The sequence below is a fragment of the Lepidochelys kempii genome, chromosome 3 (genome assembly GCF_965140265.1).
Source record: "Lepidochelys kempii isolate rLepKem1 chromosome 3, rLepKem1.hap2, whole genome shotgun sequence".
Lineage (NCBI taxonomy): Eukaryota > Metazoa > Chordata > Testudines > Cheloniidae > Lepidochelys > Lepidochelys kempii.
The window spans coordinates 160,585,399-160,657,487 of record NC_133258.1 but is presented as its reverse complement, the minus strand read 5'-3'; the positions used below and the strand labels follow the sequence as shown (position 1 = coordinate 160,657,487).

The following is a 72,089-nucleotide window of genomic DNA, read 5'->3' as shown; positions in this document are numbered from 1 at the left end:
TTCACGAGTGGCAAGAGCCAGGTCCAGCCCCATGGGACAAGAACTGCCTCTGCAGGGTGAGATGAGGTGAGACTGCAGGGTGCGACTCTCCATCCCTTCCTCCCACCCCGAGGACCTCCTCTCCACACTGAGCCAGGATAATGACAGTCAACGCAAAAGACAGGAACTGCAAGCGCAGGGGGAGTGCAGGGTGGGGCTCATCCTCTAGCCTCAATCAGTTATCCTTTAAAGTGAGTATTAACTTTCCTCGAGTGCACGGCCCAGCCCTTAGAATTATTTAGTATAATTATTTTACTGGTACACTGACATTTATTACCTTAGTTGTGTCCAGTTTTCATATTTTTACGATATTTTAATCCTGGTGACAACAGAGGGGCTGGGAATTTTAATAGGAGTTCTCGTGGTAGTAAAATTAAGCCTGTGCACAAGTGTTCACAGAACTGGTGCCTTCCAGTTCCCCTTCTGTAAAGCAGAGCTAATCCTTTCTTTTTTTTCTACCCATTGTCTGCCATGTGTATTTAGACTAATAACTCTTCAGGCTGGGAATTTTCTCTTACTGTGTTTTTGTACAGTTCCTAGCACAATAGGGCCCCTGTCTCAGTGGAGTGTCTACGTACTACTGTCATCAAATAAGTAATAATAATTTAGGAATAAAAGAAGACAGAGCAATCGAATATAAAAATATTGTGAAAAATGGAGCAGAGAGCTAGGCAGGATAGAAATACAATACAGATAGGAGAAGTAATCTCCTGAGTATCGGGTATTGTGCTGCCTACTTCCACTGTTTTGCCTTCCCAGTAACTCCCTCCTCATTCCCCTGTAGTTTGGCTTCTGCCACAATCCATGACCACACTTCTACGGATTCCTCTGAACAGGATTATATGGCCTCCTTTGTGGTGGTGTTTTCTGTCAAGAATTGAGGGATTTAAGTATTAGAAAACCAGGTCTACAGTCTCATTTTACACTAAGCACTGTGCAAACAAAGTTCTTTTCCCGAGACAGGTAGCTCCCTGCATTCCTGTGAGCTAGCTTCATTCAGCTGTCCTTTCGCCAATACAATCTTAAAGCCAGTTTGAATATATTCTAGGGTAGAATCGATCCAGGAATGATGAGTTTTTGTTATAAGTTATCACAAGCACACATACAAGCCCATTAAATGTTGATCAGCTTCAATTTAAAATGTTCCCATTAAAAAGGAAGGATTAGACGGTAGGTTATTTTAAAATCAAATTTAGCCAGGTGACAGTGCTATATGAATGCTACTAGCTTTCCAATGAGAGTAAGAATGAGATAGATGAATGAAAGTTCAATGACTGCTGTTCATTTGAAAGAAGTAATTCATTAATGTGTGTTTCTCATACATATATGAATGACTTCTTTCAAATGAACAATAGTCACTGAACCTTTGTTCATTCATCTCATATATACTATAAATATTTAAATGCATGCAGACCTGTGGACAGAGTCTTTGCATATAGGACACCACTTCCACTGACTGCCAGGGGAATGGCATCAGTTTATGCCCAGGCTAAATTAGTTCCAGGAAAGAAGAAAGGCAAGTACCCATCTATCAAAGGCTGAGTAGTGTAATCAGTAATTCATTCCGATTGCTTTTTCCAGGCCAGGACATAAGGAGATCCTGTTTGGTGATGCTATGTATTATAGGCTGTTTTAGTTAGCTTGGGAACAAGCAAGCCAATAAAAAGATACAGGGTCTTTCTGTCAACAAGGATTATACTAGATCCTGACACTACGCTTGATTCCCTGACTGCACAGGGTAGCACATAAAATGTTAATAATCTCTTCCAAGGATTTATTGAAGGAGCATGAACAGTCTCTTTCTCCCCTCGAGGTGGAGTAGAAGATCAGAGATAGAAAAATGGTGAATTAGCAAATAAAGGTGTGTCTGAGTTATAAGGATACTAAAAATCTCTTATGGCAGACTTTGCTTGCTCCTTGGTCAGCTATCCACATATGGCAAGCTTCTCTATAGGCTCAGTTTCATCACATCTATGGACCAGTTTTCTGTTTGTAATACACCACCAGCTAATTTTCAGAAATGATATTGCAGATCTGCACCAGCACTTATGGTTTGCACTCTTTCACCACACACATTCCAACCTTCACTCACCTCCTCCTTCCTTTCATAATATTCTTGACTATACTTTCCTTTTAAACATCAGGCTTCCTTTCATTAAGCCACTCATCACCATCTCTGGCGAATGCCTTGACCATCTCTCTGCTGTGCTTTGATATTCGACTTACCCCAAATAAATCCAGTAATTTATATGCAACAAAGACATCAGGGTCACAGAGTCCTATTCTTGTGAACTTACCCTGAAAAAGATGTGCTTTTTAAGTGTTGTAAACGATAAAAGGCATGAGGTACTCTGAGTTTTGGACAAGTGTTTGTTAGCAGCACAAATAGTCTTTCTTAGAAAGCTCTGGATCAATGGTGCATTTCTGGGATGTTGTTCTTAGTACAGTTATGGATTAATGGGCTTGCTCAGTTAAAAGACGAGCCAATGCAAACTTAATAAAATAATAATGGGTCAGATCATGGCATCAATTTTGGAGCAAACATCCCCATTCCTCTAATCCAGTGATAACACTCAACAATTAATGCACTTTGACATTGCATTGTGAAGTATGCAAACATTCATTTGTTTGCAGATTGTATCCAGCAAGGTCCATAGTCCAAGTGCATTGCAACCATTCATTAGCTCTCAAATATAAATTATTATTTGTGTATTCTGCTAGCACACTCAGTGTTAGGTGCTGCTCACACCCATTGCAGTAAGATGCAGTCCCTGTCCCAAAGAGTTTACAGTATAAGCAGTACAATAAGAGCATTTTCTCCTTACGTTTTGCCTCCCATGCGAGGATCTCAGCACACTTTACCAGTGTTAATACGTTGAGCACACTGAGACCTCGGGTAGTAGGGTAGCTTCCTACCCTGATTTAAAAGATGGGGAAATTAAGGCAAAGAGGTTAAGGCCTCAGTTGTGAGCCTGGCTGCATGCCTATGAAGGGAAGCCTAGAGACACAAGGAGCCCCCTTATACAGGCTTTCTGCAATGCCAGACCCTGCATGGGGCAGCAGCCACTGCAGGACTGCTATTCTTCCTCCTGTACAGATAGGTAGAGCTTTGGGTCGGTTCCCACAATACACTGGGCAGCAAAAGTGAGCTGGCACAAAAGGGAAACTAGCCTGCACCAGGAAAAGGGCTGGATCAGTTTACTTCCCCAGGGGAGGGAATATGTACCTGTGCTGCCACAGAGTAGTGCTCCGAGGATCAGTTTTGTCCCAGCCCTGCTCCTGGGACCGGTCAGCTATGCACTGTTTACCTGGGCTGGATTGCAAGGTTTCAATCCAACACTAAATGACTTGCTCAAGGACATATTAGGATTCACTCAAAGGCAGGATTAGGATTTAGAAATCCTCTTTCTCGGACTTGCAAAAATTAAGCCATTAGACTGCATTGCCTGTCAAGCCTTCTCTCAGCTCTAGAAGCAAATCTCAACAGAATGTTTGTGATGTTTGGAAATGTTTCCATTATTCTTTCAGTTTGGATGCCTCTGCACGCCATAGTCCCAGCAGGGATCCAAAAAGTAAGTGCGGATATAGAGAGCAAGAGATTGTACTCATAGGATAGAGTATTTTGTTAGAAGATCTCCCTAGAAAGGTGGTTCTATAGACTTCCATCCCATCTCTGCAGACTCAAGAGAGTCAGTGAGTACTTTGGATAAACTTCAGGGTGCTTATCTAAGTCAATACTTTGGAAGGCCCTGTGATGGGTTGGGTCACAGAGACCCCCTTGGGATTGCCACCTGATGTGCTGAGACTACCTCTGAGCCCATTTTCCCTGGCCTGGTGGGACTTCAGTACCCTGCCTTGTTGAGCCAGACACGCTAGCCTGCTACAAACACAGACCAAGATCTGAACCACATCCGCCAAAAGCAGCAGACTTAACAGAAAACGGCTCAAAAAGTTCTCCTGTCTCTAGCACCCAGATACCCAGTTCCCAATGGGATCCAAACTCCAAATAAATCCATTTTACTCTGTATAATGCTTATACAGCATAAACTCATAAATTCTTTGCCCTCTATATTGCTGACAGAGAGATATGCACAGCTGTTTGCTCACCCAGGTATTAATTATTTGCTCTGGGTTAATTAATGAGCAATAAGTATAAAAAGTAGGATTTAAGTGGTTCCAAGTAATAACAGACAGAACAAAATAATTATCAAGCAAAATAAAACAAAAACACACAAGTCTAAGCCTAATACAGTAGGAAACTAAATGCAGGTAAATCTCACCCTCAGAGATATTCCAATAAGCTTCTTTCACAGACTAGACACCTTCCTAGTCTGGGTCCAGCAATCACACCCCCATAGTTACTGTCCTTTGTTTCAGTTTCTTTCGGGTGGAGAAGCTATTTTCTGAGCCAGCTGAAGACAAAATGGAGAGGTTTCCAGGGCCTTTTATGTCCGCTCTCTTGTGGGCATAAACCCCTTTGTTCTCCTGTGCAAAATTACAGCAACAAGATGGAGTCTGTAGCCATCTGGGCAAGTCACATGTCTATGAATGATTCAGCTTTTTGCAGGCCAACACCTTTGTTTACATGTTAGTTTAAACGTTCCCAGGAAAGCTCAAATGTGGATTGACGTCTCCCAAAGTCCATTGCTAGTTAAGTACTCCCAATTACCTGAATAACCCCTTCACACTAGATTGACCAAATTTGCCTTATGTGCTTCCTACAGCAAACATTTTAAATACAAGCATAACTTCAGATATAAAAATGATACATGCATACAAATAGGATGAATATATTCAATGGATCATAACCTTTGCAAAGATACGTTTTATGCTAGATATGCCATATAACCTATTCCAGTTATGTCATAATTACACTCATAAGCATAGTTCCATAAAGCATTATGGGGTGCAACGTCACAGGCCCTTCATCCATAAAATAAATACATCAGAGTATTGTCAACAAACAGAACCTAATCTAGTGTTATAATCTTAGGGTCTGATTTTGAGAACATCTCAACCTAGATTCCTTTTGTGCTCCCACAATTTTAATGGCACAAATATACATGGACACAAGGGATATTTATTAGGCATGTAACAGTCAGAGTTGCAGGTGGAATGAGGTCACTAAACATCTGCATTTATCACTTGTACCCACACAATTAAAGACTACTTCTAAAATTAGACCCTTAAAAAAAAAAAACACACACTATCTTCTCCGCACTTCCACACAGTGGTGTTGGTATAAGACCACCTTACGCTGGAGCCTGTTTTCCTGTATAATTTCTGAAGGGAATGAATTTACCGATTCACTTGGAGGAGCGTCAGCCACCCTCCAGTTCACAGGGGCTCTGTTTTATTTATTAGTGACAATAAATTCCTTTCATAACTCTCAGCAGTACATTAAATTATTAATGTATCCCCCAAATACAAAAGGCTCCTGCTCTTGAATATTTGATGTGGCTGATAGTCGTACCTCTAACATGTTTAATGTACGACTTCTCATCCCTGGGGAGTCCCAGCAGGGACACTTTTTTGATTCCTCCGTTACTTGCCAGTACCAAAACGTGTTACCACATGCCTTCCCTGTACCATCAATAGATTAAACAAGGATGCCAGATTCACTCCAGCTCTGTGCTTATCACATGATGGGGTGGGGGGGGGATGTCACACAAAAACCTCAATGAGGTCACACAGCCCTTCTAAATTCCACACAGAGAGATGGGCAAATAACTCATTTTTCGGTTCGCTGGCAGTTCAGGGGCTGGGCATGGGGGAACAGTTCAACTTGACAAACCACGTCTTTTACAGCAAAATTGAAAAAGTCAACAAAATTTCATTTTGTTTGACCCAAGATGAAATATTTTATTTCCAGACATTTTAACCCTTTTTAAAATAGAGTAAAAGGAAACAAAGGGCTAGATACACAAAACTGCAGGAGGTGCTAGTCATCATCAATCATCATCATGTTCCTATTACGCCTCTGGCATTTAGGGCAGTGATGAAGCTCCTCCACTCCTGTCTGTTTCTGGCAAGTCTTTCAATGGTTCCCCAGCTATGCCCCAGGTTTTTCAGCTCGGCTTCCACAGCTCTTCGCCATGTTGTTTTTGGGCAGCCTGGTTTTCGCTTGCCTTTAGGTATCCATCTAATTGCTACTCTGGTGACGGAATCAGTTTCTATCTGAAGCACATGACCGATCCATCTCCAACGCCTCCTGGCAATGATGGTGCTCAGATCCTCTTGGCTGCACTGTGTGAATAGATCTTGGTTTGAGATTGTTCTGGGCCAAAAGATATGGAGGATTTTTCTGCGGCAGGCTGTATGGAATGAAGACAGTTTGGACATGTCATACTTTCTCATTCCCCAGCATTCTGCACTATAAAGTAGTTTTGAAAGTACACAGCTCTGATAAATCTTGAGTTTGGTTTTGGTATTGTATTTTGATGATTTCCAGACTGTATTTAAGCTCCTGAAGGTGTTCCTGGCTTTCCTGACTTTGTTCTGGATATCCTGGCTTGTTCCACCATCCTGGCTGATGGTGCTACCCAAGTATGTGAATGTTTCTACATTGGTGAGAACATAATCCTCTATCCATACTGGTGATGGTGAGGAAATATTAAAGGTCATGATATCTGTCTTATTGCGGTTGATTTTCAGTCCAATTTGTTGTGAATGCATTGAGTAGAGTTGTTTTTTCTTGTATATGGTGTTGGATATGTGATAGGTTTCAGAGTAGCAGCAGTGTTAGTCTGTATCTGCAAAAAGAAAAGGAGGACTTGTGGCACCTTAGAGTAACATTTATTTGAGCATGAGCTTTCGTGAGCTACAGCTCTAAGGTGCCACAAGCCCTCCTTTTCTTTTTGCGGATATGTGATAGGAGAGCGACATCATCTGCAAAGTCCAGGTCTTCAAGGGATGAGAAGAGTGTCCATTTAATGCCTCTTGGCATGTCTTCTGTTGTACGCTGCATTACCCGGTCGATGGCAATGTTGAAGAGGATTGCAGACATGACACACACCTGATGTACTCCTGTTTTGACTTCAAAACTGAGCTCACTGTAATTAACACTGCATATAAAGTTGAAATAGAAGCTTTTGATGATGTCTATTATAAGGAAAGAAATTCCACATACCTTCTGAGTGCGCCATAGGTTGGTCCTGTGAATGCTATCAAAAGCCTTCTCAAAAGTCTATGAAATTTATGTAGAGTAGTCATTGCCATTCTAAGCACCGTTCTATTATGTTTTGTAGAGTGAAGATCTGGTCTGTGCATCCATGCCCTTTCCGAAAACCAGCTTGCTCTTTTCTGAGAATGCTATGAACTGTCTCTGATATATGCTGGACTATGATCTTACACAGTATTTTGCTTGGCACAGATAAAAGTGGGATACCACACCAGTTATTACAAATCACAGAGTTCCTTTCTTTGGAATCTTTACTATAACCCCATTGGTCCACCCATTGACACTTTTTCCCTTTTCCGGACTGATGTAATAGAGGGGCCAGGATAGATGCTGCTAATTTAGGATTTACCTTCAACAATTCTGCATTCAAGTTATCCTTGCCAGGAGCTTTCCCATTTTTTTAAGGATTTGATGGCTTAAATGATCTCTTCCTTAGTTGGGGTGTCTGTGTTGATATCAAGATCTTCTTCTGCCTCCTGGATGTTTGCTTCCTCTTTAGGTGGCTCCCTGTTCAGCAATTCTTTGAAATGCTCTGTCCAGTGCATTTCTTTTTTAGTGTTAGTAGGTGTCCTTGTTTGTTCCTGATGAGAGTGTTTGTTGGTGCCTGCCGTTTACCACTGATAAGCGGCGTCATTTTGTAGATTCCTTGCTCACCATAAGCAGCTGCATCCTCTGCTTATGTTGCCAGGTTATCAGTATAATGCCATTTGTCCACTCTCACAAGACGTTTGACCTTGCCTTGCTATATCACGAGCAGTATTTGTCCTTTAGATTCTGGGATTTTGTGTCAAACTTTTCTTCAGGGCTCATCTGGTTTCTATGGCGTTCCATGTGCTGGGTATAATCCACTCCTTCCTTCTCTTCTGCCTGTAGCCTAGACAGGCGTCACTGCTCTGTTTATAAATTGCTGTTACTTTGTCCCACTTCTTGTTGATCTCCTCGTCTGCATTCCCCTCCTCTTCATCAAGATCTGCAAGTGCTTGAAACCTGTTATTTAACTGCAGAATGAAGGCTCTCTGTATTTCAAGGGACTTTAGCTTGTCAATATCATAACGTCTATGTCCCTTGTTTGGTGGACCCACACTTCTCAATTTTAGCTTCAGGGAGGCTATCACAAGGTGGTGGTCGCTGCTAACATCTGCACTCCTCACTTTCACATCTGTCATTGACCGTTGCCATTTGCCATTGATCATGATATGGTCAATCTAGTTCTTATCTCTGCCATTTGGAGAACACCATTTCAGCTTGTGAATTTCACAATGTTCAAATAGGGTTCTGCCGATGACTAGGTCAGTCATATTACAGAAATCAACAAGCCTTTCTCCGTTTTCATTCATAGTGCCACACCCATGTATTTCCATTGCTCTGTCATTGTTTGTGTTGCGTTACTGACGTTGGCATTCAGGTCTCCAATGATGATAGTTAGGTCACTTTCTCTAACTCTGCCTGTAGTGCAAGGTAGAATTTGTCCTTTATTTTTTCATCACTGTCATTTGTTGGAGCATAACACTGAATCAGGATGATATTTTGTTTCCCTTTCAGTCTGGTTCTCATAAGTCTGGTGCTGATGGATTTCCATTCAAGCAGTGAATGCTCCACTCCCTTCTTCAAAAGGATGGTAACACACTCATGGTGTTGTCCATCACCCCGTCCAGAAAAGAGCAAAGTTTCTCCTGAGGCTGTTGTTAATCTTCCTGATCCCGTCCATCTGCTCTCGCTGACACCCAGGATGTGTAAGCTGTAGCGGCTCCTCTCTGCTGTGACCTGAGCTAGCTTCCCTGCTTCGTACATTGTCCGTACATTCCAAAACCCAAGTTTGTTTTTTGTCTTGGTGTTGAGCATGTCAGTCTTCATGCCAGTGGCTTCATTTTGGCTTTCACCTCTGGCAGCCATACGGGTCATTAACTCCTGAAGGCCATCACCCACAGTAATGGTAGATTTTTCCGTCGCTGTTTCCATAAGATTTTGTTTTTTACGGGACAGCGTTGTTAGCCGTGTGCCAAACCCCCAACCTGGAGGACCAGGGTGTCTGTTTTGTCTGGCTTCTCCCTAACAGACCAATCTGGCATGGTTGAACCTACCAGGAACAAAAAGCCCTCGCTGACACAGACTCTGGGGATCATTAGAGCACGCAAGCTGTCCTGCCAAATAGTTACAATTAGGCAAAGTTATAAGCAACTGAAAATAGGGAAATGTCAGGCAGCCTTAATAGCAGGCAGCACTACCAGCCCCACCTATAATAATGAGAAAGTCCTCAGTTTCCTCACTTTAGCTTGATGTGAAGAGCCAGTATCCTTTGCTGGGAGGCGGACCGCTCCTGCTTTTGGCTGCATGGAGTCTGTGGTGGCTTCAAACCCTGTTCATCTTCTGGCTTCTGCTCAGGGAAGGCCTACCAGGCTCAGCTAGCTTTCAGTCCTCATGAGTGCAGCATAATATTAGGGCTTGGTCTCTCCATAGTGGAGGCGCTGGTGCTTGGTCAGTCTCAGGCCTTCTGACAGGAAAAGACAAATTTGCTGCCTTCTGCTGCTGCAGAGAACAATCTTGGAGGTTGTTTCTCCTCTGGCTTCTCTAACTTGACGGCCTGCAGCCAGCTTTCTCTGTGTTTCCACAGTCCCTGCCAGACTCAGTGCATGTGGCCCAGCCACATACCAGCTCTTGAGGGCCTGGTGTGTGTCACCCAGGTATGCCAGTCAGGTTCCTCATCCAGACCCCACAGGCTGTCTCTCTTGTTCAAGCACAGGTTTGCAGGCAGTCTCAGTTGCAGTTCCACTTTGTGTTGCTCTCTGTGAGAGGGCCTTCTTTGAAGCCCACAAACTGGCAAGAGAGATACACTGACTATCATTTTTCAGCAAGATGGCCACTTCTGGCACTAGGCTCAGAAATTCCAATGGCCATTAAACACCAGTTGCACAAAGCCTTTATAGTATCTTACCTTTATATAGCACCTTTCTTGCCAAAGTACTTCATGAAAAGTATATGTAGTAGGGCTGTTGATTAATCGCAGTTAACTCATGCGATTAACTCACTTTCAGGTGACACTGTAAACAAGAAGTGGGCAGCAAATGTAGAAAAACTTGTTTGTCTGAGCAACTGGCTGAACAAGAAGTAGGACTGAGTGGACTTTCAAGATCTAAAAAATTTTAGATTGTTTTATTTTTGATTGCAGTATTTTTGTACATAATTCTATATTTGTAAGTTCAACTTTCATGATAAAAAGATTGCATTATGGTACTTGTATTAGGTGAATTGAAAAATACTATTTCTTTTGTTTTTTTTACAGTGAAAACACTTGTCATAAAAAATAAATATAAAGTGAGCACTGTACACTTTGTATTCTGTGTTGTAATTGAAATCAATATATTTGAAAATGTAGAAAACATCCAAAATATTTAAATAAATGGTATTCTATTATTGCTTAACAGTGCAATTAATTGCAATTAATTTTTTAAATCACTTGACAGCCCTAATATATAGGAAGCAATTCAACCACCTCTGGAGTAGAACATAGCAGCTGTTTAACAACGCATACCAAACACAATCATTGTATAAGATAGGAAGTGAAGGAGAATACCATATCCAACTGAAAGAGCAAGAGGAATTTTAAGTAGGTAGAATGTAATCAGTGGGCCGTATGCCTCGAGTTCTGCTGAAAGTGTTCAGTAGCCTTGAAGTGGCATACGAGTGGCTAAGAAGAGGAAAACGCTTTACAAATATTCATGTCTCGATTTGATGAGGTTCCAGAGGTCCCTTAATCGGATTTTCCCACACTAGACCTTTTCAGTGCTACATTGCAGTAATGATTCCTGGATTTCCTTGTATAAAATTTATGATTTTCATCACATAAAGACAAAGATGGTAAGAAAAGGAAGCTGATATTTTATTCCAGTGATTTATGTGATTGAGGATCTGGGCTAGATATTGCAGCCATAGCCAGCCCTGTGAAGGGCATTCAGCTCAGGATGGGGTACTTACATGTTTGCAGGGGCAGAGAATTAAATCTTTTTATGTTAAACAAAAGTGGCTCTTTTCACAAAATGGGGTTGGGGGTAAGCCAGGGAGGGGAGGAACCCTAGCTGGGGCAAAGGACTGTGATAAATTGGGCCCAGAGCACACAACTGCTGGGGCTGGCTGAGGATGCACAGCTGTTTAGCCGTGCTATGGGTGTATAGAAGCCATGCTATGGCTTTTGCTGTCTGACCCTTCTGATTTTGAGGTGAACAGGAGCAGTGTACATAATATGAAGAAAATAGAGAAGGAAAAAATATTCCAAGTCCTCAGGAGGAATTAACCCACTCCAGGCCACAGTCAATGGATGTTATTGTATCCAAACTCTTATTTAGCCATTCAGAAGTCAGGATAGTGTTATCAGTTATCTATTCTTTTCCTGCCAGAGTTATCCTTATATTTGATTAACTATCCTCTTTCAACTAACTCAGAATATACAGTAACATTATATATCCTCTGGGAATTTATAATAGCACTATATGGACTTGGGGCACATCATTTGGGCTCTGTGCCTCAGTTTCCTCATCTTTACTAGGGGGCTAATATCTTCTACTTTTTTAATTGCTTCAAGATCTCAGTGCAAAAAGCCCTAAGCACTAAAGGATTCTTATCATATTGGGTAATGTTTTCAAAACAGGCCTGACTTAGTTGATGAAGTCCTATTGATTAAGGTCAGGTGGTGAGCATCACAAGGCCTAACTTTTAGGTGCCTAGAAAAATCACTGATTCACAAAGCCCGAGTTAGGAGACTGAGCCTGGGGAGAGGAGCCTTACACAGTGATTCACAAAAACCAGCATGCTAGACAGAAAGCTGCCTAGGCTAGCCAATGGGAGTTACTGGCCAGAGGTGTGCCTGGTGAACCCTGCCCCTGTCTCAGACGCAGGGGCCTAAGTCTGGGATTCAAGGAAAGGCCTGGGGATTCTCAGCTGCAAACCCTCTCTTTGCATTAGGTGCCTACACCATTTTAACAGAAGCCCACGAGGAGGGCTGCCAGTAGTGGCAGCAGACTTCTCTCATAACTTCTCTCCCTGGGATTAGGTCACTCACCTAGGATGTGGGAGACCCCAATTCAAGTCCCCCATCTGCCTGAGGGAGAGAAGGGATTTGAACAGGTACCCACCATCTCTCAGGGGAGTGCCCTACCCACCCTGTAATAGAGTCATTCCCAGGCTTGTGGGCTTGCTCTCTCTCACCCAGTCCCCCTGCTTAAATGACTAATTATTTATCCAGAGTACAACAGGAGAGACTATGGGATATTCTCAGGCACCTGAGGTGGCAGATCCCTGTTCAAATCCCTTCTTCCCCTTGTCTGTGTGTGTGGGGGAGTGGGGAGGGAGGGGTGTCTCTCCCAGTAAGTATCCTAACTTGAGGGCTAAAAGTTATTAAGGGGTCCTGCCCTGCTCGTCTGTGTGAACTTGCATGAGGAGCCTGCTGTGGTAGGTGCCCTCTGAGCATACCTACCAGATCAGGTCCAACACACGACTTAGGCAGCCCAATGCTTACCTTCCTCCGGTTCATGAGTCACACTCCTCAGGCAGGAGACAGGCGTCCAGGGGCCTAGAGTGAGGCTGCAGCGCACTTGCTTAGAAGCAGGAACTTGGGCACATAAAGAGCTTTGACTGCAAAAGAAAACCTTCAGCACCGAGTGAGTTTACGTGCCCGCAGGGTTCAGCAGGAGTTTTGTGGATCACAGTGGTCCCCAAACAGGAACGTTTGTGTATCCAGGCCTCATCCCTTTTGTGTATCCAGGCCTTAGTCTCTTTGACAAACAGGACTTAGGTTCCTAAGTCACTGTGGGGGGGAAGGGTTGAGAGTTTCACCCATTAACTGTACTAAATTATTCCCTTCATATAAGCTGTTACTTCACAAAAGTTTTGAGCAGCACACCCCACCCCACCCCACTGCCCCCCACCCATTCCCAGGGGCATCTCAAGCCAACAAAATAATTATTTCTCAGAATTTGCCCCCCTATCATTTTGCATAGTTTCACAAAATAGCACTGAGGGACTCAGTCTAGTTCCTAGTGGACAGATGTCCACATCGCCACAACCTGACTGGCCAAAGACTGAATGATTAGAGAGACTGAACTATTCACTCACTCCTAGAGGTGAGGCAGCGTGACAGCCAGCTAGCCTTACTGCAGCCACTACCATGCCCGTTCTGTGACACTGTGCCAAAGAGCACACACTGCTGTTGCTTGCTAATGCAGTGTAAAGTTCACCAGAATTATGCACTCTGCTGCACTGGTGTATTTTTATGAAGGGACACAAACCTCTGGGTTCTGTGTTGTCTCAGCCATATAAAGCCAGCTCAGTGGAGTGGAAATCCCTTTGGGCCTGCTATAGGAACTTGCCTTTTCCAAATACGTCAAAAACACAACCCCAAAGCTGAATGCAGGATTGCTGAGATCAGGGCTATTCTGGTGTAGACAAGTTATGTACTGCTGATAGGGGAGGATTAATAAGCCAGGCTGCTCATCCGTTGTAATTAGAAACAACACAAACTATTTTGGTGCTATTTCTATGCAGAGAACTTGAACTGCTTATCAGACCCTACCCACTTGTAGATCTCTGTGTAATCAAGGTTATGTTAAATATAGGATGAGAAACCAGTGGCAACATCATATGTGCTGCGCCTGTTTTAGAGCTAAAGATGCAAAGGACTACTTGGTAACATTTGTACAGCAGTAAAAAGGGGATTAGTGAGAGGTACTAACAGGATTTTGTTGTCACTTAATTGAAGCGAAAATTGCTCTGGCATTTTAGCTGCATAGAGGGCAGCAGGATGCAATTCAGGCCTTAATTCACCATGGCCATCAAGCTGAAGGGCTCACTTTATGGGTCTTTATTAGACCATCAATATATTAGTCAGCAACCAGCTGCAGGAAAAAGCTGGAGGTCTAATGTAACGATTAAAGAACTGGGAGTGAGGACTGCTGGGTTCTTTCCCTCACTCTGCCATTGATTTGTGGTGTGACATTGTCTGAGTCACTCAGTTTACTGCTCTGTAAAATGGGGAGAATACAACTTATATACCTTACAAAGATGACATGAGGTTTTATTTATAAAGTACTTAAAGATACTTAGATGAAAGTTGGCATATAAATGCAAAGTATTATTACTCTTAAAGAAACCTAGCTCTATCTTAAAGCAAATCTAGTGGGTTTTATAAAGGTGCCTACGTAAGACAGCATGGTATATTAACAGGTTTCAGAGTAGCAGCCGTGTTAGTCTGTATTTGCAAAAAGAAAAGGAGTACTTGTGGCACCTTAGAGACTAAAATGCTCAAATAAATTTGTTAGTCTCTAAGCTGCCACAAGTACTCCTTTTTTTTTTCATGGTATATTAAGCCCTGCCATTTCAATCTTTCAGGTGATGTGTTGTGTTTGGTATTCCACTTGAGAATTTGACCCTAATCGACTGCTGTAGGATACCTAGTGTGTGTAATTTCCCATGTCAAACAATGTCAAGTGGTGGGGAAAGGACTAAATCACAAAAGTGAAGCCCAAAGGGGTTTATAGGTCACACTCTCACAGGCTTATCAATTAAACTTGAGTTAGAGCAGCATGATTCCCATGGGCTGCTCTGGCCATTGTGATTGGAGCTCCAGGTAGCAAAAGAATTCTACTGCGTAAAAGACAGAAGAGTTGGGATGACTGGGAGCAAAAACTAGGAAATCCAGTCATGCTATTCAACCCCACCTCATCATCCACCACCAGAAACTAAAGGCTAGAAAAACAAGAGGGTGAACAATTTGATCTCCAAGAGTGGGAGATCTCCCAGTTGGGAGAGAAATGAGGTGGGACAGACACAGGATACAATAGCCTATTCTAATTCTTGAACAGGGATATTAGATGACTAAGTGCAACTTCAAGCTTTCAGAGCTACCTTGGAGAACACCAAACAAACAGCTGTCCGGTTGAGAACTTAGCACAATTGCTTTTCATTCAAGCATTTTTTCCAACTACACTGACTGTATTTTAAACTTCTTTCCAAATACATTTGCAACCTGAAAAGATCCCTATTCAAAAGTTCTTGTATTTTAAGGAAACCTCTGCCTGTCCTAGAAACAGTTATTACTGTAAACCCCCCTAAAAAGGGGTGTTGTTTATTTAAATTCACTACTTACATTTTGCATTAGTTTAATTCCACATTGAATTCCTGAGTAGCAGATAGTCTTTTCAGAAAGGAGTATTTCATCCATTGCAAATAGGACTTAATAAATTCATGATCTCTTAATCTCTTCCCCACATCAGTATCTTACATTATATATAGAAACTTTTGTCCCTAAACATATTTAAAACAGGATTAATTTCTCCCAGCAATGAAATGCATCCAATGCTTGGGCAGAATAAAGCAACTATTTAATCATACATGCATCATAAAAACATAAAACAATAATTTAGGTGATATTCTTTCTGTTCTCCTAAAGTTAAGTCTGCCGGGGGGAGGAGTTAGCAGAGCAGATTCCAATTATCCAAATTAGAATTTAGCCATGACTTGGAGAGAACACTCCAGCTCTTGCTGAAAATATCATGGCATCTTTAAAGACCAAACGTAGAAGCCCAGTTTATTACTCATGCAAACCACTGTATCTCAAGCAGCTCAGTGCAATCTATCAGGCAGCGGAATTGGTTCTGCAAAGACTGAGAGAACAATGTCAATTGCTGAGTCACCAATGTGACCTCTGACAGCACCCTGCTTTTTCCTTGGAAGTCTCTCATTCAAGCCCTGACACTACTTTTCTGACATCTCACAAGCATCCCCACCCTAGATAGCATGATAATAGAAAGACATCTGAGCTAGCCCATCGATTGCTTTGAATACACTGGGAGGATAAGACTAATGTTCCCTGCTTCAGTTATAACTAAAAGACAGCACCAACCCTGTCAGTCAGGGAGTCTGGCTCTGCCCTCTCTGGACATTTGCCAGTGACAGTGCTTCCAAAGCTGAACAATGTGCTCCTACCTGTACTTGAATATCATGCAGGACTTGCTAAGAATTTCCCTGCAGAACATAAAGGGGGGAGGGGGAAGGGGAAAGATTGAAAATCAAGTTCAATACATTTGTTTTTTTCCAGTTTAGGGAGGGTTGGGGCAAAACAGGGAGGGAAAAAAAAGTGGCTGATCTAGCTGAAAAAACAAAATTACACCCAGTGGGGACAAACATTATGAGTCAACATGAGCATCAGACCACCATTAGAGGCAGCCCACGCAGCTTGGTTAAGAACCCATTTCCCATCAGTGCCAGCATTGTACTGCAAAGTATGTTCAGCAGTGAAGGGAAAGGGCTCTGATTATTACCTACTGGTATCATGCTGTGCACACAACACTTGAAACTTGTTTATCAGCGACTTCCCCCTGGATGCCTAAAGTAGTGGAAACCACACCGCCGTTAGCAGCAACTGCACCACAGACAGGCATCTCACAGGAAGGAAGCTACCTGTTAAACAGCTAATGGCTACCTCATGCTCGCTTTCTTGGATTCCTTCCTTAGATCAATAATCAAGAAAAAGGATGTTTTTACTTCTCATGACTCTGGAGTCCTTTTCTTGAATTACCAGGAATATTTCCTTATATTTGTAGCAAATCATGCAAAAGGTGGTAAGACTTACTCCAAATCATTTACAGGGTGCTTCTTTGATACCCACCCTCTTCCTCCCCACAAATGTCTTAGCTTGACCGGATTACCCGAGAGTATTTTTGACAGTACCCTCCTGTGTCTATCTGGTTGTAGGCACAACAACCTTTGAGTCATGCACTAGGGGTCTTCTTCACCACACTTCCTGCAGCTGTTTCATGCTGAAGTATTTCTAGCCTGTATCTGTCACTTTAATATGAAGGAAACCTTTAACCATAATTCTCCTTTTTACAAGCCATGTGAGCACTCACTGCCATGTCAGAGACCCACTGAAAACCATCTACTAGATTTACAGAAGATTTAGCTTTATTTCTGGTGTGGCCAAAAAAGCGACGTGTGGACTAATTAGTGCTATAGGATAACATCTGTCTTTCACCGTGGAAAGTCCAAGTTTAAATGTGGGATAGATCACTACTGAAATTAGTTAAGTCATCTCAGCATGAGCAGATATTTATATCTAGTTCTTTAAATTATACTACAGTTATCCAGCACATTTGTCATCCACTAATTAAAACTAATACTCTGCATTTAAATAGGTCTCACTGGACTTCATTTTTTAAAAGAAAAGTTCGCAATTTGAAATGGCGTTTAGTGCTAAAAACTTGATATGTCAAAAGAAGAGAAAGTTTGAAGGTCCCATTTCCACTATACAGGTCTTGAGAGGAGTGCACTCGGGAACACGAAACACTAAAGATCTAACTGACGCCTCAAGCAGAAAGAGAAAATAGAAACAAGTTATTAGACATTTGCTTAGGAGTTCAAGTAACTGAGCAGATGAGAACCATTTTGCCAGCTGCTAATTAGTTTAGCACACCTTGGATACAAAATATGAAACTAAAATAGGACTGGGGAGGGGATTTTTTGTTTCATTCAAAACACACAAAACGCTAACTGAATGTCTTTTACATGGCTGAAGAGTTTAAGTTTTCTGGGGATTTGCACCATAGACTATTACATGTGCCTCTTTCTTTTAACTACAAATAGGAGCAGGACAGAAGGATGGTCAGTCTTATCGTTCAGACATTGGACTAGAACACAGGAGATCAGTGTTTAATTCCCAGCTCTGCTGTGATCTTCCTGTATGACCTCAAACAAGTCCCTTAAGGCCAGATTTTCACAGGTATTTAGACACCTAAGATTCAGATAGGTGTCCAGTGGGATTTTCAGAAGCATGCTGAAGCAGCTTTGAAAATCTGGGCCCTAGTATCCCCTGATCTCATGTCCTTCTTCCCAGTTAAGGTTGCAAACTTATCAGGTCAGGAATTCTCTTACTAGGTGTAGGTTTCAGAGTAGCAGCCTTGTTAGTCTGTATTCGCAAAAAGAAAAAGGAGTACTTGTGGCACCTTAGAGACTAACTAATTTATTTGAGCATAAGCTTTCGTGAGCTACAGCTTCAGGCTCACGAAAGCTTATGCTCAAATAAATTGGTTAGTCTCTAAGGTGCCACAAGTACTCCTTTTCTTCTTACTAGGTGTAGGGACAGCACCTAGGACAGTGGCATGTAGTAAGTGTGTTGGGGGTAGGGGAGGCTAGGTGGGGACCCCAGACACTACAGCAATACAAACAAATAAGGAATCCAAGACCGACCTCCTTATTCTCCCTTCCAGACAGTTGCACAGGGGATGCTCTCTAGTGTCAAAAGATTCCAACCAAGTGAACCAGTGTTGGTCCTTCAAGATTCCACCCACTGTAGGGCTCGAGTTGCCTTTTCCCACTGTATTTACTCTTAATGCCCTCCTCTCCCAATTTCCCCCCTCCAAGCCTCCAAAGACATCTGTGCGTGTAGTAACCCATGGTAGTCACTGTTGACAAGCTGCTACACAGAGAAAGAACATACTGGGACAGAGAACAGTTTGACTTGGATGACATCAGTTACCCAGGACCAAGCAGAGACCACCAAACTCTGTTCACTTGCGACCTAGTGCAGTTCCTATCTTACGTCTCCAAGTGGAGATGTTCATGAAAGTCAGGCAAGTTTTAACCTTCTAGTCATTACTGAGCTTTCTACCACAAAAATTGCAGCGCTGAAAACATTTAAAGTTCCTTTCTGCAACAGTCACTAAGAGCATACAGCAAAATGCAAGCCAGGCCCAAACTAAACATCTCTGGGTGCAACAATGGCAGGGGAAAATCAATCAGCTATCCCCAGAAAAATCTGAAATATACATTGTAAAATAATGCATTTATTCTACTAAACACAACATTCTGGGCTGCAGAGGGATTTATTTATTTTTTTAAATGGCTTTTTGAAAAGCGCACACATGATATAAATTTGAATCTTGTCTAAAACAGCAGAGATTGGTTAGCATGAAACTTGATAGAAAGTTGAGGAAGGTTATACCAAACAAGCTGACCCTTGTCTTACTTGTACAGATTTGAATTAAGTTATTCAGTATTCAGAGCCAGAAAGCTACAGTGGAAGTAAATAGCAATTTTGAATCTTACCCATACAGGTAGGGAAGGATGAGTAACTATATTAGCCATAACACATACAGGCCACCGTGTATAGTATGTTCACATACTGAATGTGTTGAATAATCTATTCGGCTGTTCACTCACCTGTTACATGGGCTGATTTTGAGCTGGCTTTCAACTCTCCTGTGATTTTGCAAGACGTCTCAAATTTTCTGGCTCAGGGTGAACTGCAGGCACAAGCAGATTTTAACACCAACTGATTTGTGACTGCAAATGTGTAGTACGACAGCAGTTGTTTGCACCAGAGATTCACTGTGGGCTCAAAAATGCATCCATAAAAAAACAAAAACCAAAAAACGCATCATTGAAAGTGAATCTCCTTTCCTCAATAGCACCCAAATGCAAATGCACAGTTTCACTTTCAGTGGAGTGCTCTCTGTTAAACAACTACATTTTGGTGGTCCCAGGAGCGGTCACTGCTGATGGGTTTCACTGCACACGAAAACATTCATTAAGGATGAAGTGGAAAGAAGACTAACAGTGTTTAGCGAAAGGAAAAAAAAATCAATTCTAGTAGAAAAATAATTTAATAAAGGGATAAGTTTCAAGAAAATATTTGTATAGTAACATTTTTTTAAGCAAAAAGTCCACAAAAATATACATGTGTAATGTGTTTATACATAAATTTTGCTGACATGCCCTGTTTTAATTTAGTTCAGTCCGTGTAGATTTTGATTCACAAGGCACCATCACTGCTATCAGACTTCCTGGGATATTTCAATTTTCACCCAAAAAAAAAGTCAGACAGTTTTTCTAATCATTTCACATTAATACAAATACACTTTGGATTGGCAACAGTCCACAAGGAGACCAGGTTACACTGGGGGGACGGGGGAGAAAAAAACCCCACACCCCGACTTTTTAAAAAGGGTTAACCTGTCTGTTGAAAGAAATCAGTGCTAAACACTGAACCTGCAATACACACCACACTTTTACACTGTGACGTGGCCCCAAAATGAGAGGACCGGTGGGAGTGTGGGGAATAAATGCAGCGAAGTGGGAAGTAAACCCAACATGGATTTTAAATTGTGAAATTAGATCCCATTCTCTCTTAACCGAGGACAGTACAAGGTACAGAAGGGCATAACATAGATGATAATAAAACTAAACACGGGGGGGGGTGGGGAGGGAAGAAATTAGTGGGAAGACTTGATTCTGCAGTTTCCCAAATGAGTGCTTTGCTACCAGACTGCAGAGACAACAGCTCCTCCACAAAAAGCCCTCACTGATTGAACTAGTTCATCTAGCCTGCCCAGCAATTTGATGAATTCTTCTTCTTCTTTTTTTTTTTTTTTTTAAAAAGTGTGTGTGTGGGAGGGAAGGGAATAAAAGGGGGAAGATAGGGTTTACCTGTTTCATCAAATGCAGTTCTATGCTGAGAAAGAAAAAAAAGAAAAGCCCAGCCCATATAAAGCAAATTAAATATGTAATTACTAAAGAAATAAAAGACACACGCTTTCCAAAAGAATTTTTCATTTTTATAATCAAATTTTTTTTTACATAGACAGAAACACACCAATATTTTGTGCGAAAAATATCTTAAATAAACTTTGCTTGTTCTTGATTTTTTACATTCTGATATACATATGTAACAAGGTTTATGGCACTGTAACCAGAATCAAAGGAAACGAATAAAAAGGAAAATATAATTGCTTTTGTTTATTCCTTCTAAATCAAGCTGGCTGCTGTCACACTTTAAAAATTATTTTTGTATTATTATTATTGGGCAGTCAGCTGTAATCAGTTTGCACACTCAAAATAAACCCCCAAATTATTATTATTATTGCACAAGAAGCCAGTGAAGGCATATGGCATAGAATGGTCAAAGTCCCTTGCTGTTAAAACCTCTTTACACCCAAAAATAGAAAAATAGAACCAGAACATGAAACACACCAAATAAATGTTGTTGTTTTTTTCTTTCGTTTCTATCAGGAGTGTGAAAAGTTCTAAGCTGCTCGGATTTCCTTTGCACCAGTGAGCATTTTGCTTTATCTTTAGCAAAGCCTTTGCAGAATCAAGGCCCATATGCTTCAGAAAGAATCTTTTCTGCTTTGTTTTGGCTGTTTGCATGTTGTTTTAAACATCGTTTTCTTCGGTCTATGAACCTGCACAGACTACTTAGCCATAAACTCTACAAGTGGCTAAAAATAATAATAATAAAATAAACAAAGAAGCACAGGGTTTTTTCCCCCTGTTGTGTTGCTTTTAAAAATTACGTATTTTGTTTGGAAGCCTCCCTGCTTTGTCAGTTTCTAGGAAGGGAATCTCAGTGGCATTTCATCAAACGTAGTGAAGTTCTTGGATTTGTTTTAAAAAGCTTTCCTCACCAAAAAAAAGGTTTTTTGTCACCAAGTTTGAGAGGAAAAAAAAAAAAGCACAACCCTTCCCCTCCCCCCCATATCAAGTGAAGAATACGATAATCCCTTTATTTTATGGCACCTCTTAGCTTCACTGTCACACAACAGTCTCCACCCCAATCAGCTTTGGTGTGAGAATTCGTGGGGTAACACCTTTATTTAGATCTTCTTCAAACTCCAGTAACTGCCCCATAAAGTTAAGATTAGGAGAAATGATGGGTCGTTTGCCTTTGACAAATTTATAGGCATCCGTCATGGTCATCCGCGTGTGCTTCATTAAGTAAGCGATGACGATGGTGGCAGAGCGCGACACACCGGCTTGACAGTGAATAAGGAGGCCTTTTCCACACTGGTGAGCTTCCTCTGGAAACAGAAACAAAAGACAGAGGTAACACTTGTTGCTGGAAAGAAGGGCAGGGCGGGATTTTGTTTTTAAATTAAAATCAGATAATCTCAATGCAATTTCCAATTAATTGGAAGGAAACTGTCAGTGAAAACCCCCTCACTTAGGTTACAAACACAGCAAGATAATTAAAAAAAAAAGTGGAAAATCAATTGGACTGTTAAAAAAAAATCCTTTACTTGAGCCAAAATGCAGCAGAAAGTACAGAAAGTAGCCAGTTTCAGATTTAGTTAAATCCATTTATCTCATCTCAATTGCTCTTACATGAGCACAATATTGCAATGGTTGTGTTGCAAGCACTGCAGGGGAATACTTGTTTAGGAATAGCGTGATCTTTTGTCAAGGCACAGGACTAGGAAGCAGGAGAGTTGAGTTCTACTCCCTTTCAAGCATAAATATTCTACAATAATTTTGGGCATGTGATTTATCCCCATTTAAATGGGGAGGAAATTCAGTCCAGAGGTTAATACCACCTCCCATAAGGGTGTTATAAAGCTCAGTCACTACTCATTGTAAGATACTTGGAAACATTCTACTCTTGGAATGATTTCCACTGATCCGCACTTTGGATGAACTTTAGCCTGACATTCTTTCACAATGTCTTTGCAAAAGCAGCAAGTATTATACCCATATTGGAAAAGAGAAAGCTGTAGAGAAGTTAAATAATGTGCCCTGGGCACTCAGCAAGTCTGGCAGAGTTGGGAAAAGAACCCAGAAATTCTGACTCCCACTTCCTTCCTGTATATGAAAAGAGGAAAGAGTGGTATGCTCCAACTTCCCCTCTGCTCCCAGCCCAGTTTTAATCACCTTTAGCAGTGTGAAGAAAGGTGGTTATGACAAATCCTATACCCAATCTGAGCACAACTCTAAGCATTAACTTGTGTCCCTTGATAAAAGCTCACCAACAACGTGGGCAGGGTTTGGGGAAAAGGGTATCTCCAGGAATTGTACCTCAGCAGTATCTGGAAAAATAAATTACAACACCAATCGTTCCCCCCCCCCCACCTCCAACCCATGAACATTTTTAGAATGACAGATCCCTAAAGCAAAAGCAAGGGAACCTTAAAGGATGCTCCTAACTCTAGGCAGGTTGTATTTTGCACAAAAATCCACAAACCATGTTCCATGCTCTTCACATGGGTCAGAGCAAAAGGAAACAACAGCTAACAAGTGTGGATAAAGGAACACATTAGATCAAGAACAGGTCTATTCTGACAGTATAAATTTGGCTAAGTTCCTCCAGGATATTTTTGCCAGTTAGCATTTGAGGAAGTAAAAGCTGGAGTTTTGTAACTGCATGAACTTTCGGTGTCTCTTTCCAGCAAGATTCTGCCTTCACATTCTATGACTTCAGTCTTCAAAACCCCAGATGGATTGATTTATTTTAAAAAAACACACAGTTTATGATAGGTTTCAGAGTAACAGCCGTGTTAGTCTGTATTCGCAAAAAGAAAAGGAGTACTTGTGGCACCTTAGAGACTAACCAATTTATTAGAGCATAAGCTTTCGTGAGCTACAGCTCACTTCATCAGATGCATATGTTTCCAGATCTTTTCAAATGCAATTTAAATTTCCCCCAAGGCAAGAAAAAGAAAAAAAGCTTTGACAGGTTACTTAACAGCAAATGTAGCCAACTGATAAGATATAGCTGTTTATTAAACACACAAGCAGGCCCTCAAGCTGCAGCTATTAAAAAGGAAAGTAAAACCGATTTAGGAAACACATATTTTCTAGCCTGGCCTGTGAGAGGCCTTCTTGTAGTTTCCTCTGCACTCGGATCAGGTAGTAGACCATGCATTATTTATGAATGGTTTCAATGGGATCTAATCCTGCAGTTCTTATGAATACTGAATAGAGAACCTTTTCTTCTCAAGAATGGTTGCAAAATTTAGTAATGTTTTAATGTAAGCCAGGCCTGACTGCATCTTCCTGTTCTCATGAATTAGAAGTTTAGGGTTTGCCTGAGTTCATGACCCAGCTTCTCTTTTTTACTCAATATAAAAGAAGACTTCCTCCCTGCCTTGTGTTCACCTCCTCACCTTCTCCAGAGAGGCCATTTTAACTTTTCCACTCCTGCTGTAATCCAGGTTTAGTGAAACTAATTTAGTACAAACTGGAGCATACAGGAGCGTAATTGGTTACATATGACCAATTACAGATTATTGCTGTGCAGGCAAGTAGATGGCTATACTTCAATATCCTCAAACCACAACACTACTGCTTCCCCGGTGGAGCTGGCTGTGGGGCAGCAACTGTAGGAAGCATTTGGCAAATAAACCAGTGAAATGTGGTAGAACAGCAATCCTGAGCACTTCTAGTGAGAGATCTCGTGAAACTTTTAATAAGAGCCAAGATGTTAACCTTAGGGTCTCCCAGCTGAATTCCAACACAGTTATAATTACCTTCTGTCTGCTTATTTATATGAATAGTCACAATGACGTAACCATTACTTTAACCTCTGAGGATAGGACAAGAAGCAATGGCCTTAAATTGAAGCAAGGGAGGTTTAGGTTGGACATTAGGAAAAACTTCCTGTCAGGGTGGTTAAGCACTGGAATAAATTGCCCAGGGAGGTTGTGGAATCTCCATCATTGTCTAACCTGCTCTTAAAAATCTCCAAACACCTGTCAGGGATGGTCTAGATAATACTTAGCCCTACCCTGAGTGCAGGGAACTGGACTAGATGACCTCTCAAGTTCCCTTCTAGTTCTATGAGACTCTGGTGCATTGACACAATTAAAAAAAAAATACAGCTAGACTGGGCAGAGAGTCTGAGACATTCTCCACACACACTCTCCAAGCTGACACTACTCTTAGCACTGCCATGAAGAAAAGCAACATTAGATAGTTTCAGTAGAATGTGCTATTCTAAGGGCTTGTCTACATGGCCCCGCAGCACACACTACAGGGTACGAGTTGCAGCCTGCACTACAGTGTTGCGTTGTAACGGTCCCGTGTAGACCCTGCTCGTGAGAACTAAAAGGTACCTAGTTTGTGTTAACGTAGACCCGTTTCAAACAGGACTCTACAGTACGTTAACTCAAACTAGGTACCTTTTAGTTCGCACGAGCAGGGTCTACACAGGACCATTACAATGCAACACACATGCCTATAGTCTGCACTGTAGGGCCATGCAGACAAGCCCTTAGTTTCCTGCATTAGACCCCAATCCTGAAATTGGATCCACTAGTTCCAACCCTAGCACAGTCCTAATGGAGGCAACAGGGACCTGGATGTCAGAGGTGCTGAGTGCCCAACTCCAATTCAAGTCAATTGAAGCTATGGATATTCATCTCTTCTGAAACTCACAAGCAGAGGGGGGTGAGCTAGCAGATCCAACGGTGGGACTGGGAACGTCAACTATAACACAATGCTGCTGCATGCTCCTAAAGGATATGTCTTCATTCACTGCATATTGAGCCCAGGTGACTGGCATGTGGATTAGCCTAGCCCAGGTGCAAGCATCCGCACTGAAAAGCCCTACCGCAGTCACTGTATGCTCACTGGTGCTACGCTCCCTCCTGTGTCACACCTGGGCTTCTGCAGGCATATCCCATGGCTCTTTGTGCTACAGTAAGCAGAGTCATTCTAGGATTCTTTACCAGTGAATTGCAGGTGAATTGGGCTGTCCTAGGCACATGTGAAGGAATTGTGGGTGGGGACTGGAAGATTATCAGCCTTGAAGGGATTGAGCCTGTTTCCTGACCACAAAATGGATGGGCCTTTGGGTATATTTACTGGCCTTAGGGTGCATTTACATTGCAGTTGGGAGCATGCTTCTCAGCTCCATTAGACGGACATGACCTAGCTCTACTCAAGCTAGTACAGTATAAATAGGAATGTCGCCTGTGGTAGCCTGGGCTATCTGCTGGGAGTAAAAACCTGCCCAGACCCTCTGGGTACATACTCAAGCAGCTAGCAACACTGTTATTTCTAGCATGCTAACTCAAGAAGAGCTAGCAAGTCTCTGTCTACCTGAGCTAAGCAGCACACCCACAGCAGCATGGGCAGATTTACCCTTCCTGAAAGCAGCACTTGGGCTGTAACCTCTACCCACAGGCTACAAAAGTGCTGTGAAGCTGAATGAGCATTGGTAAAGCACTTGGAGCAAGTCTGCCATGATAGGGAGGTTGAGGACAGAGACTTTTTTTAAGAAGGGAAAAAGGGAAAGGAAAGGGACATCTTTTTATCACGGAGACACAACAGACCAGGAGCAAGATTTTTAATGGGACGGAGCAGAAAAGTGGTAAATATTTGCCTTTAAAACAAAAAATATGGACTGGTCATCCTAAGTGATTACACCTAGCAAGCATGCTTTGAATGAAGACTGTATAAAAGAGTATTAATTTTTCATGGTTTAGGCAGCAATAGAAATAATAGAAGAAAAACCTTAGTGAATTAGTTTGAACAGACGACTTCAAGATTGTACCTATGGTTAGGTTAAAGTGATTAACTGCTTAAAAATACCATTCATTCCTAACGCGTATGGGCCTCAAACGAACAAACTTATCATTGCAGGGCTCCAAAACACTACTGCAAAGTGTAGTATCTTCAATCATTTTTAAGTGGAGGGGACAGGGCACTAAGTAGAGAGAAAATGGAGCTACTCTGTCTACCCTCCCAGTCAGCACTGAGTCAGGTTGGCACGACAGTATATTTGGAAAGCTTACACCAGCACTGCAATGTTGCCACCTTTTAAGTCTGCATCATCACAAGTCTTGATATGTTTAATGCCTCTGCTCCTGGAGTTACAGGATTAGAAAGACTCTCAGGTTTTTAAAAGGGGGTAAGCCTTTAGCCCTCCTGGTTATTGAGAAAAGCTGGAAAATGTGACCACGCTAAAGACCTTTATTTTTTAAAATAAAGTCTCCTGATTTTTGGAGGCACGGCTCATTAATTTTGAGCACTTGGGGTTTGGCAGTATTGCCACTGTGTATGTATAAAGGGGACTTGAAGTCTGACTTTAATAAGAGGTGCCACAATTCTCAAGTCAATGGTCTCTGCATTTCTCACAAAAACAAATCCGGTCTTAACAAGCTTTCTGAGCTGTCAGAGTAGCACTAAGTTCATTCAAGGTTTTCAGACAGGTATCAAGGGTTATAACAAGACTAATTGCCAGGCAAGGATAGTTACCAATGAATTCAAAAGCCTCTTCGAAGTACTGCCTCAGATTCTGCTTGTTGCTGTCAGTGGCAGGGAGCCGCTTGTAGTTGAACAAGCCTCTCTCATAATGGTAGAGGGGGAGGTGGGTGGTCACGTTGATTATGTATCCTACGTTCATCCTCTGCATCTTCTCCAAGTCCTGAGCATCATGCTCATTTCCAAGGAAGAGAAACGGCAAGATGGGGGTCAGCTCAGCATTCTCTATGTCCGGAGTGGTGGGGATGGACTGAGGTAGTGTGGCCGGCACCGCAGATGCACCTCCTCCGCCTTCTGGGCACTCCTGAAGTTGGAGGGAGTTATCACAGAGGTTTTCGTGGTTCTGTTTAAAACTGCTGAGTCCACCTGAGAGAGAGAGAGTAAGGGCAGAGATTTCAGCTGGAGATTTATGAGGAATCTACCGCTCACATGAGAGAACTACTCACATACGTACATTTCTTCAACTCTGCACTATGCCTGAGGGTTTGCTTCCTCAGAGCAGGTTTTCAGCACACAGTGGTAAAAGTGCCTGACCCCCATCAACGCCATTGCTTATGTTTTTGCTACCACCATTGCAGCTGTACCATTGGTAACAGCTGCTGCAATACATCCCAAACATGACTTATTTTTATCTTTTAGTATAGACAAGATATATCAGGGAAGAAGTTAATAGTCAAACGTGTTTCCATGCAACACATCAGTACACAGTTGCACCCCATATGGCTGGGGCTTCTAATTTTGTGGGGTGAGAGAAAGTAGTTATCTGAACAAAGCTGTACAACAAGTTGAATCACTTTGCTTTAAATTGTAGGGTGGGAGGGTTAAACATTTGAACTAGAATATACAAGTCTTAACTTTATCTGTTCAAGTTCTTCACTGATCTGTGCAGCAGAGATAGCCCGGCACAGCATAACATTTTCATGAGGAAAAATGTCAACAAATGGAGGGAAACATAATCCATTAATACTTCATACCAGGCAATAGAGTAGCGAAGTTTTGTTTTTTTAAAAGATTGTATTCCTCATAAAAATGATCACAGTCGAGGAGCTCACTTAACATGTGGCAAACAGCAGCCCCACTTTTTCTGCCTAGAGTAGCTGCAAATATGCAACAACATTTATTATTTTTAGGACATTAATAACTGTGAGGAAGTGGACCAGGGGAAAACCAGTTTAAGTTACACTTCCCCTGTGTATCCTATTATACTGTGGGATTTTAAAGCAGCATTTTCTTTTCAAGTGGGTGGCACCACAAAACACTAGATGAAAAGCAGAATCGTTTTTAAAATTCTTTCTACACCTCATTCCACGATGACATCAGCTCCAGGCTCCCCACCTGCCTGGTTTCCATAGCAATTACACAAAGACATACAATGACATCAGTTGGCATGACATTAGCTCTTTGAGTGCAAACAATACTAGAAGAACTACTTTGTTTAAGACCTTTGGTACAACTGTGTTCTTGGGAGTCAATGATGTAATGCTAACAGGTGGCTTGGGACCGCCTTTGCCTCACTGGAGGGGGGAGAGGGGAGGAAGACAAAAAGGAGATATGTATACAGAAGGGATATCTTTGTAAGATTATGTGTTTAATGTTTTACTGAGGCCATATGGAGTACCATGCAGCCAATATTTTGAAACCGTCAAAATGTATGGATTCAAATGCACGTAGTTAAATCTAAGCCAAAAAAAAAAAAAAAATCGGGAGAAAGATATAAAAAGCTTACCAGAAAGAGCTGCACTGACCAAAATAAATGCTTAAGAGTTATCACCTTGCTAACTTTATTAAGCTTAAAAAGAAGAAAGTATGTGGCTGCTTAATACACATAAAATACTTTGGTAATTTGCTGCTAGGAGAAGATTTTAAAAATATGGAAACCTAAACATACTATCATATTGACAGGCTTTGTTCTTCATTTGCTGATAAGTTTCTTATTTTGTCTAGGACCCCCAACAGAGTTAGCAAGCTGTAATACACTTCTCCTACCCCTAAGGCCCCCCCCCCCCAACTCACACATTATCTTCAGGGGTATTAAACACTTCTCTCAACAGTTCCAGGACAAAACAAATGTGCAAAGCAAACCTCAGATAAGATCTCTGCTCAGGAGGTTATTTGAAAGGGGAAGTGGATGAAGGAAGGGGGAGGGGGGTAAGGGGGGGGAATGCAAACGTGGTTTAAACTGTCCAGTGAAGAGAGAGAGCTTTAAGGAGTTGTGGCTCAAACACATTTTTTACTGTTCTGATAAAGGAACTTGGATTTTTAAAAGTAAAAGGTAAAGATGGACCAGATATCAGAAACATTCTCTAAATGACTTTCAATTTCAGAAGAGATTGGGAGTGAGGGTTAAGCAAGAGAAGTGTTTGAATCCATATACCTGGATCCAAACTCACTCCCAAGATTTTGGTTCTGATAAGATCCAAAATCCTCAATCCGCACAAGAGAACAGCTCTTTTTGAGCTACTTTGGCTCAAGATGGTAAAGTCTCATGAGTAGGACCCTACCAAATTCAGTCAATTTTGGTCAATTTCAGCCATAGGATTTTTAAAATAGTCAATTTCATGTTTTGAGATGTTTACATCTAGAAATTTCACAATATTGTCACTGTGGGGGTCCTGACCCCAAAAGGGGGTTGTCATGGGATTGCCAGCCTCATTTCTGCTCTGAAGGCAGCAGCTGCAGAGCCTCCTGCACCCAGGGGAGATTCCTGGAGATGGGTCTGATCTCCACCACCAAGAGCAGCTCTGCAGGGGAAGAGGAAGTCCCATCCCTCCCCAGACCAGCTGGGACTAGCAACTTGAGCCCAGTGCATAGCAGAGCCCCCTGCTGGTGTACCCCCAGCCCTCCCCTCCCTTACAAATAGCTAGCTTTTATGGGGGAGATCCAATTTCACGGTCCACAACATGTTTTTCACAGCCATGAATTTGGTAGGGCCTTACTCCTGTGATAGCTCTCAAAAGGACACCTCCATCAAACTGTAACCCCATCCTGATGCAGCCTTTAATGTAGCCTAAAACCAAATGCGAATTCTGGTCACCTCAGCGCCTCGAATTTGGAGGCTGCTTTACACAGGATGGACGAGTAATTACATTCTAAATATTGTTTTATGTTGCAGTAGCAACCAAAATGTGCTAACACTCTCCAAACACTGCCCCGCCCCAAAGAACATGCATTCTCAACAACGCTGCCAGACTCCCCACACCTTTGCATGTGGCATTCCCTATCCCCCACCCCCATTTAATTGCAATGGAAGAGGGGTGGGAGTAAGAAGCCTAGCCTCTTCGTCTCTTAGAAGCAGGGATGTTTGTGGGGGTGGAGGAGGTTAGGGTAATGGCAGAGCAGGCCGGTGAGACCTGTGGGGAGAAGGGAAAAAAAAAAAAAAAAAAAGAGGACTGGAGAGTCCAGAGCAGCCTCCCCCTCCCGCCCCTGCCACCTCACCCATCCTGTCGCCCAGTCTCTGTTCCCTCCTTCTTGGCTCCTTGCCTCCCTCGGTGGAGGGAGACACCAAACCACCCAACTGCAGCAACCACCCCCTCCTCCTCAGCACTTCTTGCCAGTTTGAAAGGAGCAGGTGGAAGCAGAGAGTGAGAGACAATATGAATGTCTGAAATTCCTCTGCAAGAGCAGCACCTGATGGCTAGGAGCAGAAACTGCAGGGCAACCCCCAGACAAACATTCCAACAAGGCTGCCAGGCAGTGGGGTAGGGCTGCTGGATAGACCAATGGCATCCAAGAAGCCTGAAGCTTATTATCTCTTCCAGCAGGGGAAAGAGAAACATAACATACAAACAAAATGACAGTAGCCACCTCACTGATTAGGTGCATGTTTCCTCCTTGGCTGGCTTTGGGGGGGGCGGGGGGTTAAAGAAATTATCCAAGCACAATAGCTATCCAAAGCACATTTCCGAGTGCACTTTCCCCAAGCATATGCAGCACTGAATGCAGTGTGCACATTAATAGACATTTTTAAAATATGCACACTTGGAGACAGGAACAAAGAGGCAGTAGATGATAATGCAAATGCTTATGAACCATGCAGTGAGGTGAATTGAGAGAAGAGAGGAGGGAATTTGATATGAGATTAGTTAGGCTCTCTTTACTAGAGACATTAACTTTGCAGTGCCCACATCAGACACCCTAACAAGCACCCTAACAAGCATTTTAGGGAGAAGCAGTTAAAGAGAAGGCTCCCCTTCATAAAAGTAAAGGTAACTCGATAGATTTTCTATAAAATGAATTTACAATCTCTTACTATGTTTTTCTACAGCACTTAGCACAAGGAGGCCATGATCCAAGTGGGTTGTTCGGCACTCATGTAATTTAAACATGTACTTTGTGAATACATCAGAATGCAATTTATTCCACTCGCTTGCTGGAATAATAAAATATATGTATCACAAATGAATTTCCTGAGGTCCAGAGTCAAGATGGGGTCCCCATCTGCCTGTGTGTACGTATAACCACTAGAGCTTTTAGTGGATTAGTATTCCTTCAGAGGATGGCTGTTATCCCAGAATTTAAAGTCTATGCTCATGGGAGAGAAGGAAAAAAATATATATACACACAACCACAACCCCAAGAAAAGGAAAGGTCAATACTGACCTACAGCAGGTCTGTCTAGACTGGATGTTCCAAACTTAGTGGTGACAAGGACTTCACCATGTCACTCCTATCAGGGAAAGACCTTAAGGAAACTTGGATGGTGGGAGGGAGGGACATTCCAAAGGCTCACTTTTTTAGCTGTAGGAGGATCTATGGGTGACACTAATGTGTTCTGTTACACTGTACTTCCAAACTTCCCAACTTCCCAGGTCATGGCACAAGAATGAGAAGTGCCCTGAAGAGGGAGGTGAAGGTTGAGAAGAATCACAAAAGGAAATGCATCATTATACAAAAAGTAAGCTGCACATTAAAAGAAAGTTTAAAACAGCTAATAGTAGCATTATACAACATACACAAGTCCAGATGCGCAATCCTCAACTATAAGAACAAAAACAAAACAGGTTTGTTGGCATGGGAGTCCATTTCTGAGGCACCGCTGAAGAGATAGCTATAAAGATCTAGAGACTGTAGATCTAGAATACCTTGTTCCATGAGAGGTCTGATTGAAGTCAGTGAAATATTCTGGTAGAAAACACACACCTATAAGAGCAACTATGGCCCATTTTGATAAGACTGTAGATCTCCTAGGCTGAGTATTATGTAGCTGCAAACACCATGTTGCAGATTGTATCCACTTACCTGCCTGTGATGAAAAGCGTAACTTCAGCCCATTGCAGTCAGATGCTACATTGCAAGCATTTATGCAGAGATAAGGATGAAACTGCTTGCACTTTCACCCTAAAGTGGCCAACGAGCAGATTTTCAAGGGTCTGAGCACACCCAAATCTAACTGAAGCCAGTAGGTTCTGTGGGTGTGCAGGGCATCTGGAAAACCCAGGTATTTATTTAATGAAGACTGGAATCAAGGAAGCAATACTCTTAATGACAGGCAGGCTGGCCTGTCATCTATAAAGCAAGATAATTCAGAAGCCAGAGTATTCTTGTAGTCACTGATGCAAGCAGCCAGAGATTTGTGCCATCATGACTACATCTGAAATACTTCCCCCACTGTATGACAAGTTCCACTGAACTGCTCTGCCACACCTGCTAGTAAATAGAGACAGACCACAAACCGTGTCCTGAGAGATCAAAACTTTTATGAAGCTGAACAGTGCAAGTCATACTAAGTCAGCACCATACCCTCCAGCTACCAATGACAACTTGTTCCGTTCTGCATATGGAAGATCTGTTTGTAAGTGTCTAGCTTACTTTATTCTAATAGTAACAAAGTCCTTGTCACTAGGTTGTGGTCTCTGGAGATCAGCTGCATACCAGTTTCAACTTATTGAAACCACTGAGGATCACCTGGTTGGCGAAAAAACAGGGACAGGTAGCTCCATGGAGACTTGAGCCACAGCAGTTTTTAAAAAAGAAAAAAAAGTAGACTAGCTTGAATTGTAACAATGTTACAGACATTCAGTGGGTCTATTCTGTAATCACCACAGGGGGTGATTATTATATTGTATGCAGCAGACACAAAATGGTCTCATATAGCAGAGATCTGCTAATCAGCTTTTAGCAGGAGCTATGAAATCTTCATTGGCAGAATCATCTGCAAGATCAAGAATTAAGAGTGACTTCATTCTATGAAAAATCACTAAACAGTCTATCTTAAAGAGCTAGGATATGCAGCTACCCCCATGCGACATCTGTACTCTCTAAAGAAAAACTAAAGAATATTTTTGCTGACCTACAGTTGATGCATATCTTTAAGTTCTAATTTTAACAGGCATCGTATGTTCCTGTTGTGTCAAAAATACGTTCCTGTTTTGTAATGCATCACACAGACTGTAGATGTGATGTCCTCATTTAGACAGAACATGTGACCCTCTAGTGACAAACAGACCTTTTACATATCTACCCTAGATTATAATAAAACAACAAAATTTCATTAGATAAAAGCGAAGACTATCGGAAAATATTGGCTAAGGCCACATTCTGTCTATATCTTCTTTTCAGATTTGCTCCAGCCAAAGTATTCCACTCTAACTGAAAGATTACAGCAGAGCAGAATAAAGTAGTACTGAGTAATTCACTAAAGACTTTAATGGGTTTTTTTTTTTAAAAAAAAAAAAAGCAGCCCACTTAAGAACACACACCAAATCTGGACTTTTAACCAAAATTCTGTACTGTCTAAAATTAAATAAGAGTTTTCAGCAGGTAACATTTTGGGCATACCAGGAGCAATAATATGGCTGTATTGCAACATGCACCAAGGACACTTTGGATTTGTGCAAGTACAGCCTGTTCCTTTAAACCTGTGACCTCATTTATTTGTATTACTGCAGAAAAGCCAGAAGCAACAGCTGATGACAGTCTCATGTATTTTTCCACTAATACAACCATTAAACTGCTTTTGTGTTATTAATGAACAGGTGATTTTATGTCAAGCTGATTCAAAGTGCAGGATGATTCAAGAGAAAGTCAATCTGACTTTCTCACACACAAACACACACACACAGTGGGATATGTATTGCACTGTTTAATTTTAGTCTGTCCACACTATATCTAAAACTACACTAGCATCAACAATGTCCCAGACCTGTTGGAAAAGTCTTTACCTTCCTCCACCCCAAGAACCACACTAGCAAAATAATGCTTGAGATTGGCTTCCAAGGTCATTTATGACAGTTCTAGGACTGTTTTCATAATTATCTGTATGCCCGGGGAGTCAGAGTCATTCTGTGGGGAGGGCTGAATTCTGTTTTAATTATGATCTGGGGCACAAGTTTAGGACTGGAGTTCACAAAGGATTGGCCCCAGAGCCACTAAGATTTGTATATCAAAGATACGTCTCTATGTAATAACAAATAATAAATAGGGAACTAAAATTTAGTAAGTGCCCTGTTGCGTCACAGAGCATCACTCAATGGAGAAAACATGCTCATTTTATGACCACTGCTATTCCTGACCTTTGTTCCTCTTCCTTCTGGTCTTGATTCCTTTCTCTTTGGGATAGTCCACATGCAGGAAGTGCTTTGATTTAACTAAATTGGCTCATCTCCTTTGTGTGGGCATCCTTAAAATTGGTTTAAGAACAGCTAAAATTGATTCAGCTTAATTGGGTAAGAAACCAAAACAAGTTCAATTGATTTTAGCCACTTAAACCAATTTAAGGATAGGATTGCATTGACTATGCAAAGGAGTAGAACCAGTTTCTTCCTACATGTAGACCAATCTTTTGTCTCTCTCATCCATTCACCTTTCTGCATTTTCCCTCCCCTGTAACAATTCTCAGTTCTTCTTCTCCTCCTCCTCTACCACGAATGTCCGGAGCTTCCCTCCCAATCCCTTCAGCAATGAAGTAGTTAATATTGACATTTAAAGAACTGACACCTCCAGTAAGATGAATGGAGGCTGTGGGAGTTCAGGCCTCTCCAAGCCTTTTTCCCCAGACTGTTTGCAGACAGACAAAAACCATGGCTGCAGATAACCTTCCACACATGAATCAAGTGTAATCTTCACAGGCCCAGGGGCAGAAATTGGAAGGGAATTGTTTTTAAAAAACGAAAGCTTAGATTCTACAGAATCTGATGTGTCCATATCTTGCATGATAGAGACTAGTCAGATCCAGCCTACAAGGCTAGAGTTTGACACCACTGGCGGGGAAGTGGTTACAAATATGCTAGTGTAAGTGGGGGAATAGTCCCGCTATTGTGGGGAACTTTCCTGGCTTCTGCACTAACCCGGTAAAATGGGCTAGCGAAAGGATCCGAGTCCTCGCTCCCACTTCCTTTACCCAGAGGCCTCCCTGCCCTTGAAGGCCCTCCTTCCACTCTCCTGTCTGGTAGGGTCCTCCTAACCCCAACAAGGCTGGGCCCAGGATTCCTGGGGGGCTCGACCCCCAACCCTGCTGCAGTCACCTACGACAGGGGCTAGGGTGTCCCCACTCCAGGATACTCTCTCTGCACTGGGCACTTCTCTGACCCACGGATTATTACATATAATTTGAAGCAATTGCAAGTTATTTAATCAACAATTAATTTTAAAAAGAATAAGCGGAAATGGGAAAGGTTAAAGGAAACACATCAGCCTACTCTGTGGCAGGGAACATCACAAACAGCGTCTCTGGAATGTCAGGGCAGTTCACAGTCTGTTCCTTGTAAGTCCCAGGCCTTCTTCTCAGGCCCTGGCTGTGCTGCAGAGATGCTGCGGGTTGGCCCCTCCCTCTGGTGGTGGCCACAGGCTGTAGGTGTCAGGGCCCTTTTTCCCAGCGTTGCCCCCGCCCAGTCGGGGTTACCAGTCCCCCTTTGAGTCTGGCCTGCAGAGCCTCCTGGCTGAGGTATCTCCCTGTGCTGGGCCCACTGCCCAGGGTCCCCACGCGCTCCCCCCAGTTGCTCACAACACCCGGCTTCGGACTGCTCCAGCCCCAGCTCCAGCTCCACTCTACCTCAGAATGGCTGCTGCTCTGCCTCCAGCTTCTCTGGCCCCTCTGGCTCTGGTTGCTACAGCTCTCCTCCCAGGACAGGTCTGCTCTGCAGGCTGCTTCTGTGACTCTGCTCCCAGCACTGACTTGCTCCATGGGCTGCTTTTCCGGCCCCTCTGGCTCTGGTTGCTGCAGCTCTCCTCCCAGGGAGAATCTACTCTCTCTGGGCTGTGCCTCTGACTTTGGGGCTGCAGCTCTGCTCCCAGGACAGGATCTGCTCTCTCTGGGCTGCTTTTCTGGTCCCTCTGGATCTGGCACAGCTCCGCTCCCCAGCTTAGCTTGGGCCCCTGCTTTCTCCTTAGCTTGGCCCCACTCTGTCTGACCCAGGCAATTCCAGCTCACACGGAGGATGGGACCCCCCTGGCTTCCTGACTCCCTGCCCGCCCTGTCATTCAGGCTGACCTGGAGCATTGGCCTCTCTCCATTGTTCCTGGGCACTGTCAGTCTCACTGTCCTGATTCCCCATCAACCCTTCCCCTTTGAGCACTGGGAGCTAGCAACTAAAACACCCCCACTGAACGTTAGTAAGGGGGCAACAGTCCCTGTCAAGGTTCCTTCCCCACTCTGCTGAGCCTTTGCCTTCTCCATCTTCAGTACATGTTTCCTCTTTTTCCTTTGCCTCCATTTCTTTTTCCCTTGCCTCCATAGCTCTCCTGTGGGCAGTCTCTTGGGTTTTCTCTGCCTCCATAGCTGCTCTCCTGTGGGCAGCCTCTTGGGTTTTTTCTGCCTCTTTCGCTGCCTCCAGTGGGCAGCCTCCCTTTCCTCCTCAGCATACTTCCATTCTTTTTCTTTTACCTCCATAGCTCTCCTATGGGCAGCCTCTTTGGCTTTTTCCGCCTTGGATTCTGTCATCTTAGCCTCTCTATTTTTAACTAACTTTACACCCAAGAGTTAGAAAGAAAAAAAAAACTGGCTTGTAAATTTTTGTACTGTAATGTGATACCTATGTTCTCTGATAGCTATTCTCAGCCTACAGAAAAATCCTCTAGCCGCTCCTAGCTTAAAAAAAAAAAAACAGAACAAAAACAAAACCAAAAAACGCTTCTTCAGGTCTGTGAAAAACTTGTGAATTTCCCTGCAGGAGGTTAAATACCCTGCCTTGAGGTAGAGAAAACTCCAGCTCAAAAAAGACAAATCCCTTTGTTATGCTTGCTACTTTGGCCCCCAGGCAGAGACAAAAGAACTCTAACTACTTCCAGCTTAAAACCTGCTTTCAAGCAGCCCAAAGGAAAAAAAGTCCTTTTAAAATCCTACTGTGCTTCTGGTTCAAAATGATCCCACCACTGCCACCATGTCAAGGTTCCTTCCCCACAAGGGTCGGTCTGTGTGATGCTTTTGCTGGGAACAGATCAGGAATGCTCTGTAACTCCTGTAAAAAGTTAGTAAGCAATCTAGCTAGAAATGCAATAGATTTTCTTTTGTTTAAATGGCTGGTAAATAAGCTGTGCTGAATGGAATTTATATTCCTGTTTTTGTGTCTTTTTGTAACTGAAGGTTTTGCCTAGAGGGATTCTCTATGTTTGGAATCTGATTACCCTGTAAGGTATTTACCATCCTGATTTTACAGAGGTGATTCTTTTACTTTTTCTTTAATTAAAATTCTCCTTTTAAGAACCTGATTCCTTTTTCATTGTGCTTAAGATCCAAGGGTTTGGGTCTGTGTTCACCTACGCAAATTGGTGAGGATTTTTAATCAAGCCTTCCCCAGGAAAGGTGGTGTAGGGCTTGAGGGATATTCGGGGGGGGGGGGAAGTCTCCAAGTGGGCTCTTTCCCTGTTCTTTGTTTATCACGCTTGGTGGCAGCAGCATAGGGTTCAAGGACAAGGCAAAGTTTGTACCTTGAGGAAGTTTTTAAACCTAAGCTGGTAAGAATAAGCTTAGGGGGTCTTTCATGCAGGTCCCCACATTTGTACCCTAGAGTTCAGAGTGGGGAAGGAACTTTGACAGGCCCCCTTACACTAGCAACACCTGAGCTGCAATGCAGCCCCTTTCCACTGGGCTGCTGGTACAAAAGCAGACCCAATGCCAGCATCAGCAGCCACAAGACAATTACCCCAGCATAGGGGATTCTATAGTGGCATACAGCTAGACAGCAGTCCCTATCCCTGTTGCTGGAAAGGGGGATGTGGTGAGGGTTTATTTACACCCTTGTGATCCTTAAGTCATCATGCATTTGGCAGTAGCATTAATTTACTCACCCCCCAGCTGCACTTGGCAATCCTTGATCTCATAGTTGGCCACCATGTTTAAATATTGTTGCTGCTACCACAGTTTCAGCCATAGTGGGAACACGGCTCTACTGTCATCGACACCCCACCCTTTTCAGTCAGAGGGTCAAACATTTCACAGTGGGGCAACAATCAATACTTGGAGGCTTATTCTCGGTCCTGTTCCACTCCCTTCACAGTCCTCTGGGTGGTGCAAGAGTGGAAACTGCCCTCAATTCCTCCATCAGGCATAGAGCTAGCAGTCAGCCTCCCCACCTTGCTCCCCTACCACAGCCCCTTGTGCAAGGAGTAGGTTGAGAACAGGGAAGGAGAACCCCTGGGGCAAAGAATCAGGGACATGAAACTGGTTGTTCTCCTCAGGTTCTCCTCCCTTCTCCCCTCCTGGGCTGTCCTAGGGAGTGATGCTGGGAAGGCAGCCATCCTTTGTTAGTTCCTCCACTAGGTTCCAGCAAAGCCAAGCAAACACCTATCCTGCTCTGTCTGAGGCTCTCAGCCATGCAAGTAAACAGGCAATGCACCAGGCAGAGCTACTCTCTCCACCCTCCTGGGCAATACAGCAGGCAGCCACTCTGGGAGGTGCTGAGCAGCTGTAGCAAGGATGAGACAGCAGCTCCTCAGAGTGCTTCTGGCTTACATCAAAGCTGTCCCTGAGGCTTCAGGGGAAGCAGTAGGTAGCTCTGCCTCCCACAATTATCCCATACTGACAAGGCTGATTCAAAACACTTCAGATTAAGGGCAGGATTTCCTGCCATCAAATACAAGTTCTTCGTCTTACCACAAACGTCGTTGAGGGTCACAGTTTAGGTCAGGGCTTGTAACTACTGCCCCAGGAAGTCCGTCTCCAAAAGTGGTACTACTATTAATATAACTAACTATCTCGTGCCATGGGGAGCACGTGACAAGAGAAGAAAAAGGAGCAATTCTCCTCAGCTAAAGAAAGAGGGACCAGTTCTGATCTCACTTACACTGGTGAGAATCAGAGTCGCTCCTTTACTTTCCACGGAGTTACACCAGGTTTTGCCCAAGAGAGATAAACTGGGCACAACTGACAGTGTGTACAGGTGGGAGGAACCCACCATATTCCATGTTGATGGGAAACACAGATACAACAAGACTTCTGCTAATTTTTAGCATTTCTGTTTACCCTGTTAAAGAAGGGAGAAGAAAATCCATTGCGTAGCAAGTGCTCTTCAAGAATGAAATAGTTTACCTCAGTTTCAGAATACAAGTAGACTTTGCTGGATCACATTTGCCTCTGAAATCTATCCGGTCTTTGAAGGAGAATTAAAAAAAAAAAAGGAGTGACTTACACCTTTCTACTTATGTTGGTTACGAACAGATTAGAGGAGTCTTGCTCTCTAGTGCTGCAGGCACTTTTCTCACCTGCCAGGGTCTGCCTGCAGCACCTTTAAACAGTTGACAGCAGGTTTTTTGCCCCCTCCACACACACAGCACTAAGTGTCAGCCTTGCCGTAAGAGATTAAGCTTAAAAAAAAAAAAAATGTAAAACTAAACAGGCGGCTACAAAAAACTTCCACCTTGATACACCCAATCTAATCGAGTCACTCCCTCTAATCAAGCTACCCAGGTGAAAGCTTCACAACACTAAAAAAAGAAATCCTAAATCTAACAATCAACCAACCAAAAAAAGTCTGACAAAAGCAAAAAGCTCTTCACATTCCAGAGAACCTGTAAGGTAAGGTAAGGTGAGGTCCGTCTCCCCCCCCCCCCCCCCCATGTGAACTACCTAGAGAGGTTTCAGAGTAACAGCCGTGTTAGTCTGTATTCGCAAAAAGAAAAGGAGGACTTGTGGCACCTTAGAGACTAACCAATTTATTAGAGCATAAGCTTTCGTGAGCTACAGCTCATAAACAAACCCTGGCCCTAAAGGAAGTTAAAGATTTGCAAGCACATCCTTGACAAGAAGAACAGGACGACTTGTGGCACCTTAGAGGCCAACAAATTTATTTGAGCATAAGCTTTCGTGAGCGACAGCAGTTGCTTTGAGGTCCTTTTTGGTCTCTAAAGAGGGACCTAGGGTAAAATTCTCAGACGTACATTAACACGCATTTTAGATTATTTCTAACACTTCTAACTCCTGCCAACTCCTCACTGCCAGACCTCCAGTTCACAGGACATTCTCTTTCTGACCCACTATAATCTCCTCTCCAAGCTCTTTGACCCTGTCTACACTAGAGAGATTTTGTACTATTTTGCCAGCAGTGGCACAGTTGGTAGACAAAGCCCCGTAGCCTTCCTTCTTCATCTGCTGAAACAAGCTTCACTTCCCATCTCTCGTCATGACATCGCTCATGTCTCAAGTCCTTTCTCTGACACCATGCCTTGACACTGAGGTCAGGCTCTTCATTCTTACTTCTAAGACTCTGCACAGCTCTTCCCCTGCCTGTATTTTATCTCCCTTTTTTGTCACCCTCCACCTCAATCCCTTTTCTCCGACCACTCTTCCTGTCTTGTCTCTTCATTCATGGCTTTTCCTATACTGTTCCCTACACCTGAAACTACACCCCTCTGCCCACCAACCTTCCTTCAGATCTTTCTTCTTCCCACCATTAACTTCCACACTTGTACCATCTACTCCTTTTGCTCTCCCTGGATAGGTAGCATCAGACCATGCAATTCACTTCTTAGGGGATAAGGATTCAAGCTACTTTGGTGGGTAGATTCACCAGCCAGGAGAGCTCAAATGTTCAAGTTTAGTTCTACATCCATTTCCTCAGGACAGGCATACTGATGAAACCAAAAGATGCAAAAGAGACTCAAAATACTTGGCAAACGGAGATCTTTCCCACTTTGGACAGTGGGAAAGGGTAAGGACATATCCTCCCCCATACAGTATCTTCCAGGATACTATGCTCCCACACGAGGGCTTCCCCCTCCTTAGGTCTGCTATCTGCTGGTCCTGATTAAGAATCAGGAAGCCTGGTATCTCTTGATCCTAGTCACATGCCCTGCAACTATAGCTCCTAGTTTTGAAGGGGACCCAAGAGCTGTAATGGGCACACTGGATTGTGTGCATGGGCTCCAAGACCCAGTGACATCTTACACTTTCATACCCCACCCCTTGTCTAATTTTCACTAGAAAGCCTTCAGGAATTCTATCTTCTTTTTAGTCTCCATACAGTACAATGCAGAGTTATGATACTCTATAAAATATTCAGTGTCTGATTTATGACTATTTTTCCCCAACCGTAAATTTTGGACCTAGACTACCTGTCAGCATGCTTTTACATTTGTCTTCTTGAGCATCTAACAATCTGAACTGAAAAGGCTGATTAAGGTGCTCATTCTATTCCAAAACAGCATGGCCAAGGAGAATCCTTGGCCATGTATGTTGTAAGAGACATAAAAACTAACAATTTTGTATTGACACTCTATGCCCTCACCCCCTGCTGTATCAGCCTTGAAAGGAGAGTGAGTGAAATAGGACTGAGGAAAAAAGTTGTATGAAAAAAAACCTCTCCATTTGGGGTTCTGTTGCGGATTCTCTCCTACATCTAGCCATCACCATATTTATCTCTAAAGCAATAATGCCCATTTGCCCTTCAAGGCAGCCTTCACATTGACACAATCAGCAGCTGGTGTGATCATGTGGTGGATTACATGCACGTTAAAGCAATGCAAAAGGGTACTGGCTCAGCATATATGAAGAGGGAGGGGGTGAAGTTTAAAAAAAAAAGTCAGTCACCATTGTCATTCTGGAAGGGTAAGATTAAAACATTTCTGCTTAAACAGTGGCTTTCTCTAAACCTACTGTTTCCACAACTTGTTTATCCACTTATTCATTTTATGCTTTTAAGGGAAACATTTTCTTAAGGACAAACTTTGCCATAAGCTCTATAGGAGATACTGCAATTTTTTTCTTCAGAGGACAAGGGTGACCACTTCTCATCCAAAATGCTGTTGCAAAGGGAACTACAATTCCATCAGCCCCACATACAGCTGGTGTGAGATTGACTCATTACACACTGATAACCCATACTGGCACTTCCTTAGTAGCCAATTCATTACTGCAGAACTTAAAAAAAAAACCCCACACCCCCCACAAGTGAAGTAAAGAAAAACTTTTGGTAGTAAACAAAACCTTCATAATGTGATTTAGTGCAGCATTATCTTACAGATTCAGCAGTCAGCCTGGAGCAATGGTTCAGAGGCATGAGCTGTCCCCTCCAAGTATTGTTTTAATGCTGGACCCTGATGATGGCCATTTACATCTCAACAAAAACTAGATTAGTTTATGACAGGTTTCAGAGTAACAGCCGTGTTAATCTGTATTCGCAAAAAGAAAAGGAGTACTTGTGGCACCTTAGAGACTAACCAATTTATTTGAGCATGAGCTTTCGTGAGCTACAGCTCACTTCACAGGGCACAGGTATACAGAGAACTTAATGAAGGAAAGCAAAGTGAAAGAGAAGAGTCTTGTATGGAGTTCTCAGAGCAGGTAGTTCAGCAGTTGCTTCTCTCTTATGGGAGATATGTCCCTAGCCTAGGTCCAGCTCCTTCAAAGAGTTCTGCCTGCAGCACTCACAAGCCTCCCCGTACCGACCAGCAGTTTCATTGTGCCAGTGGATATAAACGTTGTGGGAGCTCCGGGAGGGAAGCAAGACCCCTCAGGCAGCCCATGCCAATCCTTTCCCGGAGGATGCTGAACAATTACTATACAAAATTTGCATTTGATAGGAAGTCACTGCAGAGAGACTGGAGCACCACAGTGACAGGGTTCGCGCTGGCTTGTTACTCAGTAGATTGGTTACTCTCTTGTACCAGTTAGGGAAGGGGGCTCCCTGTCGCCATTAGGGCGATAACAATCCATAGTTGTTCAGAGGAGAATTGCCATGGTGCAAGGCAGTGCATAGGTCAGCCTGCCGCAGTCTCAAGACAACACCCAATCCCCCAGGGTAGAGCCACAGCACTGGGTTGCCCACAGGCAACCCAGACAAAACAACACTTAGAGCATCTCCCTGAGATGCCTAACTTATGCCAATAGCCACACTGGCCCTCACCAGCCCAGAACTGAAAGAACACAAAAGGTGTTAACCCACATTGTCACACCTTTCCTCCCCTCATCCCCTGGAACTCTTTCTGCCCAGAACTTTTTTAGGGCATGTGGTATATGTCATTCCTATACATCAAAAAACAACAGTAATCCACCCTGGAGCTCATAAATGCAATCAATCACCATGGCCAGGTCTGTGGTTGACAGGATGGGTGCGTTCTTTCGACCAGCTCCCGATGGAAAGTAGGAGTGCTTTGCCACTACAGCTACTAGGCCACCCTAGATCACGGAGCATCTCAAAGGACCAAGGTTGTAGACAAACTTAATCTGAGTTCTGCACTCATTCCCACCTCCCGCACTGCGTCTCCTAGAGTAATCAAAAAGGAACAAGGAAAAGAATTCTAACGGTAGCTAAGTAACAGACCTTAGATCTCCACATACATTGGGAAACATTGGCTCCATTTACAACTTTATACAAGAGTCCCTCTAAACAGAATTTGTACAGAGAGGGAGGGAGAGAGAGAGTGTGTCTCTTTAAGATGCTTCCCTCTAATATTTAAGGAGTCTACAAAAAAACATTAACTAAAGAATGATTGAACACTGGGCAAAGCCTTCTCTTCCCCATACTTGACATCCAAGAGGCTAGCAGGTAACCACAATGAACAAGTAGCCCCATGCTCCTGTATGGAGAGGTTTTCCACACAACTCTTGTGGAAACTTCAGTTTGACTGTATCATTTCTATCTACTTGATTGGTCATGACTGTTGCTGAAGGAAGAGCTTTTCTGTGGGAAAGTGATGCTACTCTTCCTGTGAAGCTGGTTCCCTAGGCCTGAACCATAAAGGCGATATACACACAGGAGAGAGGGAGGAGAGAAATGGGAAAGAGAAATGCAAAGTAATAGGAGAAAGACAATAAGAGAAGGCATGATCCGTCACATTGCTTTAAATACATCCAATGTCATGGACTTCCAGTAGAAACAGAACCCTGAACACAAGCCTTGGCAGGTAAGGTTGGAAGGAAATGAGTCTACATTATTCAGTGATTAGAGCATGGGACTGAGAACAAGGAAACCCAAAATTCTAATATCTGCCGCTGACTCACTGAGTAGCCTTGGTCTAAACTCAGCCTGGCTCTCAGTTTCTCTGTTTGTAAATAGGTCATAATGCCTCACAAGTGTGTTGTGAGGAGTAATGCAATACTCTACATAGCTCATTTTATTTTAAAATTGCCATTTGGAATTTAAATGTGTATGTATATATTCTGCTACTGATGTGATTATGAAAAGCTGAAAATTAAAATATCAAATATATTTAGTCTTAAAACTGCCAGTGAATTTTAACAGCTTCAGTAGAGAGCATAGGAAACACTTACATGATCTTTGCAGAGACCAAAGCCAAGAGTACTCTATTATTTCAGAGGAGCTAGAAGCTGTCATGGTCTCAGAACAGGTCAATTGCTTAACAATAGCTTTTGTTTTATAACATTATTGGCCAGTCACTTATATAAGAGCCAGTTTCAGGCTTTAACATAGTAAACTGACAAAACCATCGCATTCAACTAATGTGACAGACGCTTGCAAGTTACGCCCAATCCTCTGGTTTTATGAATTTCCCAAGGCATTTTTACAAATAATAATTCATATGCATAATTCTTGCAAGGGCAAGGGATGACATGTTTCTTTTTATAACAGACATCTTTCCTCCCTTTCAGTGAATCAAAAGGGGGCTAACTCAAATATTCTAAAGATTTTCAAAAGCTTTACTGTAGTAATACAGATTTGAAACAAATGTGCTGAGATCACTCAAAATTTTATTTCCTTCTTGGATCCCAACCAGTCTACTATTATTAGCACTAACACAGTGTTTTATATCTTCAAAGTGCTCACTAATAGTAACTGGGACAGAGGTTGCCATTTACTCCCAGTCAATGAACAGTGGTAGCTCAGAGGTCATTTTGCCAACTCAGGACAATTGCACGTTTCACTTTAAGGCCCAGTTCCTGAAGACAGACCACTATATGGAAAGCTCAACTTTCACATTTTTAAAATAAAGTTTATATCCTTCATTGTTACAGAAAGAAAAATGGAGTGTGGGGGAAGAAATCACAGTACATAAGAACCCAACGTTTATCACGTATTTATAATGTTATGATGGGGGGGGGGGAGACTGACTCATGATATTTCAAAGCTTGGGTTTGGCAAGGCTGCAAATGACATAGTACTAAAGCATAGGAAAATTATTGTTGATAATTCTGGGTCAATTACATATAACGTTAACCACGATAGGCAAAAGTATTAGCTCTATTTTATAAATCAGGAGTTGGGAGACATTAAAAAGAAAACCCAGACAGATTAAAATGACTTGCCCAAGGCCTCCCAGCAAGTCCATTATGTAGGTTTAATCACACTGGGCTAAAGCTATCATTGCAGTGACTTGACAGTTATAATCATTCTCCCAGATTGTGCATAGTTCATGGGTGCACAGATACACCCTGCACATGCAGATCTCCCATCGTCTCCACAGAAGAGGATGCTACCTCCACTATGCTCTCCCTCCCCCACCCCAAATCCCACAGAGGACATTCTACAGGCCCAGGATCTGCAGCAGGGTAGGACGACATGTTCTCCCTAGAGAACAACAGAGCTTATGGGTGGGGTGTTGGAAATCAATGCTGAAACTTTCCCTCCCAGACAGATTTTTCCAGGTTTGTTGTTGGAAGGCGCATTTTAATTTGAACAAAAATAATCCCCAGTACAAAACAGTTCTAAAGATTTAACAAAACAAAATACAGCAGCTCTAATGATGAAGCATCTTGGGGAGAAAGTATCAATGTGGTAGAGAAGTGCCCCTCACTGACTGTTCTGGAATGTTTCATGGGCAAAAGTGGCCAAGCTGCAAGACTTTGAAAGTTAGCATTGTACACGTGACATAATTTTTATGTGTCAATAATGTTATAAGCAGAGGCAGGGTACAACTGCATAGTGGTCTACTTGTATTTATTTGGGCGGTGAGAGCGGAGGGGCTGGTAAACTGGCCTGATCCCACAGACAATTGTGTCCACAGTAATTTTGGGACTTTGTGGGACTAGCCACATGAGTAAAGCTATTGCATGCACGTTCATAGGATCAGTACTTTAGTGTGCAGCGAGTGAGGCACAGGTCTGCAAGAGACATACAAGTTGCATTAACCCAAACAGAAATTCAGTGATATGGAAGGAACTATTCTCTTACTTTTCTTCAGTATTCCCTCCAGCAGTATTGCCAACTCTTGCAATTTCAATCGTGAGATTTGCAATATTTGGCCTTTTTTTTTTTTTTTTTTTTTTTAAGAGCCCAGGTGCTGGCACCCTGGGACTAACTGAGCAGATCAGCTTTCATTTAATAAATAAATAAATAAATAATGAAAATTAAAAAAAAAAAGTTTCTAGCCCTTATGGTTGCAGACAAAAGCTTGAACACATCACTGAGTGCACCCTAAAGGCTCAGAAACAAGGCAGCAAATAAAAATAACTCCAAGTGTTGGGTTTTTTTTTTTTAACCTTATGGTATTTAAGCCAAAAACTCAGGATTGTTTTGGAGCCTGTGAATACATTCTAGAAGATTCTATGTGGGGATCAGTAACAAAGTTAAGAGAACGGTACAGTTGCACAGTTCAAGCTGTATGTTCAATCTTAGCTCTGCTCTCTTGTGCATATATACCTAAAAGATTGTTGTAAAGAGGACAATGATCAATTGTTCTCCATGTCCACTGAGGGTAGGACAAGTAGTAATAGGCTTAGTTTGTAGAAAGGGAGACTTAGATATGGCGGGAGGGAGGCATAAGGGAATCTCACTAGAACCATAGTTAAGCACTGGAACAAGTTACCTATGAAGATTGTGGAATCTTGGTGGATTTTAAGAACAGGCTACATAGAACACTTGTCAGATAATCTGGGTATACTACCACAGGCTCAGCATGGGAGTGATGAACTAGATGACCCTTGAGATCCCTTCCAGCCCTACATTTCTAAGATTCTATATGCATGACAATTTTTATACTACATGATTGCATACTTCCTTAAATACAAGGCCATGCATTTCCCCTCCCCCCCCCCACATGTGGTCAACTGCAAGTCTATGTGAAATAATCTGCCTAGGGTTGTCTGCATACACAGAGTGGCAGTAGGAAGTGCTACATTTCTGTATCTAAAAATTGTAGCAAAGTTGAATGCTTCACTATATTACCGAGAAACAGTGTGAGATCATGAGAATAAAAACCACGTACAGACACCCACACACAGTTAAAGTTGCATGTGTGGTCCTACTTTGGGCATTTCTTGGCTTTTGAGTCCTAAAATATGCAACCTTAACATTCTCTTACTTATTCCATCAAAAAAACACATGTTAAAAAGTCACAGCTTGAAGCCCGGTGGTTGATCCCCCACAGCACATTTCAGATTTATTATAAACCCACAGTAATCTTAAGAATCTTTGAGTATTAAGCACAGTAACATCATCAGCTGCTACTTTGAAGGAAAAAACCCACCCTGTGCGCAAACTTAAAAGGCATTATGCAGACATATTTGCATTAAGCAGTATCGAGGTTACCACTCAAGCCTAGAACATAAATGTGGTTTTGGTGTTTTGTTTGTACAGTAGGTTAGCTTTGTACATCCACATGACAACTAACAGTAACACTCATGCTGGAAGTCTCAGTGATGACCAATGAGCCAACAGGTGAAGAGACTGATCTGCCTTGCAGCCTTAAGGAAGGTTTCTCCAAGCAAGGATTGAGGTCCATTTTTGGGTCAGTGTGTCAAAGCCACAACCAGCAGTAGTGCAAGGTGTCTCATGTGCATTGCTTAAAAAGGCTTGTTTTTTTCCTTTACCTCAGGAAAAACACACATGAACTATCCCCAAGGTTTAAAAAAAAAAAAAAAAAAAAACCACACATGAGGATAAGGTACTGGAATAGGGCTGCTTATCTCATGGTAAAACTAAACAGCCCTATACCCCTTCCAGAAGCTCACCTGGGTAAATGTACTTGAAGTAAAATTGAAGTGCTTTAACTACACTGTGTTTTTACCTCTGGACAGTTCACGCAGGTTAGTTACCCCAAGTTAAGAAGAACACACCTTTTTTTAGCAGTGAAGACAAGGCCAGTGCTGTACCTGGTTCTGTAGTTCAGCAGGGATTGCTGCCAGGGCTGTCAATCCAGTACTTAACAGCATTAAACTTACACTGAAGGGAGATTTTAAATATGCAATATTACCAAGAACAATGGAACTTTAGTAGTAGGTACTGAATGTCCCTTACCAAACAAGGTGAAGAGAATGAATGGCCGTATCAGTAAATTTAGGTAGCCAAAACCCAACTCCATAGTCTTTTGCAGATCTATGCACTGCTAATCCCCTTCAACCAAATGCCAGCTCTTATCTAGTGCTAAACCTGCCATTTACATTACAGGTGATGTCACACCCAGCATTACAGAGACGGAGCCAGCCTCCAAAAAAGGGATGGTAAATCCAGATTGTTCCTCCCAAATATTGCAGGGATGGTTCTTTAAAATAGTTTGCTTTTTAATATTCTTATTGTGGATCCCCAAGGTATAAGGAAGGATCCCCAAGGAAAACCCTTGAAAGAGAAAAATGCAACACTGGAAGGAAAACAGGACTTCTTACCCCTACACAGAGGTAGTCTCCTGCTTTCTTCAAGGCTGAGTGTGACTTAACCAGCAGCATAGTGCATGCTGGGACACCACACAATAGATACCATTTATTTTGGAGGCAAGGACAGCATGTCATGTAGCTGCAAAGAGAAAGTAGTTTTCAGTTTCTTATGCAGCAATGTCCCTTTAATGCGGTTTAAGGGATTGAGAATGTTAAATTTTTCAATAATATTTGTGCTTCAGTTTACCTTGTATAAACCCATGTACATAACTGGAGTGGAGAGAGAATGTAGACAAGGCCTTAGTGTTGTCAACCACAGGAAAAAAAAAAAGAGGGGTAGTTTTAACACATTAGGTAGTATATATTAAAATCTTAGGGTGAAATCTTGGTCCTAGCAAAGTCATGGGGAGTGGTCATTGATCTCAGTGGGGCCAGAATTTTACAAGGCAAGTTTTATTTTGAATCACACTGGGATTTTCACATGTTAGTTAACATTTAAAATTACAACTTTTTCCAAGTGTAGTTATGGTCTTATTCATTGGGGGTACACAGAGATCTCCCAGGGGGTACCTCAACTCATCCAGATATTTGCCTACTTTGACAACAGGCTACCTAAAAAGCACTCATGAAGTCAATACAAACTAAAATTTCATATAGACTAGGACTTGTTTTTACTGCTCTATATATACACTGAAATTTAAGTACAATATTTATAAAATAAATTGATTGGAATATAATTACATGGTAAAAATGAAAAAGTAAGCAATTTTTCAGTACTAGTGTGCTCTGTCACTTTTATATTTTTAGGTCTCATTTTTTAAGAAAATAGTTTTTAAGTGAGGTGAAACTTGGAGGGCATGGAAGAAAAATCAGACCCCTGAAAGAGGTACAGTAGTCGGGAAAGGTTGAGAGCCACTGGTCTAATTGACTTCAGTGCGTTGAGATCCCTGGCAGAAATACATGCTAAGTTTTCATATATTCTATTGGCCAGTAGTTTTGGTCAGTCACTCAGAGCAGAATTTGATCCATAAATTACACATCTGCAAATTTAGAGTAACTCTGACATCAACAGAGTTACTCTAGAATTACAACAAAACATAACCATGTTTATTTCTGAAAAGAAAACTAACATCAGGTACAGAGAAGCAAGCAGATAAGTGTATTTCACAGTGAGCTTAGTGTATGACATTAGATGGACATTTATTTAAAATCTACAAAGCTCTGCATTCTTTAGGAATTATTTTAACTTTCTTGATACCTGTTTAAGTTAGGAGTCTGGAAATTATTCTTAGATCATGACAATAAAACACCAAACAGCTTGGTGGCAGGTTTTACACTCATCACTATAACAAGACCTAAAACACTTCACTTCATTTATTCCCCCGTTAGATGAACGGTGCAAAGATAGAACACTAGAACAGAAATAAGCTCCTCACACCAAGAGGAAAACAAAAGGAGTTACAAGGAACTAACTGAGCTTTAGCCACACTTCTTTGGGTTCATATAACCCAATTGTGCACAATACTGTGAAAAGCATCAAGACTTTCTTTAGAAAGAAGCCCCCGCTTGACAATCTGCCAATCCCATGCATTCAAAATCTCAAATCAACCTGTCCCCTTTAAAAATCAAAAAACAAAAAAGTGATTAGCTTGAAAAATCATGTTTTGTTTTAAATGATCTCCCTTCACCCCGCAACGTATCTTCTGGTTTCTGAGCCTGGACAATTCATTTCCTGCCCCAGATTTTTCCCTTCAATCCCAGAGGGGGGGAAAACAAAACCAACACCACTTCATTTATAATTAAAGCAGAGATATTTATGTAATTACCTGACTCCAAGAGCTGGGGATTTAAAAGGAAAAACAAAAACATAAAAAGCAAACACCAAGTACCACAAGACTTGTGATAAAACTGCAAGGGTTGGCAATACTGCTTCACCTGTGGATTAGTCACTAATAGGAGAAGAATTTCCCCTATAAGGCACTGAGGCCCCTCCACACCATGGGTGAAGTCCTGGAAGTGTTGCTATTAACTTCAATGGGGCCAGGATTTCACCCCAGGTCTCTCCCTCTCACCCTGTTCCATGGGTCGATGAGGCTAAGGACCAAGTCATCAGGGCTCCCAAGTCTACTTCCACTGAATGCAGTGACTATTTTTCCATCAGCTTCCAGAAGAGCAGAAGTAGGCCCACATTACTGACTTTACCCACCCACTGACTTTGGGGAAAATTGACTCCCTCCCCCCCAAGAACAATGAAAGGCAAAGCAAATTGTGTAAGTGCCTCTGCCATTTAGCAGAACTGGTGAAAGACACCACTGCGATCAGTTCCGTATGTGGTACACTAAGAGAAAGAGATGATGATATGCAAAGAAATCCAGCCACTAAAGAAAGTGCCTTTAGTTTCTGATAACTACTCGACACTAGCATCTGCTGTTAAAGGGAAGAAAAAAGGGGAAGTTGGGAGGAGGGAGTGAGGGGAGAAAGCTACTTGACATACTGTATGCAACCAAACCAAAGCTTTGGATTTCGTCAGGATAAAATAAAAAGCAGTTTAAGTTTTTACACAATTTGACAATAATGCTAAAAATATAATCTGATATATACTTCTGTAGATATAGAAGTTCTTGTATTTGTTATTCAAAAGGAATAGCAGCATTTCAAACTTGGCTTTTGAAGTGATTAAATCAAATGCAAATCTTACCTTAATTTTTAAAGAAAAAAAGTGTACCCCATAAGTAGAGGAAGTGGCAAAGAAATAGTGCAGACAAGGCAGGTGGGAGGGGGAGGAACATTAGAGAGATTAAAAATCCCTCCATAAAACAAAGGCAAGCCCAATCACATTCAACACTGCCCAGATGTGTCTTCTTGTCGCAGCCCCAGTACAACATGTGGTCCTGTTGAAATTAATAACTTATTTTTAATGTTATTGCTTAAGTGTTCATGCCAATGGAGAAATTTAAAGTGTATTTTAACCAATAGATCAGTCTGGTTTTAGGAAAGCACACAATACGTCCCTCACTGCTTTAAAAAATAATTAAATAAAGATTCAGACATCTAGAACAAGATACATCTTGGACTGAAGTCACCAACCAGAAGAATTGTAAATTAAAGCAGTAATTTAATCCCCAAGGCCAAGGGCCCGGAGGTTCTCTGATCAATTTCTCCTCAATGTGACACTGCAACACTAAAACGGCAACAAGGCTGCTTGGTTGACAGGCAGCACCATACATGGAGAACATGGCACCAGATCAGGGGGACATAAATTTGGACGGCAAGGTTAGCAACCAATGTTTACAAACATAAAACAGAGGATCAGATGGGCCAGCAATAAATTATGACTGGATTGCGGTGAGCAAGAGAAATCTTCTAAAATAAAAAGCAATGAGGCTTTATATCCTCTCTTCAATTTTAGTTCAATTCCTGAACACACACACACACACACACACACACACACGCAGTTGAAGCATGATGGAAAAATCCTATCTGACAACTGGAACTAAACAACAAGCACTTCTACTGCTACTTTCCAGGCATGGAAGCCTAAGCAGAGCCTTATTAGTTACTCTATAATAATCCCAACTCCAAGAGGCCCCTACTCAGACCCCATTTCAAATTCGGGGGGGGTGGGGGGGAAGAAGAGGGTTTAAAAATGCAAGGTAACCGGTTTAAAATGGGAGAGCTCTTGGCCCTCCTCTGCTTGATGCGCTTTCCCAAGCTAGTTCCATTCTCTTTAAACCACAGTTAACAGAGGTTTTTCTTCCCTTGTCCTTTACCTGTTTCATCCTCCCCCTTCCCGCCCCCCACCTTGGCAAAAATAGTTCAGAGGGAACATCTGATTGCCGAGGGGAGTGGAGAGGGAGGGGGAGAAAGAGATCCAAACTCTATTAAGAGAATCTTCTGAGCCAACCACTAAATGCTTCTCACCAATTTTAAAATGGTCTGCTTCAGAGCAGGACCAAAGTAGTGTGTACTGGGTGATTTTGCAAGCATTTTACGAAATCTCAGCAGAGCACCCAGCAGTTAGCATCAGTAAAGGAGGGTATAAAAGCCATGTTTCAAGCATGACACCTGGGTGGACTTGCTTGCTACTGTTACAATTGCTGAACATCTCACTGATACCAAATATCTATGCAGATAAACCATAGCTACTACACAGTATATCAAGATCCTGGAATTGTCATAATGCGATGTCATTTACCCATATCTTTCTTACAAAGAAATACAGAAAAAGATTTTTTTCTATAAACATTTTCTTTGCTGAAAAAGGTATGAACGTCAAGACAGGGAGGGGGGAAGGAAAGCTTTGTTAAGACAGAATTATGGTCAATAGTAGCATTGAATTTAAAAGGAAGCTTCACTGCACAATGTGTCTCTCTGTTCCTTTTGCATGCATAAGAATCATGATTCATAGATTCATAGATATCTGTGATATCTATATTTGTCATAGATATATGATGGCCTAATGATTTCAGTGAAAGTCTATTGGGAATCAGTTGCAACTATCAAAATCAAATCAGTGTCACTGTGAGTTGCAGTTAATGCACAAGAAAGCCAAAACATGATTTTAAGGTTTAAACAAAATTGTGAAGCCTGCCACAAAACCTTTAACTCAGCTCCATTCTTTGACCCATCTACTTCCACAGAGTCCTCTAGCAACTCTCAGAACAGCAAGTTTAACTGCCATATTCTTTGGGATATGATTGCAAGGCTACAAGAAATTACCTCTGAGGAAGATTAAGGGAGTTCAATATGTACAGTTTGGGTAAACCATGGCTAAAGGGAGAGGGAAGGGTCAAACTGTCAACCAAGTATTTGAAGGGTCTAAATAACAAGGAAAGGGAAGACAATTTGGATGGCAACAGAAGTACCAGAATGAAATGAAGAAAAAGGTAAATATCTTCAGACAGTATTAGACTGTGGAAAGCTTTTCAAAGTGGTGGACGACATCACTTGAAACACTGAAAATTAGACTGGACAAAGCATTAAAATAGTAGTTCTTCAAAAAAGTGTTTTCCTGCAGACAACTTCAGAGCAGAGAAATTGTTTTCTGGGCCCTCTCAACATTCCAGCCCTGGACAGTGTAAAATATATTGAGATCCAAATGATCAGCCACCAGAACAGGTAGTATACCATGGTAGTCCACAGACTAATCTGAGAACTCAGACTAGTTAGGTTAATACCTCTTCCTCTTCTTTTACCCAACGCCTATTGCCCATCTCCAACTTCTATGAGCTAAGTTTTATGAAGACTAAAATAACAGACAGCAAGACTACTAGAAATACAAGGTCCCCAAAAATCAATTTGATCTAAAATATTTGGGTAGAGTATTGCATCTTCTTGGGTCTTTGCCCTTTACTATAAGTATTTCTAGTCCAAATGCTTATAGTTAGGAAAAATTAAAATTCTGCACAGACATTAGGAATCTAGGAAGTCTGTTTCCTCCCTCTCTTCCCACTTATCTTCACCCTCAGACAGCAATATTCATTTAAAAAAAAACAAACAAACAAAAAACAAAAAACCTAAACACCAAGGTCTATCAGCTCCATGCTTTATATATAAGACACATGCTAAGATCTTCCTCCCCTCTCTTAATCATAGACTCATAATAAATGGAGAGCTGGAGGGACTTTCAGAGGTCATCTCCTACAGCCCCCTATGGGGCTAAGTATACCTAGACCATCCCTGACAGGTGTTATGTCTAACAACCTGTTTTTAAAAACCTCCATTTATGGGGATTCCACAACCTTCTTTAGAAGCCTATTCCAGAGCTTAACTACCCTTATAGGTAGAAATATTTTCCAAATATCTAACCTAAATCTCCCTTGCTGCAGATTGAGCCCATGGCTTCTTGCCCTACCTTCAGTGGACATGGAAAACAATTGATCACCATCCTTTCAATAAGAGCACATTTAAAGAGTCTTTAAATGTGTTCAGGTTCCCCGAGTCCTCTTCTCTCAAGACTAAACATGCCCAGGTTTGTTTAGTTTTTTTTAAAGCCTTTCCTCATAGGTCAGGTTGTCTAATCCTTTTATCATTTCTGTTGCTCTCCTCTGGATTCTCTCCAGTTTGTCTACATCTTTCTGAAGAGTGGCGTCCAACACTAGAGACAGCACTCCAGCTGAGGCCTCATCAGTGCCAAGTAGAGCAGGACAATTACCTCCCATGTCTTACATACGATACTCCTGTTAAAAAAACCCAGAACGATACTAGCCTTTTTAGCAGCTGCATCATGTTGTTACCTCATTTGGTTTCTGATCCACTGTACCCTCCAGGTACTTTTCACCAGTATTACTGCCTAGCCACTTATTCCCCACTTTTTGCAACTGTGCATTTAATTTTTCTTTCTTAAGTGTAGTACTTTGCACTTTATTGTCTTTATTGAATTTCATAATGTTGATTTCAGACAAGTTTTCCAATTTTTCAAGGTTGATTTTAATTCTAATCCTGTTCTCCATACTGCTTGCAACCCTTCCCAACTTGATGTCATCTGTAAATTTTATAAGAACGCTCTCCAGATCCATTATCCAAGTCATTAATGAAAACATTGGACTAGTACCAGACCCAGGACAACCCCTGTGGGATCCCACCAGCTACATCCCTCCCTCCCCCACCAAGTTTGATAGCAAACCATTGAGAACTACTCTGAAGATGGTCCTTCAACAGCTGTGCACCCTGGTTATAGTAATGTCACTGACTGTTCCTTTTGCTATTGATGACTCTATACATATAGGATTCCCAAATAGATTTTAAGTGTACATCTTTCAACCAAGCAAAAAAACCTGGATATTTATGGAGAAAAGACACAAGAAACCAGCAGATTATTTTGGGGGTAGTGGGTAGAAGTACCTTTCAGAACTAGAGGTTCCTTGCCTTCTCGCTTGAGTGACTCCAGCACTATGTGGAGTGGCTGGGAAGGCATTACTCGGCTTGGCTCATTGGTATTCTCATCATAAACTATAATTTCTTTGGAAAAGATCCTCTTGAAGGAGTCCTTGCCTTCCCGGCAGGAGATCAAGTCCAAGACCGTGATCTTGCCCTGCTGGAGCCTTCTCCTGCTGATCTTGTCAGAACAGTTAATGTGAACAGCCCCTTGAATGTGACTCTTATTGTACTCCATGAATGGCCTGCAGTCAATGATGACAGGCCCTTGGTTCTGTTGGTGGCTCTTGTTGCATTTGGTCATCTTTTTAGCCAGGTCATTAGGGTAGATTACTTTTATGCTAGCTAGTTGCTTGGTTGTGCCTGAGGCCGGGCTCCCCACTCCACCCGATGGACTCAATGCGCCCGTGTTCTCATTGTTGTTGACCATTTGGTTAGCAGGGCAGGTGGTAGAGGTTCCTACGTTGGTAGTGCTGCTGGTGCTTGCTTGAGTTTGGGCCTGATTGTCCTTGTCGTAAGTTGCCACAGTGCAGCAACTGGCGCTGCTGCATCCACAACTCAGAGAGCGTGCCGAGCTGTTGGATGAGGGCATATACGTGAGATTAGCAGCCTTTAGGGACACAACAGCTGTGCCAAGGAGACTTGTGTGACTCTCACTGGCAGAAGAAGCAGATTCAAGGTAGCTAGAGTCTAAACAAAGGTTGAGATCCTGAGGTCTTACTGGCCTTGAAAGTGCCACTACTACCCTGTCGTCTAAAGGAGATGGAGGCATGAGGAGGCTGAGAATTGGCAAGTCAAGAAGAACTCAAGATCTGTCTGCAAAGGGAAAAAGAAAAAGGATCACATGAAACATACAGGGTCAGAGATTTCTAAAAGCGGTTTCTGATACTCATCCCTGACTAAGAGTGATCAGCTCAGCGCAGTTAATGAAGGAACCTCTCCCACTCCTGCAGCAAAAACTTCAACTCTTTACCCAAAGAGAATGCAGAACGTGCAACTGGCCTACCATGCAACTAGTCGACATTCATTTACATGCAGATGCTGAGCTACCCTGAAGCCTTAAGGCTGCAAAGCATGCAACTGAGAAAGATAATAAAAAGGCATGTTCTCTCATTTCCTCTGCTCACAGCAAGGGACAGAACTACTGGCGTGGCTTGACAACTCACTGGAATGCACAGCAGCTAAATACATCAGAGGCAGATGTGCAACTTTTCTAACAAGCTTGAATAAAACTAGCTTTGGAATAAACTCTTGAGAAAGCCATTTGAAAGCTTGAACCCATACAGAAACAAAGGCATAACAAGAAGATGCCAGAGATTATTATGTAATTGAAAGGGACAAGCCTGCATTCCACCTCCCCTTTTTAGATCCGAGTACAATTCTAATAAAAATGTATCAGCCTGGAAAGTCTAGCACCTCAAGCAATCCTAGAGGCAGAAGCACCCTCACCCTACAGAACAGTTTTAGAGACTCCAGGAATAAGGGTCCCTCTGCAGCCCCTAGGTCATGATCTTTACAAGCTTTATTGTCTCATATACTAAGAGACACCAGAAAGTTATTTACACACACACACACACCCAAAAGATATCCACCAACTTTCAGAGCATCTGGTACTCCCCTCCTTGAAATACATTCATTCCATCAACCAGCTAACAAATTAAATAAATCTAACAAAATAAAGTGACTGAGCACTTCTAATATCAGTTTCCCCTCACGCTTCCAACATTATACTGTCCATGTCTCCAATACTTATAACATCCCCTTTTTATATCAATGAGTTGTATTCTCTGGCCTGCCTTGGGATAACAAGTCCCTCCACTTCCTTCTTTTCTCTAAAAATCTCTTTGTGAGATGAATTTGAAAACATTTTTACAACGGGGAAAATATTTATCATTTACAGATGAACGTCAGCTCTAACATGACAGAAAATGAAATCTCAGGGTAGAGACCAATCATCAACCTTTACAAAACGACCCCAGTAGATTGTCTAGCCTATCCCTCCTCCTTTCCTCTTAAAAAAAAAAAAAAAAAAAAAAAAGAGCCTGACAGTCAAACATAAGGGAAAACTAAAAAGCAATCTCCTCCAGCTAGTAAAGAGGAAAAAAACAGCAGCACAATTAAAAATAAATTGCAACTAATTTTATTTCAAAGTATACATAAAAATCAGTAAGATTACAAAAACACTTCACAGGATTTGATCCCAGGTACAGAGGGTTGTTTTCCCAAGGATATATATGCAGTTTTGGAAGAGCTGCATCTCTGCAGCAGAGGGTCGTATATTTCCAGCAAAACCACGAAGTCAGGGAACCGAGCTAACGCAGCCCTATTTAGCACCACGAACCACCACCCTCTCTTGTGTGCGTCTGGGGTGGGGAAGATAAAGCCAAGGGAGAAGATGCAAGGAGAGCCCTGCGAGCACTCTAGTCTCTCACCCACCCACCAACCACACTGCAGCAATCCCAAACAAGAAAAGCCGCTTCTCCCATCCCACCAACACTCACTAGAAAGAGCAGAGGTCAGTAATCAGAGGCAGTACAAGCCCAACACTGTTGGCCGAGCTTTCTACACCACCCCTCCAAAAGTAGCATTGCATACAGATGAAACTATGCCCTTCTCTCATACTATGTATGTTTTAGGTTCTGTACCTCTGTGTAACTATATAAACGCTGCCCTCCCCTAACATTATGATCAGAGCCTTCCACTTACTTCATAAATAAGTAGATCCCTTCAGCATCCGGCGCTCGTCTGCGGCTACGGAGTTACACGTTAAACCCCCATTCACTGGGCTTCATTGATCTCCCGCTGCAACAGACTTACTTTCTCTTTTGCTACACTGTAAATGTAAGGTTCGAAAGGGGCGGAGCGGGCGGGGACGGACGGCGCCCACGCCCAATGGGGGCTCTCCCCTGCAAGCGGGCGGGCTCCGAGCGCCGGGGGGCCAATGGCTGGAGATGGGGGAGTGGGAGGAGCCGGGGGCTGGGCTCCCCGCCGCTTGGGGATAGTTTATCCGACGTAGCTTTGAGTCCGTTGTGGTATAACACAGGGGGGCAGGGGGTGATGTCATTGGCAGCCAATCAGAAGCTGGGAAGAGCCGGAGCCGGAGAAGAGCAGCTGCTCTGTATTTACATGTCAACCGGCCCAGCGGGCATGTGCTTAACCCGTTCCGGGGCTGGGTTGTCAGTGGGGCGCTCGCTCGCCCCTTCCCTCCCGCTTTCCCGTCTCTCCCGCTTCTGTCTCCTGCCTGCCCCCTCACTCCCCCGTCTCTGGAGTCCTTCTCCCCGCCCCCCGCTACACCGGCTCGCCTTCTGTGAATGAAACCCTCCCGCAGCAGCCACGGGCGCCGCGCCGCGAGATGGATTTGTTCATGTTAACCCCCCCCCCACACACACACACAAGCAAGGGGCTGACAACGCAGGCGGCACTTGGCAAGAAGACTTGGGGAAGGAGCCGATCCAGCCGCAGCCCGAGCTGCTCCCCGCCAGCCGCCCCGGGGGGCTCTCCGGGCGCAGGAGGGACGCTGTGAGAGGCAGGGGCGGAGAGGAGGGTGATAAGCCCAAGGCAGCGGAGAACGAGCTCCAAAGTGCGGCAGAGTCACCACCAGCCACGTTCGCAGGTGCTGCTCTGCTGGCTGGCTGCCTTCTCCCCTCCGCCACTTCCCTGGCTGCAGCCCCCCGGCCCCGGGAAGGGCGAAAGTATTATTCCCCCCAGCACGCCCCTCCTGGGATGCGAGAGGCATGGGCCAAAAAAAAAAAAATCACACTCTCGCTTAATTTTTTTTAAAATCTCCCTCATTGTAATTGTCACAGCGCGAGTCAGCCCTGCCCTTTAAGGCTGGAAGCTGCCTTTTAAAGAGAGCTGTTGGCGTCTGCTGCCAAACGGCTGCATGTTGGGGAGAGACCATCCCAGCTCAGTACCAGGCTTCAGCACCTCGTGCTGCCGCCGTTCAGCACCCATGCAACTCTGGAGCCCTTCCCAGTGCGGAATCAGACAGCTGGAGCAAGAGCAGAGCTCTGGCCGCACGTTTAGGATGTGCAGGGTCTCACAGAGTATCTATCAACCCACCAAACCCCATCTCTCTCCCTCACACTCGCCTACCTCTCTTTGAGAGGCAGGGAGCACCGTGACCTTGGGTATTAACCAGGACCCACAGTCTCCGCTGTTATTGTGTTGTTAAAAGGATAATAAGGAGTGAAGCGATCATGGATTGCAGCAGTTCTGCCTACTACCATAGCAGCCTTCCAGCAAAGGCTCAGAACGGTAAACTAAGTGTGCCTGCCGCGAGACTGTAACATGAGGAGGAGGGAGGACTTCCCATTTAATAAATCTTTAAAATGCTGTGTCAAAGAGCCTCTTTTTTCAAAACTTGTCTTTGTCAATTACTTGTAAAAAGCTATGATTTCATGTGCCTTGCTTTTGCCATTTTCCCTCTCCTTGGTTATATAAGTCCCATTATTTGTTATAGAGTTTGATACAGACATGATGGGACTGTCACAGCTGTTGTGATTTTCAGTCAGTCTGATCCAAAACTATTTTATAAACATTACATATATATAAGGAATCACTTCACCCACCAGGGGAAAGCAGCCACTGCTAGAGCAAAAGCGTGGTAAATGTTTAACAGTGCTAAGCAACACTACACGATCGTTTTAGATGCTGTATCTAATTGAAGATACAGGAGGAATTCAGCAAAAACAACAAAGAGTCCTTGTGGCACCTTAGAGACAAACAAATTTATCTGGGCATAAGCTTTCATGGGCTATAACCCACTTCATCAGGTGCATGGAGTGAAAAATACAGTAGGTAGCTATAAATATACAGCACATGAAAAGATGGGAGTTGCCTTCCCAAATACTCACCAGTAACTACACACCACACAACAGAAGCACTAACACAGGAACCAATCCCTGCAACAAACCCTGTTGCCAACTCTGTCTGCATATCCATTTAAGGGACACCACCATAGGACCTAATCACATCAGCCACACCATCAAGGGCTCGTTCACCTGCACATCCACCAATGTGATATATGCCATCATGTGCCAGCAATGCCCCTCTGCCATGTACATCGGCCAAACGAGACAATCTCTGCACAAAGGAATAAATGGACACAAATCAGACATCAAGAACTGTGACATTCAAAAACTAGTCGGAGAACACTTCAATCTTCCTGGACACTCAATAAAAGTGGAGAATCTTCAACAACAAAAAACTTCAAAAACAGACTTCAGTGAGCAACTGCAGAACTGGAATTAATCTGCAAACTTGATACCATCAAATTAGGCCTGAATAAAGACTGGGAGTGGCTGGGTCACTACAAAAAGTAATTTTCCCTCTGTTCATACTCACGCCTTCTTGTCAATAGTTGGGAATGGGCCACATCCACCCTGATTGAATTGGTCTCGTTAGCACTGACCCCCCCCCCACACACACACACACTTGGGAAGGCAACTCCCATCTTTTCATGTGTTGTATATTTATAGCTGCCTACTGTATCTTTCACTCCATGCACCTGATGAAGTGGGTTATAGCCCATGAAAGCTTATGCCCAGATAAATTTGTTAGTCTAAGGTGCCACAAGGACTCGTTAGTTTGTATCAGCAAAAATAACGAGGAGTCCTTGTGGCACCTTAGACTAACAAATTTATCTGGGCATAAGCTTTCATGGGCTATAACCCACTTCATCAGGTGCATGGAGTGAAAGATACAGTAGGCAGCTATAAATATACAACACATGAAAAGATGGGAGTTGCCTTCCCAAGTGTGTGTGTGTGGGGGGGGGGGGGTCAGTGCTAACGAGACCAATTCAATCAGGGTGGATGTGGCCCATTCCCAACTATTGACAAGAAGGCGTGAGTATGAACAGAGGGAAAATTACTTTTTGTAGTGACCCAGCCACTCCCAGTCTTTATTCAGGCCTAATTTGATGGTATCAAGTTTGCAGATTAATTCCAGTTCTGCAGTTGCTCACTGAAGTCTGTTTTTGAAGTTTTTTGTTGTTGAAGATTCTCCACTTTTATTGAGTGTCCAGGAAGATTGAAGTGTTCTCCGACTAGTTTTTGAATGTCACAGTTCTTGATGTCTGATTTGTGTCCATTTATTCCTTTGTGCAGAGATTGTCTCGTTTGGCCGATGTACATGGCAGAGGGGCATTGCTGGCACATGATGGCATATATCACATTGGTGGATGTGCAGGTGAACGAGCCCTTGATGGTGTGGCTGATGTGATTAGGTCCTATGGTGGTGTCCCTTAAATGGATATGCAGACAGAGTTGGCAACAGGGTTTGTTGCAGGGATTGGTTCCTGTGTTAGTGCTTCTGTTGTGTGGTGTGTAGTTACTGGTGAGTATTTGGGAAGGCAACTCCCATCTTTTCATGTGCTGTATATTTATAGCTACCTACTGTATTTTTCACTCCATGCACCTGATGAAGTGGGTTATAGCCCATGAAAGCTTATGCCCAGATAAATTTGTTAGTCTAAGGTGCCACAAGGACTCCTCGTTATTTTTGCTGATACAAACTAACATGGCTACCCCTCTGAAACCAGGGGGAATTCAGGTAACTGGAACGTAATGAGCAGGACTGGAATTTGACTAGGACACGAGAGAGAATTCCCCATAGCATAGAATTCTACCATTGAGAGCATCAGCAATGCTTGCAACACACCCTATTGTCTGACACAAAAAACGTTTGCCACAGCATACAAACAGAACCAGGCAGCACTAGACACTTTAGTGCCCTAGGCCACTGTCAGCCAGTGGTGTGGGAATGCTTAAAGGAACACCTGGGCAGGAGCTACTCCTAAATATTAGGTGACTTAAAGGTTGCCTATGTAGGTTACAAACTAACGTCAGCCCCACCAGCATCTCTCCAATTGCACTTGCTGTGAGTGAACTTATTTAGGAAACATTAAACCCCATAATTCAATCACTAGTGCAGCTCCACCCATGGAAGTTATCGTTTAGACAAGACTCAGACCCCTTTATCATGGTGTCATATTACTCGACACTGCGTAGTTTTAGGCAAGAGGGTGATGAAAATGCTTAAGTTATCTCTGAAATACAGTCTCCACTTCTACTGTCACCATTGGAGCTAAATGGTGGGGAATAAGTCTGAATTTTCCTGCTTTGGATACAGCCAGCAAATAATGTATATGCTTATAAACGATTGCATGTTTCATTTCTGTACCTAGAAATGGCACAACCGTTCTATTTACAAGTGTTAGGAGTATATTTTCCATACAAATAAAATGTTATAGGGATAATTTGTACGGTCCAGATTATATTTAGACTCAGACTTTAAGGCCAGAAGAGACGATCGGGATCATCTACCCATAAGAGCCAAGCACTTATGTATAGGGCTGTCAGGAAAACAAGAATTCCATTTCCAACAATGAAGAGATCATTTGTTTCCAGCCCAAGGCAGCACAAAACCAGGACCTTTCAGTTTTGGGGGAAAAAATCCACAAAGAGAGATCCCACCCTAGAATACTCAGTACCCTAGTTGTTAGAACAAGGGTCAAGTCCCTCCTTTGAATCGGGAAGAGCAGTGACTTAAAACTGTGTCTCTGACATCCCAAGTAAAAGCCCTACTTACTGGGCTACTGGCTATTCCAAGCTGGGTCTGGGGATCTGTCTCTCTTTCTCTCACTCTTACTCATATATTGGCCTTTAGAAAGTTTAGTGAAAAATTATATGATTCAGGGAAAAAATTTGATTTCTACCAAACAGCATTTTCCAATGAAAAACTATTTAGTTAAGCTTCCGCTCAGCTCTACTTATAATTTTACACACAGAAAATGAGACAATACAGTGGGTGAGGTCAATGCTGTTAACTGTGAGACAGATATCCACACTACTATGCATTGCAATAGTGCAGGGGATGGATAAGACACAGTGTGCATTGGAAAAGGTGCTATGAGACCATTTAATGCCCCACAAGTTGTCAGAGAATTGGTCGTGCATCTCATGCAACAGACTGCACATTCATAAACCCAGGACTCCCAAATTTCATGCTAAGGCACTCTGTCAGTACTGACAGAGGGAGGAGGGTCACCTGTGGAGGCTCCAGCACCAAAAAGAATCAACATTCCATTGAAAAATAATTCCCGTTGTACAGTAATGACTAACCTCTGGAATTTCCATTTTTAGATATAAGTTTCCTAATAATCCTGTTCCCTCAAAAATAATCATGTGCTAGTGAGAGCAGCATCAAGTGAAAAAACACAATAGCTTCTGTGAATGGAAGCTGTAAATCACTCAGAATGCAGCATAAGGTCCCACTGGAGCACAGAGCCTAACAAGGTAAGTCTGTTAAGTCTCTGCATGCTGTACTTCCTATTAACTATGAGACCAGCTGCAACCTGCTCCCTGTTATACAAATTAGGATCCACCCCCAGACTCCTGGTAGGTAACCAGTGCAATACTCAGATTGGCAAACTTTGGCAAACTTCTTCTGGCCTAAAGATTGGCAAACTTCTTCTGGCCTAAAGTAAAATATCCTAAGGAAAAGGAAAGCAAAGTAGGGATGGGGGCGTGGGGAGGGAAGAGAGAGACACAAAGTTTCACAGACAAATTACCAGGGGAACGCAGATGAAAGAGAATCAGACTTTCTGGCAATATATTTAGACACAGAAAATTATATAAAATGTTTAGTTCCTTCCCTTTTTCCAAGTGAACTGCAAGGCAAAAATGAAAATTGGCTTCTGAGCTGCAGGGGCCCACTAATCAACCTGTGGGCAGGCATTCAGCAGCGCTACAAAATTTTAAAATTCTTTTTCCCCCATTCTGATCTTTGTGAAATCCTCTTAGTATTTGCTGGATCACTGACAATATCTCATAATGTATCAGTATGTCACGTCAGAAATGCTTCAGCTCTCATTACAATCCAAGCAATCTGGTGAGGTGACAGAATGATGTCAGTTAAGGTATCTTCACTGATCAATAAAGTGTCTGTAAAATTTAATCTAGAAACTTGAATCTAAATCCCTTTGATTTTCCTGGGTTTGGACAGGAAAGGGGTTATGTGAATTTGAAATACTGAATCCAAATTAAAGCACCAGGACTTTGGTTGAATCCAAAGCTGGAAAGGGCCCATTTTCCAGATCCATTTCTAAGATGGTGGAAACTTTACGGACAGTAAAGTCAAAGGTCTGCATTTTAGAGCCAAAATCTCAACGGACAGGTTGCAAGACTTTGATAGCATTGAACACAAATCCCTTGATTCTGTCAACAAACCCAAACCTGGTCTAAACCTAATCAAGATCCAGATCCAGGCACCATCTCCTTGGCCCATCTCTGCAGAAAATCTTCTACCCCCTGAATGCCTATCAAGTTAGTGGATTCTGTCACAGCTTTCAGAGTAACAGCCGTGTTAGTCTGTATTCGCAAAAAGAAAAGGAGTACTTGTGGCACCTTAGAGACTAACCAATTTATTTGAGCATATAGATTTCCACTCCATACGGCTAAATGCAGTGCCTTGCATAATGACAGGTTTCAGAGTAACAGCCGTGTTAGTCTGTATTCGCAAAAAGAAAAGGAGTACTTGTGGCACCTTAGAGACTAACCAATTTATTAGACTCTAAGGTGCCACAAGTACTCCTTTTCTTTCTGTCACAGCTCTGGTCAAGCTCCCGGGCTGGGCACTCATCAGGCTGCTGTGTTTGGATCCCAACACTGGACTTGTGTGCTTTTCACTTGCAGAGTCTGAGCAGAGCCAAGGCATAGTCTATGGTTTTAGGTCTCTAGGCAGACTCTCAGTGTACAAATCTCCATCTATCCCTCCCTTCTCAGAGCGGGACCTTACAGTCCAGCTGCATAGGCCCTGAGACTATGCTGGCTCCCCCAGACTCCGCAATACCATAAGCACACCATTCCCAGAGCTCCAACATTGTGGGTACTCTGGTAAAGTTTGTCCCTTCAGGTGTTACCCCAAAAACAGATTCAGAGTATCCTCAGAATAGCCCACCTACTGTCCCTTTCTGGGCTTACCAAGGATTCCCTCAAAACAGCCCACGTGTTCTCCTGTTATAATCAAGCTGTTCTCATTGGGTATGGGTCTTCAGAATAGCTAAGGAATATCTTGGGCTTGCCAGAGGTTCCCTGTTTTAGAAACTCCCTAGAACAGCTTGAATCTGTTACCTCCGGAGGACATGGATACAGTCTTCCAATAAATAATTGACACAAGCAGTATTCTGTCCAAAACAAAGCATCCTTTTTTGGTGCAAATAACAATCCCTGATACAGTATCATCATCACAGGTCACTGACAGCTACCGGTAACAATCGTTAAGTGTTACATATATAGATTCCCTGTACAATTAACATAATATGCATACACATCTTTATTAATCCACACACAAGCTAACCCTAGCACCATACTACAATCGTAACTGACAGGCTTATTCTGTCTCCTGATTTCTGCAGCGGCTGCTTCTTCATGCTTTCTTCTACCATCTGCTTTGCTCTGATCTGCTCCACAGCTCAACATCACATTGGCTCCCCCGAGTCAGGTCAGCTATCTGCTTGCTCCTCCTTTGCTATCCGTCCATTCCCAATAGCCTCTCTCGTCCTTCTGCCCCTCGAACTCTCTCTCTCTGCTGCCCATAGGCACACTGCCTTTTATACTGTTTTTTCAATTCTATTTTTAGACATGACACCATCAGATCTTTACTGCACATGCTCGCATGTGCTCAGTACCAACTTTCCACACATTACCTCATTCTTGAATGCATGTCAACATTCCACGCATGCTCACTGCCGTTGTTTACCTCAGAGTTATGATTACCTTATCTGTACTTTCCCCTACTTTGGTAATTTAGCTGACTTTACCCCTACTTTGAAGTGCTATGTGACCTGCAGCTTCCATCTAGTGATGGCGTGACTCTGGTTTATTCAAAATGGAGGCCAGGAATACAAAATGGAGTCTGGGGATTTCTCTGGTATCACAGGAACATGTGATAGTTGAAGCAAATAGACACTGATTTTGCTTTGGGATTCTAACACCATTACTCTTCACTTTCACAAAACAAGAGAGATACAGATGTAGGCAAAACAAAGAGACACCTTTATACCATTGCCTGCCTGTTTCTTCACTACACTTAAGTATTCATTGGGAGCTGGTCAAAGCATTCTAACAGTGTCCTTCCTCTCCAGCTTTTCTCCTGCACATGGCTTTTCCTCCAGAACATTGAGACTCCCCACCTTACTCCTGCAGTTAGTGTGCTTCAGGTTCTGGCTGGTCTGACGGTCAGAAAGGTTCCCCTTCACTCCAGAAACATATCCCCTTTCTGGGAAATTCCACACCTTCTCCTCTGGAGATCTGGTTTTCCTACCTTCAGCCACCCCATTGTTCTGTTCAGGCATGGCTCTTTCACTTATTGATAGTCCTTAATGCCTGTCACAAGGAGTATGCAATAAGAATACAGTAAAAATAATCGTAAGGGCCTAAACACAGAGAATTCATAATATCAACCAGAACTCATCAATTGCACATAGATTCCCCAGAAAGTCACAGAGCCATTCAACACAAGCCTGTGCTCAGCTCAACTCAATCTCAGATTTTTGTTTGCAGCTCTGCAGCAGCAACTCCAAACCACTGACGGTGAGGTAGGGGAAGCCAGTGGATATATCACAGATACAAGAACTTGGCTTCCCGAAGTCTCTTCCCCTTGAACTGTCAACTTTCCACTGAGAGCAATTGCTTCTATGTTCTGGTGAATATTTTGATTAAGCAAGCCAGGAAACAGAACAGCTTCATTCTTATATCAGAAAACACAACAATCCTATTTGGAGGTAGATTACTTACTGATGTCTTGTGAGTTATACGTTATTTGCAATAGTGAATACAAATAAAAGATTTTTACAGATATGAAATTATTGATTATTAATACCTTTTCCAAACAAGAGGCTAGAATGGAGTGGAGAGGGAGTGGTGGTGTTCTCCCAGATTTTGAGCACAGATATGGCTTGATCCCCTTGAAAATGCCAAAGTGAGACTCCACTCAGATTTTCCTAATATGATCTTCCTTCTTTGTTCTTGCTTGCTCCGATCAGCAGTGTAGAGTTAGTGTTGATGTTGCTGAGGCAAAGATAGTCAGTTTACACTTCCCCCAAAGCTATTATTTCAGGTTGTCTGCAAAGTCTGGAAGACAGCACTGCATTGGTTTACACCTTCACATGTAAAAGGTTGTCCTCTCAACCATAAGGGTTCTAACATATATATAATTGTGGGCATCCGCCTGAAAAATGACTGATTCATTGAACTGCTTTGCTGTGCGGTGGTCAAATCTGACATGTATCCAAAGCAAACACTTATTAAAAAATAAATGTTTTGGATACTGATTGAATAAGGCATTTGTCTTATTACTTTCTCACCAGACTATTCTACATTAACATAAACTGAGCAAAATGATACATTATGAATTATTTTTTGATGAACTTACCTTGAGGGAAAGTTCTATAGAATTAAATGGAAAATAAGTTTTCTATAGATTATTTTGAACCATCCAATAATATTTAATTCAGGAATGTATCTCTGCTGAGTAGTCTTGCCAGATAAAGAGGGCATAAATGTACCACACTGTTTTATACCATGTACGCTTTCTATTGAACTTAGCTTTGTGTTTTTTCCTTATTCCACTGTAATTGTTATTGCTTTCTGTCCTTGTACAACAGAAAAACAAAGAATATCCTTTGTATTCAGTCACATTATATAGCCTTAAGAGGATTTACTACAGAACCTTATTGACTTCATCTTTGTTACATTTCATTGGATTCTTCTGTAAAGCTAGCCATTTCTTCCTGCTCACAGAATATGCATGACCCAATTGGGATTTCCTCACATGTATTTAACGAATATCTTTTCCGAATGTTTTACTGTCTGACTCCAGTTTTATTCAAAATTCAACCTGTGTTGCTTAATTGTGATATGACAAATAGGTCATAGTATTGTTTCTGTATCACGAGTGGATGAGTGTGCTACTGGAATATAAGCACAGCTGGCATAAGTACCTGCATGTGTTTATTTAAATTTCTGTTTCCACAGGTAGTTGCAGGCATGATTTTGAAGTCTGTTTTTGGCAAAAAATGTTTACTATTAAAGTGTGGTTATTTAGATGTTTGCTGGAAGGCAAAAATAGAAGGGTGGAGAATGAGGCCCAAATGATTTTTTTTTTTTAAGTGAAACATTCACAAAATTTTTGCATCTCACACCACACTAACTGAACAAAATATTTCATCCATTAAAGTTAACACATAATTAAACAGTTAAACACCAATACATGTTTTTACTAATAATTTACACAGTAATAACCATGTCAAACTTACCAGTAGATACCATTTTAAAGTGGCCCCTAAGAAAAGTCCCTCGTTGTTGAAGGGTTTGTTCTGTGTGTCTCATTCTAATCTTCTGTTGAACAATAGGTGACTTTGTCCCTTGTTTGGAAAGAAACACAGAAATTTTATCTAAAATATTGCCCTAGATGTTCATATTTTTAGTACCAGTCTGCCAATGGCTATGTGCAGTACCTGACCTGTGTGTAAATAAAGATTAAAGTCTACAGAGTTGGCAGGCCTTAGCTTTCAAAACTACTTCCAAGGAACATGTAAAGGAAGATTAGCAGCCTGATTGAGCCTGGTCTGGCAAACAGTATGAAAAGTGCTTTCCACCATGGTAAAAACAATAGTAAGCGCTCTCCTCAGTAATGTTTGCAAGGTCAGGTCGTTAGGTTTCAATGTCTGAAACTTGGGCTCAGATACATTTGCCTCAGTGATCATGGTTTATATTACAATAGAACTTGAAGGCCACAGCCAAGATTAGGCCTCCATTGTGCTAGGTAATGTATAGACACAGTAAGACACAGCTCCTACCTGAGAGAGCTCACAATCTAAACAGACCAGATGGAGAAAGGAAGCATTGTCCCCTTTTTACAGATGGTCAGCTGAGGTAGGAGGGCTTGGCTTTGACTGAGACCAACACACAGGAAGTTGTAGCAGAGCCAGGAATTCAATTCCAATCTCCTGTGCCTTAACCACAAGACCTTCCTTCCTCTTAAGGAGTCTTCTGCCTTTCTGAGACCATTAACATTCGTATGGTTTATATTGTACACCTACACCTGGAAGTGAAGGGGTTCCTGTGTAGGGCTCTGCATGGAGAAAATAATGCCTTTATGTAGCACCTTTCTTCCAAGGGGCTCAAAGCACTTTACAAAGCAAGTAATTATCCCAGTTGTACAGACCAGGAAAGCAAGGCACAGAAGTTGGTTGACAAGTCCATGGCAGAGCAGGCAATAGGAGACTGAGGAGTCAGAAGACAGATTGCAATCCTCAGTCCAAAATAATGTTTAAATTTTGCAGTGAGCTCCCTGTACCAGGTCAGGAAGTGGGTGGATTAAATAATAGGCACCTCTGTGTATGTGTGAAAGTCACCCCCTGCAGAAAGCCAAGCACCTTTTAAATTTGCCTGGAGTTGAGAGGACAATGTTTTTGAACTCCATCTGCTAGTAACAGAGCTCTCATAGGTTCAAAAGCCATCTACAGTCCCACCAAATTCATGAAGGAAATGGTGTTCAGTGAGGTCAAATGAATAAAACTAATCTGAGAAATCTCTTCATCTACACATTTCAGTTAGACTTTTGCAAAAGTAGAATACCATTCTTTTAAAAAAAAATGCCACCTCTTGTCCTCAAGACACCTTGATCAGTTATCCCCCAAACCTCTTCCTTAAATACTCCCCTAGTAGGGGAGCAAATGTGACAAGTTCACCCAGAAGTTGGATCTTAAAATAGTATCTAAAACTTATTTTACAATGAAAGGCTAGTCCCAACCCATATATGATGCCTGACCAGAAAGGGTTAAGCAGCTTGTAGGCTAGTTGACCCAGAGTCAACCTTTGGAGACATGTTAGATAGGCTAGAACTTTGAAATGCAAACCTATATTGTTAGAAATTAAAAGTGATACTAATTGTATGATTTACTTATATCTTGTTTAATGATTAGCCATGTAAACAAACAGTTCCTGTCTGTCACTATAACTATTAATTCAGAGATCAAAAGGACATCTTAACATTTAGATGAACTGTACACATAGGATATCGCTGAATTCATAGCTCTTTAAAATGTATAGCAAATCATCTGTGAATGGCAGAAAAACAGGCAATTGCCTTATGTTAATCTGTGTGGATAACTACTGGTTATGCTTAGGAAATGGATCCACTTCAAAGTCCCCATGAGTGCCTATTGTTCGCTGAAGGACTCTGAGCTGTCACAAGAGAGCCTGAAACAGTATAAAAGGGTCCCAATCATTTTTTTATCTCAGATCTGCTTGAGGCTTCATGCAGGGGAAGCCTAAGACGTAAGGACTGAGATCCCAGTCCTAACTGGACCACCCTGAATATAAACATTGAACTGTAACCTATGAAGTATTTCTGAAAGAACTCTTTCCAACTGCAAAGCTCACCATCTCTGCTATGAATCTGAATCTCAAGAATTGTACTTGTCTGTATGTATACTGATCTTTTAACCAACGCTCTCTATCTTTTGTTTTTAAATAAATTTTAAGTTTAGTTCATAAGAATTGGCTATAAGTGTGTATTTGGGCAAGATCTGGAATATTCATTAACCTGGGAGGCAATGTGTCCAATCCTTTGGGATTGGTAGAACTTTTTTACATGATGAATAAGATTTTCACTAATCTTCATCATAGTTGACTTGGGTATCTGGGTGGATGCCTAAGGCTGGGTTACTTCAAGGGAACACTGTTGTTGGCTTTTGGGTAACCAGTGAGGTATTATAGAAGCTGTATTGTGCTGGCCTGGTAAATCTAAGTATTGGAATAACCACCAGCTTTGGGGATTGCCTGCCCCATTCTTTGCAGTTCACCCTAATTGAGTGACCTCAGTTGGCTCCCCTGGAACCCCAGTCACACTATACAATGGACAGGGTTCTGCCTGCCTTTTAGAAACCTATCTCCAACCAAACACTAGTAACAAAGGGATGTAGCTGACCCAGTTCACCTCAGTGTGGTGTTAACTTCAAAGCCTGAACTGGGGAACTTTTCAGTGCTA

General features: G+C 42.5%; 1 protein-coding gene across 1 annotated transcript; it reads right to left on the bottom strand.

Moving 5' to 3' along the window:
• Positions 1–20,795: 20,795 nt before the first annotated feature.
• DUSP10 (dual specificity phosphatase 10) lies at positions 20,796–58,867 on the bottom strand. Its single transcript, XM_073338835.1, has 4 exons — positions 58,737–58,867; positions 55,998–56,846; positions 27,233–27,604; positions 20,796–22,059 (listed from the first exon to the last, which is right to left on the bottom strand). The coding sequence occupies exons 2-4, from the start codon at positions 56,800–56,802 to the stop codon at positions 21,794–21,796; spliced, it is 1,443 nt and encodes a 480-aa protein (XP_073194936.1). The 5' UTR covers positions 56,803–56,846; positions 58,737–58,867; the 3' UTR covers positions 20,796–21,793.
• Between the last annotated feature and the right edge of the window lie 13,222 nt (positions 58,868–72,089).

Bases quoted from the DNA above. Each gene is read 5' to 3' on its own strand.
- DUSP10 (XM_073338835.1), bottom strand. From the start codon at position 56,802: ATGCCTCCATCTCCTTTAGACGACAGGGTAGTAGTGGCACTTTCAAGG. The intron at 27,605-55,997 runs GTACTTCTACCC...TCTCTCTCTCAG, and splicing joins GGAACCTCTAGTTCTGAAAG to GTGGACTCAGCAGTTTTAAA. The intron at 22,060-27,232 runs GTAACTATCCTT...TTCTGTTTCCAG, and splicing joins AGAGGCTTTTGAATTCATTG to AGGAAGCTCACCAGTGTGGA.